The sequence below is a fragment of the Nicotiana tomentosiformis genome, chromosome 1 (genome assembly GCF_000390325.3).
Source record: "Nicotiana tomentosiformis chromosome 1, ASM39032v3, whole genome shotgun sequence".
In the NCBI taxonomy this organism is placed as follows: Eukaryota; Viridiplantae; Streptophyta; class Magnoliopsida; order Solanales; family Solanaceae; genus Nicotiana; species Nicotiana tomentosiformis.
In genome coordinates this window covers 72,526,981-72,591,873 of record NC_090812.1, presented here as the reverse complement: position 1 = coordinate 72,591,873, position 64,893 = coordinate 72,526,981, and the positions used below count along the sequence as shown (strand labels likewise).

Sequence of the window (64,893 nt, the reverse complement as noted above, 5' to 3'; positions counted from 1 at the left end):
CAAACCGTTGGCACCAATATGCATACATTGTGATAGTCAAGCGGCAATTGGAAGGGCTGGGAGCGTCATGTATAACGGTAAATCTCGTCATATACGACGAAGACATAAAACCGTTAGGCAATTACTCTCTAGAGGAATTATCACAATTGACTATGTAAAGTCAAGTGATAATGTGTCGGATCCACTTACAAAAGGCCTAACTAGAGAGGTAGTTGAGAAATCATCAAGGGGAATGGGGCTATGGCCGAGAACAAGTCATTGTGGCGGTAACTCTACCTAGAAGACTGGAGATCCCAAGATCTAGGTTCAAAGAGATCAAACAAAGTCATTAATGACGGTTCAACATTGTCAAATAAAATTTTAGTCCATTCTCGTGATGAGACAATGTTCAGTACCAAGGATAAAGCATTAAGGCTTTTTAATGATTTCTAAATTTGATACGGGGTATATCAAATAGTGTATCTACAGGATGACACGTTTAGGAATCACCTATTTAAGTGTGAAGTGTGAGCCGCTTCAAGGAGAACTTTGTAAGGCCAGTTCTCTACGCACTTATGAAACCAGGCGGTGTTCATGGCTGAAACGAACACAACAATGAGAACCAAAGACGGTTAAGGGTTGATTGTGTGACTTATGGTTGTCTAGGTATACACCAAAGATCGACGGTTCAAAGATATCAAATCTACCGATTGACCGAGTATATCCGACATAAGTTTACTACGGAAAGTTCAAAGGGAAACCTACTTATCCAGATGCAATTAATCCTTGCTTGTAAATCACACAGTTTTTCATGCATACTTCCGTGATATAGCCATTCCCCATTCATGTGGGGGATTGTTGAGGTTTTATTTTAAGATGTAATATTCTTAAAATGAGGGTGAATGGAAAATGGAGGGAAAATGAAATTTTGAGTAAAATTTTAAGTTTCCCCCTCTTAACAATGAGACATTGTCCCATATTGGAAGTGGAAGACATTTTTGGTGGGTATATATATAATTGCTCTTCTTGTAGCTCTTAAAGAGTTAAGAAGAAAGCAAGCCTCGCGCCGTCGTCGTCGTCGTCGCTCGCTCGGCTCCGGCTTCGGCTTCGGCTTCGGATTTGGTCAATTGATTGATTGATTAATTTTTTGGACCAAATTTATTTGTTAATAGTAAATATTAACGTAAGATTATCCGTATTTGTAAACGGATATTTTCCAATCCGTGTATTGATAATTTGGCAGCCGGATAATGGTCTTCCCACCATGAAGTGCTTGCTCCACAAACATGAAGTGCTTGCTCCACAAACATGTAATGCTTGCTCCACCATGAAGGGTGGACGTTTGGTCTTGCACTCCTTCTTGGCTGCTATATATATGAGCAGCAAATGTTGAAGAAAGATACCAAAAACTCAACATACAATTCGCTCAACAAATTGGCTATACATTGCATTCCTTCCTCTCAGAACTTCCATACGTTTTTCTGAGTATATACTCCTTCGTTCTGCATTGTTTTTAACTTCAAACAAAGCAACTGTAAGTGTGATTTGCTACCGAACTTTGTGTTCGCCGAAACACTGGGGTTTGAAGTACCGCTACACCAGTGTGTTATTCGTTCTATCCTGGGAGGAAATAATCCATTACCTTGGGTACTAGGAGGGGATTAAATTCCTTAAGGAAACACTGTGAATTCAGTGGGCTCGAATTTATTATTATTGTTTCATTACGTTAACTTATATTTTGCAGAATTAATATTTACAAATACAGGAATATTGACGGGAATAACAAATACTTGAATTAATTATACGTGTAAACGATAATATTACACAATTGGGGTATGAAAAATGGTATCATTTGAAAGATCATCTAATCACTAGCTAGATTTTAATAACTCAAGCCTTTTTATGCAGTATCTGTGAGCACCTAATTTTTGCCTTAATGCAAATCACTCCTAAAAATATTTCAAAATAGTTTAGAGTGGTTCATGCATATTTAGAGTTGTTTTTAAAACCATTGAAAATCATAAAAATAATAAAAATAAATATTAAAATTTTCTATTTCATAGCATTTTAGGTTTTTATTTGCATTTTTAGAAATTGATTTAGGTTTTAATTAGTTTAATTAGGATTTAAAATCAAAGAAAAGAAAAAGAATGGAAAAAGGAAGATTTTGTTTAAGTGTGATCTCAAATTGGGCCACAACAGCCCCAATTGGCCCAATTCCCCTCTTTCTTGCCCAACCCAAAACCCCACCTGCCCGACCCGCCTGCCCAGTCCGGCCCAAGCCCCCTCTTCAATTAAGCACTCCCCTATTGTAACGACCCGACCGGTCGTTTTGAGTATTACAACCTCGTTCCCTAATTTACTGCTCAATTTATGCCTTACATTAGTATGTGACTTGCCGGGGTAATTGGTTCGGGTCCGGTGAGATTTTAAAATGATTTGGAACACTTAGTTCCAAGGTTTAGAAATTAAGTTGAACGGTTGACCGGATGTTGACTTATGTGTAACGACCCCGAAGAACTTTTGCTAAGAAAATTAGGATTTTGTGGTGCCGAGGTAGATTAATTAAAACAAAGATTAGCTCGGACTTTTTGGGTTGAACAATGTACCGATGTGTAAAGGAAAACTTTTGCCAAAAAAGGGTCATTTCTGCGACCACTATGCGGTCGCAGAATCACTTTGCGGACCGCATAATGGTCGCAGAGTGGATCAGGAGAGGGGCAAGATTTGAGAAAAATTTGTGGTGCATTATGCGACCGCAGAACAGGTATGCGGGCTGCATAATGACCGCAGACCGGGTCAGTCACACCCAGGTTTGGAGGCCAAATTATGCGGACGATATGAGGACCGTATACGTGTTATGCGATCGCATAACTGCGTCGGGGCTTCCATCCTTTCTAATTTTTGACCCGACCCAACTTCGATTTATAGCCCTTGAAGCTCATTTTTTAGCAAAAAATCTGACATTTTAGAGAGAGATGAGAGCATTTTAGAGAGAGAGAGTGAAGACTTAGTCATTTATCCATTAATTCTTGTTCAAGGTTTGAAGATTTCACAAGAATCTTGCTAGGGCTTCAAAGAGGTAAGAATTTCTTTCCCTAATTCTTCAATTTCGGGTTTGGAGTAAAGATGGGTAATTAAAAGTATGATTCTTGGATGTTAGAGTATTATTTATACATACACATACCAATAAGGTTTATGGAAAGAATATTGTGTTCAAATGGGTAAAGATTGAGTTGAAAATGGTAGAAATCTTTAAGGACTTTCATTGAAGATTTGAGGGTCGAGTTGATGTCGGAATTTGGTAAAATTTATATGGTTGGACTCGTGGTTGGATGGGCGTTCATATTTTGTAAATTTTGTCGGGTTCCGATACGTGGGACCCACAGACGATTTTTGAGTGAATTTTGAATTTTTATTGAAAAATTAGTATTTCCTTATGGAATTAATTATAATAATGGGTATTGACTGAATTGAATTAATTGTGGCTAGATACAAGGCTTTCGGAGACCAATTCTCAGGGAAGGGCATAGCGGAATAAAGAATTACACGGTTTTAGGTAAGTAATAGTTCTAAATTTGGTCCTGAGGATATGAAACCCCAGATTATGTGTTATGTGATTTGCTTTGAGGTGACACACATGTTAGGTGGCAGGCGTGTGGGCGTGCACCATAGAAATAGTGACTTGGTCAAATTCCACGGAACTCTCTAGTTGAATAATTTGTTGATATTCGTACCTTCTCTACGTGTTAGAGAAATTTGAGCTTAGACTCGTATTAAAAATCATGCTTAGGCATATGCTGTTATTGTTGGTACCCATTGGGGTCATTTCTATTGTTGAATTATATGTTCAAATTGAAATTTCACACTCAGTCATGTTCATTCATTTCATATCATATCTCAGTCTCTGTTGTTATTTATTGATGCATCATATTATCATTTTGGGCTTGTTTTCATGACATCTTGAGCCTGAGAGACTGGAGAGGTTGATGACCGAGTGAGACCGATGGCCTAATTGTGAGGATATATATGGGATCGGGCTGCACATCGCACCATGTTTCATTGTTATATGTCATGATTGGCTTGATATAGAGCTTGGGCTGAAGGAGCCCCTCCGGAGTCTGTACACACCCCTAGTGAGCGCAGGTACCTACCGAGTGCGAGTGTCGAATACCGAGTGATGAGTGACTGTGAGGAATGCATGACTGTGAGGAAAGAGTGACTGTGAGGTTGGAGTGAATGGGAAGACTGAGTGACTGTTACTCTGAGAGGATGTATTGATTTCATTATTTGCTACATTTCAGCTGTCATATATCACTATTTTAAAAATTTCGGAAAAATATTATTTTCTGTTTCGGTCAAACTTGATATGAAATTTCAGTGAAATCTTAAATGTTGAACTTGAGAGCATGCCTACTCTTTTATATTGGAAAGTATTGTATTTGGACTTAGCTGAGAAGCGCGTCACTACTTTCAGTTCTTTATTTATTATTGTTACTTACTGAATTGGTTGTACTCATACTATACCCTGCACTTCGTGTGCAGATCCAGGTGATCCCGGATACAGTGGGGGTTGATTCTTTCGCACAGTCAATTTTCTGGAGATTCCGAGGTAGCTGTCATGTTTTGCAGACCTTGTCTCTCCTTCCCTATCCTTTTGTTATTGTATTTGGTCTCAGATTATTATTAAAGACCAGATTTTCCCCAGATTTGTAATGTATAGATGCTCATGTACTCAGTGACACTAGGTTTTGGGAGTGTTTGTATCGATATTTGCGAGACTTGTGGATTGTGTTTAAATATTATATTTTCAAACTTAAAAGAAATTGTGAGTTTTTGATGTTGTCGGCTTACCTAGAATCGGGAAAGGCGCCATCACGACAGGTGTGATTTTTGGGTCGTGACACCTATCCCATATCCCCTCGGGTAAAAGGAGGTGTTGCAGCTCTGGCGACTCTGCTAGGGATCGAACGCAGAATCTCTAGTTCAGTGTTCAGAATTCGAGCTTAGAATAACTGTTATACTTGGCTTTCTTGTGATTGTCTGATATTACATGTTTGAGCCTAATGTGCTAAATGCTGCTTTTTACCACTTTGATATTGTTTGAACTGTATATAAAACTGTTACGAAACCCTTTTTCCCTTCGAGTCTTCTAAATCTTCTGGGAAGTGCACGCTGGCGTGGCTTCTTTTCTGTTAGTGTTATACCCTAATCTAGAACGAGGATCGGATCAGTTACAAAGCCGAATGATCTTTTGGTTACCAGTACGTTGCCCCCCTCCCCCTCCCCCCTCCCCCCCCCCGGACTCGAGTTGTCCGCTCGGGTAAGCCAGGTCTAAACAATACACCCAGGATTCAAACTTAGAATGACATAGCTTCATGTCGGATCCCTAGTAGGTACGTTGTTTGCATCATGTGCATTTGACTTTGGGGACTCAACACAGGGGTTGGGTCCGTCTAGGACAGGTGTACCCAAAAATTAAAAGACCATCCTGATGCATTTTATGTGCTACTTGTGCATTCATTTGCTTCGGCTTGTATGTTGAACGATTTCTAGAATAAGGAAAGAAAATCAAGAAAAAACAAGAGTGAGGTAGGTATTTGAAACATTTCGAAACTGTGCCGAAATTTTGAGGAAAAAAAGAGAGAAAGAAAATAAGCCAATGTTTTCAAAAGTCATTGTTTCCTCTATTTCGTCAAAACTGACCGAACTACGCGGGTCCGATTCTCACCGGATGTGAGATACGTAGGCAAACCTCATCGGTTCCGGCCCCAATTTTTAAAAATCCAAAAAAATATTTTTCTTTAATTCCTTCTTTAGCAGTCTTTTCTTAGAAAAATCCAAACAGATAAAAGATAAGAAAACTTTTTAACTCAAAAATATTTTTTCTTTGTAGAGGTCTTTCATTCGAAAAAAAGAAAACAAATCAAATCAAAATCCAAAAAATATTTTCCACCATTTTTAGAAGTCTTTTGCCCAGAAATTCAAAAAAATAAAATCAAAAATCAAAAATATTTTTCTTCTTCTTTAGAAGTCTTTATTTCGAAAATTTCAAAAAAATAAATCAAAACCAAAAATCCAAAAATGCTTTCTTTCCTCTTTAAAAGCCTTTCCTTCGAAAATTCCAAAAGAGAAAAAAAAATGAAATGAAAAAAAAAATTATATTCTTTTTCTAATTTCTTTCATAGCGTGAGTGTTATAAAAAGTAAGTAAAAAAAAGTTATTTTATTTACTTCATTCCTGAGTTTTCTGAACTACGCAAGATCTGATTCATGCGGCGTCATGATACGTAGGAAATCCCCATCAGATTCGATCATAGCCATAAACAAATTGAGTGAAAAAAATAAACCGAAAAAAAAATAAAGAGAGAAAAATTGAGTGAAAAAAGAAAGAAAAGAGTGGCAAAAATAATAGAAAAAACAAAGAGCAAAAAAAAAAAAAACCAAAAAAAAAAGCAACAATGAAAAAATCCAAAAAAAAAGAAAAAGAAAAGAAAAGAAAAGAGAGAGCGAGTAATTGAAATGATAGAGGTATAAAATGGAATGAGACATTTAAAGGCCTGGATGAAACACGCAACCGTTCAAACACATGGTAGAACCGTTTAACTGTTAGGTGCATTGCATCCTAACGTGCGATTTCCTATCTGTTAAATATCTCAAAACTAACAAGGTTGTTGGGTGTGCAAATTAGCCAGGTTTTGTTCAGGTGGTTAGTTTTGTTGGTAGTATGGCTTCCCATCCTCCATAAGATCCAAAGGCAGAGATGGCCTCAGCAAGCAATCTACCAATCATCGGTCCTGAGGATAGCCCGGCATCGGCTATTCCGCAGCCAGAATCAGTAGGTGCTGAAGAAAATAAAATGTTGCGTCTCCGCATGTTGGAAATGTGGGACGCCTGGTCTAATGGTAGGGAACCGCCAAAGTGCAATTCCTGGGTTTCCTAAGTTGATCCCGAGATCAGGTGGGCTTACCAACATCCTTGTACCCAACTCACTCATCCCATGCGGGCACCCTCTAATGCCGTCTAATGGCCCCGGAATGCCTTCTGTGGTTCACCCCCAGGCTCCGGATTCAAGGGCACTGCCAGCAATGTTCGCTGCAGCACCAGTCTGCACCACAACACAACCAACTATACCACGGCCGTATGTTGAGCCTCCGATGTTCACCTTTCAGGGTCCACAGTTTCAACTAGAAATAACATATATGACCCCATGCTCATTTACTCAACAACCACAGTGTGACTTCTCGTTTTGCAAGAAAGGGTTGTCAAGAATCCTGAGCAAGAGAAAATGGCTCAGAAAATAAAGAGCCTAGAACAAATCCTGAGGAACATGCAGGGTCTGAGCGGCCAAAAGAGCATCTCATTCTCCGACATGTGCGTGTTTCCCCATGTCCACTTGCCAACTAGATTCAAGATGCCAAAATTTAAAAAGTACTACGGGCATGGAGACCCGATCGCTCACCTGAAACGATACTGTAACCAGCTTAAGGGTGTTGGCGGAAAAGAGGAGCTGCTAATGGCCTATTTTGGAGAAAGCCTCATCGGAATCGCTTCTGAATAGTATATGGATCAAGAAATTACCCATTGGCATGTGTGGGGTGATCTAGCCCGAGATTTTGTCCGCTAGTTCTAATATAATGTGGACATCGCTCCCGACAGAAACTCTTTATCTAATTTGAAAAAGAAAACAATAGAAAGCTTCCGTGAATATGTCGTCAAATGGCGCGAGCAAGCCGCCAGGGTAAAGCCTCAAATGGACGAAGCATAAATGATTACGGTCTTCCAATAGGCCCAAGAGGCGGACTACTTCTGGAACATGATGTCCGATATGGGTAATTCGTTCGTCCAAGCTATCAAAATTGGGGAGATGATCGAAAATGGTTTAAAAACGGGCCGAATCTTGAGTCATGCTGCCTTTAAGGCCACATCATAGGCCGTTATGAATGGTTCGGGGGGTTTTGATGAACAAAAATGGGAGAGAAGAGGGAGCCATGATGGCTTCAAGCTCGAGGGGTCCCACATGTCATTCAACCAATCATATATGCTTTCTAAGGTCCCACAACACTATTATCCCCATCAAGATGCTGCTTATGCCGTGGCACCGCCTCCCTATGCGGTGATGAACGTGCAACCTTACACGCGGCCACAACATTATACACAAAACCGAGCTCTATCTCCTAGAAATGTCAGTCTCTACCAAGCTCTATATAATCTCCAACCAAATGTTCCCCAATACAATCCTCGCCCAAGAGAACCCCCAGAAGGAATCAGTTCACTCCTATTGGTGAATCATACTCTAGCTTGTTCCAAAAGCTAATCAGGCTAGGTCTGCTGCAGCTAGGGGTGTTCATGGTTCGGTTTGGGTCAATTTTTTCCTAAAAAGAAACCAAACCAAGTAAGTCAGTTTTTTAAATATTAGAACCAAACCAAACCAATTAAGTTGGTTTTTTATCGATTCGGTTTTTGTCGGTTTTTCGATTTTTTTGGTCTTCTGTCGGTTTTTTCTTAAATATGAGACATACACTACCAAACGCATATTCCGGCGAGTACATTTTCAACGTAACGCTATCAAACTAATTGCTCTTTGAGAAATCTATCAGTTACCAAGATATATTGATGATAATTGACTCAAATAGTGATGAATAACTTAAATACTCAATTAAAAATTGATTATTTTTAACATGAAATAAATTCTTGTACTTAATAAAAGAAAACTACCAATCAAACTAGAAAGCAAAGAATTAGATTATTATAATAGCAAAGAACTAGACTAAAAATACAAATGACTAATATGTACCATAAAATTTTAGAAACTTTATATAAAAATATACATATATATAGGTGTAATAATAAATTTAAATAGCTACTTTTATAGTCGGTTTGGTTCGGTTCTTTTTAATTAAAACCAAAACCAAACCAAATTTGATCGGTTTTTAAAATTTAAAACCAAAACCAAATCAAACCTAAAAATATCGATTTTTTTGGTCGGTTTGGTTTGGTTTTCGGTTTGGTTCAGTTTTTCGGGTTTTTATGAACACCCCTAGCTGCAGCCAGTGGCCCCGAACAGGCCAAAACTCGAGTACCCCTTGCACCGAGCTGATGCTAGATGTAAATACCACTCCGGAGCAGTGGGATATGATACTGAAGATTGTTGGACTCTCAAAAGAGCAGTGGAAGACCTCATCGAGGTCCATGCAATAGTGCTTAGGGATGAAGAGGACCTTAATATGATTAACAATCCTCTGCCTACTCACACCAATGGGCCATTAGTCAGAATGATTTGTGAAGATGAAGAATTTGATCTGACACTGAAGGCCATTGCATCCATTGCCGAGACAGAAGAAAAGCCAAAAAATTATCGTCAAGCCTGAAAGTTCCCCATCAGACGGGAGCCTCGGTAGCCAGTCTTGCTATCCTTTCTGTGTCCGGATTATCTGAGGGTGTGATGCGGATGTTTTACTTTATTGTCTTACCTTCCGATGTAAACCCTTCTATCTTCAAAATTCAAAAAAAAAAGAAACAAAAAAATAAAAATAAATAAATAAATAATAATAATAATAATAATAATAATCAAATGAAATTAATATTTCATTGTGCAGGAATGTCTTTTTTCTTAATCTTGTCACTTTTATTATTCTATTTTTAATTCTATTAAATGCAGATTTCAATAACATGACATGCTTGAGGACTTCATGCCCAGATCCTAAAACGTTGTCAGACCTCGAAATAATGAATTAAGAAACAGAATGTGTTGAAGATAAGGCTTGTGAGAAAATAAACAAAGAATTGGAACAGTAGGCCTAAGCCAAGTCCGAATGAAATCGGAAGAAGTTGAAATTCCCTCTTCGGATCATTGTTGAAGCCGAGATTGAGGATAAAGATTGGGTCAAGAATCGATCGGAACAATTGACATTGATTGATGAAAATGATTGATCGTAGTTTGCCACGGGCAGTTGTACCAACAAAGAATGGCCCGTGTCTACAACAAGAAAGTGCGGCCAAGGAAATTTGAAATAGGACAACCCATTCTGAGACGTATCCTCCCACCTCATGAAGAAGCTAAAGGAAAATTGGTTCCAAATTGGAACGGTCCATATATTGTAACGAGAGTACTGCAAAAGAGTGTGTTGTACCTGCGAAGCATCGAATGAAATGTCCATGAAACAACTGTCAACGAGGATGCAGTCAAAAGGTACTATGTTTGACCCTCTATATAGCATTAATATTCTCTTATTGGGATGACAAAGGCTTTCATTCTCGCTATCCAAACACTATCAACCCTTTGCTAACCCTTTTGATCCGGTTATCTTTCTTTGATTACCATCTTTGGAACCTGAAGATGTTATTAAAAAAAAAAAGAAACAAGAAAGAAAAAGAGAAGAAAAACAAAACAAAGAAGAAAAAAAGGAAAACAAAAAAGAGAAAAAAAAAGATAAAGAAGAAGAAAAAAAACAAAACAAAAATCCAAACAAGTTCATGTTGCTTGAACTACGTTCGACTTGATTCCGAAAGGACGCGTAGGCAGCCTCTCTCCGGGGTTCAGTCACACCAAAATAAAAATCCAATTTCCCCCAAAAGTGAAACTGGGGCGGATGTTATAATGGTTTGGCGATGGTTTCGTTTGAAAGGTTTCAAAGTTGTAATTCAATTCAAATCCTTTTTCACCCAAGTCCTTTTCAAAGTCCTTACGATCAAGCAACGAGAATGTTCAAGAATTGGAGGATACAACCACTTGGATCTGATACAACAAAATGAGAGAAATAAAATAAGAGAGTCTTATTGGTGAAAACCCTCACGGGCACCGTAAGGCGATGGTAAGTAGAGAAATTAAAATGAGATAATCTTGTTAGTAAAAACTCGCAAAGAGTACTATAAGGCGATTGTAAGAAGAGAAATGAGAGAGGTTAGCTGGTGAAAACACGCAAAGGGCGCCACTGATCGAAAAAGAGGATCCTCAGTCACTGATATTGACACAGTCCTAAGCAAGGTTTCTCGGTTTCGAGGCAAAAGTTGTGATGCATTTTTGAGAGTCAGACGGTTTACACAGATCAGGCATCCAGTCCAAAAGGCATGTCATGTTCATTGAAGTCCGTATGTACTCCAGATAAGTCCTTCTGTCCTTTCCCCGAAAGGTATACCTTTCGTCTAAATTTATTGTCCATTCTATTATTTGTTTTTCTTTGAATCCTTATCGGTCTAACTCTGTCCCGAAACTAAGACAAAGAAAGGATGGTAAGACTGATTTATAGGGTTCTCATTTGATACAAGCTAATATGCAAAAGGACACCTAGCCTCGGCAGGGGGATCAAGTCGACTTCGGCTGGCCATGATCGCTGATGTTTTGAAATTGAAAACTCTCGAAAGAAGGAAATCAAATTGAAATGCCTACAAGGGCAAAAATGAAGTTGAAAAGGTTGAGTCCCACACGACTAACTGCTTTGGTAAGGTTTGAAAAGCCAAAGATTCCCCAATGCTTTGAAGTTAAAAAAATTGAAAGAAGGAATTCAAACTGAAATGCCCACGAAGGCAAAACAAAGTTGAAAAAGGTTAGGTCCCACGTGACCAACCGTCATGGCAAGGTTTGGAAAAGCCAAAGGTTCTCCGGGTCCAGAAGTGCAATCGATATTCAGGAAACAACCAGTTGCAAGTAAAAGTATCATCAAAGAGGCCGACCAAGATCAAGTGACTGAAACACTCAAGGTCGCAAACCAACCACCGTTTCAAACCGACAAATTGTTCTTTGTTTGAACCACAAGAAACAGGTGCAATCCAAAGTAACCTTGCAAGAAGCAGGTGCAACCTAAAAGAAACCGCGCGGGAGCTAGAAACAGCTCTGCAGTAGCAACAACTCCAAAAGGGAATTCTACTTCGAATTCTGCTCCAATAGGGTCTTCACTCCCTAGTTGATTTTATTTTAGACATAGGGTCTCCACTCCCTAGTCTGCTTTTCCAACATAGGGTCTCCACTCCCTAGTTGATAGTTATTTTAGACATAGGGTCTCCACTCCCTGGTTTCTTTTCCAACATAGGGTCTCCACTTCCTAATTCATTTTATTTTAGACATAGGGTCTCCACTCCCTAGTCGTTTTTCCAACACAGGGTCTCCACTCCCTAGTTGAAGTTATTTTAGACATAGAGTCTCCACTCCCTAGTCTACTTTTCCAACATAGGGTCTCCATTCCCTAGTTGAAGTTATTGTAGACATAGAGTCTCCACTCCCTAGTCTGCTTTTCCAACATAGGGTCTCCACTCCCTAGTTGATTATATTTTAGACGTAGGGTCTCCACTCCCTAGTTGATTATATTTTAGACGTAGGGTCTCCACTCCCTAGTCTGCTTTTCCAACATAAGGTCTCCGCTCCCTAGTTGATTTTATTTTAGACATAGGGTCTCCACTGTCTCTACTCCCTAGTTGATTTTATTTTAGACACAGGGTCTCCACTCTTTAGTCGCTTTTCCAACATAGGATCTCCGCTCCCTAGTTGATGTTTTTGGACATAGGGTCTCCACTCCCTAGTCTCTTTTCCAACATAGGGTCTCCACTCTCTAGTTGATGATTTTTGAACATAGGGTCTCCACTCCCTAGTCTCCACACCCTAGTTGATTCTATTTTAGACATAGGATCTCTACTCCCTAGTCGCCCTTTCCAACATAGGGTCTTTACTCCCTAGTTGATTTTATTTTAGGCATAGGGTCTCCACTCCCTAGTCGCCCTTTCCAACATAGGATCTTCACTCTCTAGTTGATTTTATTTTAGACATATACTACAAACTACGGAATAATAGTTTCATTGCAAAAAAAGCCAAAAAATAATTAGTATCTAATATAGCGACGGAATAGCAACGAAATCGAAAATTTGTCGCTAATTGTTGGCGCTAAATATTGGCGCCCTCAATTTACCTACGGATTTAACGACAAAAGCTGAGTGACAAACTTTATTTAACTACAACGACGGATTTAGCAACGAAAAATCCGTCGATAGCCTTAATTTCTTTTTCAAAATGTTTTAAAACTCCTTGCTATGGAAATTTCCGTCGATAATGTATTCTTTAATGAAAATTAATGTTATTTTTAGCGACGGAACTTTGTCCGTAGCTAAATCCGTCGCTGAAGACCACTTAATTATTTTCCCTAGGGCACAAATTTGGTAAAACATCAGTCTCTTCTTCTAAAGCAGTAGAAACACACGCTGGGAGCAAAATCAGGCGGCTGGAGCAAAATCAGTAGAAGACACACGATGAGGGTTTTCAAGAACAAGAGCAAAAATCAGTAGCCAACGTGAATCTAAGGTTTGTAGATGGCTTTGTTTCTTCTTCTGTTTCTTATGCTTTGTACTAATTTTGGGTACCAAAAATGCTAAGCCACTGATTTGTTAGAGCCAACTTGTTTGAATCTTGTTATGTTGCGAAGCTGATTGTTGTCCGAGGCCGCCATCTTCATAGCCATCAGAAATGGCCTCGATTGACACAGGATTTTGTCAATCTTCTGTTTGCTTTGGCCACAGGATTTTGTCAATTTTTACACAGAAATTTTTAATCGCCACATTTTGTTTCCTTGTAGAATACGAATTTTTAATTTATTTATTTTTCAAAGAAAAATGAAAAGCAAAGCGAAAAAGATGAAAAAAATACTCACACGATGTAAACCTTGGTAGCCATTTTTCGGATTTGGTTAGATTTAGGCCTTCGGTTCTCGAAAGAAAAATGGGGTAACTGTCTTTCTCTTTATAGTTGGGAAGAACAGCAAGAAGATTTGGACTACAGCTAATTGCAGTGTAATTACTTCATTGCACAGTGAGTAACTCATATACTCACTGTGCAAATAGAAAATTATACCATCATTGAGTTTTAATCTGTTATTGCAGGTTATCTTTCTCATTGTTCGGATGAATTTAAGTTATACATACTAATTGGGTAAATATTTTTAAACCATTAGTGAATCTTAACTTGTGATAGTAGATCAGTTACTCATTTTATCAGAAATTTGATTAATACTATATATAAAGAGATTTACGGGTAATTACCTAATAAGTAACATGATTTGGTATAAATCTTTTATCTAATTGTTTTCCTATCATGTTGACATGTCTTGACCTTCATTGAGCTAAACTTCTAAGAATACGATGAAAAGGGTTACCAATAGTTTGGCAGCCGTCATAATTTGGTCTCATTACTTGACTCTCTTACAAATATCACCAATAGCATGGTTTTCAAGAAGGATTTTGTAGTTGCTATAGTGATTTTGACACCTTTGGATGGTAAACGCTTGGAGAATTTTTTGGTAGATTCCTTTGGTAGTTTAATTAATCTTCTCCTGCTTATCTTCTTAATTTTTTGTCCAGTACTTCCCTTTAGAACATTCTTATTATCTTACTCATAGAAAAAAGAAGTCTGATTATCCTATTTTGTTTCTATATTAAATAGGAATATGGATAATTTAGAGCGTGCTTGGATGTACGAGAGGTTGGATGGCCGAGGGGGTATTAATTCTAATTTTGTAACTGGTATGGATAGCTTTCTCCTGTTTGCACGTTCTCAGCGAAATCACATGAGTGGTGAGAATGTTAGATGTCCATGTAAAAAATGTCGCTACATTATATACATGGATGTTGAAACGGTTAGATTTCACCTTTTTAAGTTTGGATTTGTTGAAAACTATTCTGTTTGGAAGTATCAAGGGGAAAAAGATGTGACTGGTGTGACGTCTTCTAGCAGTGATCTACATGGTGGTGTTCAACCTGCATTAGGATATGACAATCCATACCGACAAATGGTTTTAGATGCAGCTGGACCCAACTTTGGCCAGGATTCTAGTTGGCAATCTTATAGTAACACTGAATTTGAGCCGTCTCATCATTTTGAGCCTTCAATGGAGGACGAGGCTAATCCTTCAATGGAGGAGGAGCTTAATCCTGAGTCTCAAAGGTTTTATGATTTGCTAAAGGCCGCTGATACAGAATTGTATCCTGGTTCTCCCCTCTCTCAACTCGCAGTAGTTTCTAGGATGTTAAACATTAAAATGGAGAACACTTTATCACAGAGGGGATATGACCAAATGATACAATTGCTGAAAGAGGCTTTACCTGAAGATAACATAATGCTTGAAAGTTATTATCAAACCAAGAAGCTAGTGCGTAGCTTGGGTTTGCCGGTTGAAAAGATTGATTGTTGTAATTCAGGATGTATGTTGTTTTGGGGTGACGATGAAGACCTCACATCTTGCAAGTTTTGTGGCTACGAGTTTAAACGTCGCGTTGGTTCTCGTAAGAGGAAATTAGTCCCTTATAAAAAGATGTATTATTTTCCTTTGATTCCTAGATTGCGAAGATTATACGCATCTCATACTACAGTCGGTGACATGAGATGGCATCATGAGCATATACAAGAGGAGGGGGTAATGCGTCATCCATCAGACTCTGAGGCTTGGAAGCACTTCAATGAAACTCATTCATTTTTTGCTGCTGAACCAAGGAATGTGAGGTTGGGGTTATGTACTGATGGTTTCCAACCATTTGGTCAATCAGGAAGAAAATACTCTTCGTGGCCAGTGATTGCCACTCATACAACTTACCTCCTTGGATGTGTATGAAAGAGGCGTACATGTTCTTAACTGTCATTGTTCCAGGGCCAACCAATCCTAAACAAAAAATTGATGTTTTTCTACAACCTCTAATAAAAGAATTGACCTTGTTATGGGAGGAAGGTGTGGAAGCATTTGACATCTCAAAAAAGCAAAACTTTCAATTAAGGGCGGCTTTGATGTGGACAATCAATGACTTTCCAACATATTCTATGTTATCAGGATGGAGTACTGCTGGCAAGTTAGCATGTCCTTATTGTATGGAGGAAGCACAATCTTTAAGATTACGTCATGGTGGGAAAACAACTTGGTTTGATAGTCATGGAATGTTCCTTGACCAATATCATCCATTTAGGAAAGATCGTAAAAACTTTCTTAAAGTCAGACTGTCAAAAGACTACCACCAGCACTTAGAACGAGAGAGGAAATTTTGAACCAAATTAGTGTGTTAGGGCTAAGGAAAGTAACAGAGGAAGATGTACAAGTAGTTAATTCGAAAATATGTAAATCTTGTGGATGGAAAAAGCGAAGCATCTTTTGGGATTTGCCTTATTGGAGTTCTAACATGATTCGGCATAATCTTGACGTCATGCATATTGAAAAGAATGTCTTTGATAATGTATTTAACACAGTTCTTAATGTTAAAGACAAAACCAAAGACAATCCAAAAGCACGTCTGGATATGCTAACCTATTGCGATAGACCTCAGTTGGCAAAGGATGCTAGTGGAAAATATCCCAAAGCTGCATATACAATAGGCAATGAAGCAAAAGATATCTTATTCGATTGGGTGAAAAGTTTGAAGTTTCCAGATGGGTATGTTTCAAATTTGGGTCGATGTCTAGAGATGAACAAGTCTAGGTTATTTGGCATGAAAAGTCATGATTGCCACGTGTTTATGCAACGATTAATGCCTATTGCCTTTCGTGAACTACTTCCTAGTAATGTGTGGCAGACACTTACAGAATTGAGCTTATTTTTTAAAGATCTTACTTCGACCACTCTACGAGTGGCTGACATGGAGAGATTAGCAATAGACATCTCACAGATCTTGTGTAAGTTGGAACGTATATTTCCACAGGGGTTCTTTAACTCAATGGAACATTTGCCCGTGCACCTACCATATGAAGCAAGAATTGCTGGACCTGTACAATATCGATGGATGTATCCTTTTGAGAGGTAAATTTAAAACTTCTATGTCATAATAGTGACAAGTATGCTACACATGACTTTTTAATTTTATGGTCCATTCATTTATCTATTTAGGTACCTTGGAGCTTTGAAAAAAATGATTGGGAATAAAGCTAGTGTTGAGGGATCTATTTGTAAAGCATACTTGATGACAGAGTCAACACAATTATTTTCTCATTATTTTGAACCTCATGTCATTACACGTAATCATAATGTGGACCGGAATGATGATGGTGATGTTGTGGAAGATCATAAAGGAAATTTATCAATATTTACACATCCAGGTCGACTATCGGGAGAAGGAAAAAAGAGGAGTTTATCCTTGGAAGAAATCAAGGCTGCCCAAACTTACATTCTACTAAATTGTAAAGAGGTTGAGCCATTTGTAAGGTAACATTTGAAAGTTATACTTGCTTAATATAACAAATATTCATATATCTGAAGCACTAATTTTAACTTATTTTGTTGCAATGAAGTATGTACGTGGAACGTTTACAAGAAGAATATCCGAGTCTATCTCAGGATCAAATAGATGAGAATCTCGAAACATATTTCTCTATATGGTTCAAGCAATATGTAAGCCTCCAACAATAATTTACTTTTATACAATAATGTACATAAATTGACTTGTTAAATTTAACTAAGTCTCACAATTTCTTAAATAGGTCCGAAGCAACCATATTGAGAATGCATTCTTGCGTAGCCTTGCTCATGGACCATTGATAAGCGCGATATGTCAGTCAGTGTATTTTGTTAATGGATATAAATTTCACACAGAAAGTCATGGTAGCACAAGATCAACAATGAACAGTGGAGTTTGTATATCGGATCCAAATGTTGGTGACTACTATCATTAGATACAAGAGATTATACAAGTAGAATACTGTGAAGAACCTTTAAAGAAAACTGTATTATTCAAGTGTGAATGGTTTGACCCAACGATGAATGTTGGTGTTAAAAAGCATAATCAATACAAATTGGTGGATGTTAACCTTTAAAGAAAACTGTATTATTCAAGTGTGAATGGTTTGACCCAACGATGAATGTTGGTGTTAAAAAGCATAATCAATACAAATTGGTGGATGTTAACCATCGTCGTCGATATAAAAAATATGAACCTTTTATTCTTGCGATGCAAGCAACTCAAGTGTGTTATGTTCCTTATCCTAGCAAGAGAAAGGACAAGGAGGATTGGTCAGCTGTATTGAAAGTTAAACCTTGGCATGTTGTTGAATTACCCGATGAGTAAGTGATGGCAATTTCAGATGCGAATCTCCCCTTCAAAGTTGAAGAAGTTGAAGATCATGTGATAGATATGAACATTGTCGTTGATGAAAATATACTCTTACATGATCCAAATGGGGATTTAATTGAAATGGATGAGCACGTTGATGATGAATTATTGCTAGATCATCATGAAGAAGAAGAAAAAATGGATAGTGACTAGTGTGTTAATTAAAAATATGTTGATGCATCTTACTGTGTTTTGTTTGTTATAATCTAAGCTGAATGCTATGTGTTTTGTTTGTTGTAATCTAAGTTGAATGCTATCTGCAAGAATATATCTATATTTATTGCTTTTCTTTGATGTCTAACTTCTCACTCATTTCCCTAAATTTATCACTTACTATAAAATTGAAAAATCTAGCAGTAATTTTGGCCCAATTCTTGACTTATACCAATGTTTTCTATTTGCAGGGACTTAATTCTTGACTTATACCAATTTATGACTCTAATTTGCTTACATGTAATTATTTTTGTAGATATGACTCGAGGGAGAGGCAGAGATAGCATAGCTCGTGGAGGCAAGTCCTGAGTTAGGGGTAGGGGTAATTCTGCTATTCGTGCAAATATGCCTTCTGTTCCCATTCCTATAATTAGTACTCAACAAGGTGGTACAAGTTCTTTAGGTGGGCAGAATCACATAAATAAAGTACAAACTTTAGCTCCTAGCAGTACGACACCCGTTCAAACATCAGGTCATGGTAGTACCCCAACTATCCATTCTGAATCATCTCCTAATACACCTGATCAGAGTAACCCAATAGGTGAGGGCATATCTACTCAAAGCAACACAATTGGCGAAGGTGAGTGCACCAGTAGTCGCGGGCAGCGGACACTTGTTACTCTTGCTCCTACAGGGTTAGTCCATGTTTTTACTATTATTTTTTATATAGAAATTTTGATTTCTGATACCCCTTCAACTATTGTCTTCAAATTTTTTCAGGTTAGAACCTAGTGGATTATGCTCGAAGAATATATTTAAATCTTTCAAGCATGAACTTGATCCCAATGGAATCAATTGGAAAAGTGTCTCTGACGAGATAAAAAACTTTTATTGGGGAGAATTCAAGGTATAACTTCTCATTATATAATGAATTTAGGAAGTGTATTAACTGTTATAAATAAGATATTAATGTTATTACTTTATAAAATTATTTCAGAAGAAATTCTATTGGGACTCTTCCATAGCTAGTGCAGTGAGGAGCCAATGGGAGAATAAGGCATCAATAAGGTACAAAGATTTCATTTCCAAAATAAAAACTAAAAAGGTTAGGCCAAGAGGTGTTCCAGAAGAAGTGTGGGAAAGTTGGGAACAACTTTGGAAAGATCCCAAGTGTATTGAAAAGTCAGAAATAAATGCAAAATCGTCGTGGCGGTAGGAGTGGAGTCTCCACCGAGACTCACACATGCGGCTCTGTCTCCAATGGGGAGTATCGCAAGAGACTTGTAAGTATATCGCAACCTTAGCTTTATTGCAACTCTGAACTTAAAATTTCTTCTTGTTGGTGTTAAGAATTGCTTATAGTAACCTTAGCTTTCATTCCTTGGCGTTACGATTGATTGATTTGTTACTTAACGTATGTAATTTCATTGGTTGCTGAGAAAATCTATTCTACAAAACAATAGTTAGCTCCCCGGCCAGGCTATAATAAATGCGGCTAAAGAGTTTAAGGAAAACTTCTGATTAAGTATTCACAGAGACAAGCTGTTTGAAAGACAAAACCAACTGAAGAAGGTACTTAATGCTTTCTGCATGTTCAGTATGTACCTGTAGTCATTGTAGATGCACTGTAGACTAGATAGGTATTAACTAAATGAAATGGAAGTAGGAGTGCAACAGAATCAGAATGTAGGTGCTTCATGTTATCTGTAATTCTATTTGAGCAACCTCGTGTATGTTGTAACATTTGTATGAAGTATAGTGCCTGATTAGATACATTACTGAAGTGTCTGCTTCTCTGATGTTCTCTCATCTTGTACATATACCAAATATTGTAAAGACTAGCATTTTGAGCTGTTGATGATGGTTTCAGTCCTGAACTCACGAGGTATTGTGGATCTCATATATTTTGGTGAACTTCGTTTATTAGTTAGAGCGCCCTTTTTCTTGTTAATACACACAGGATTTCATGGGAACTTTCACAAGACATCTAAGGTTAGAGCATTTTATAGTTATGTATGAATTGAATTTAGCAAAATAAAAGTTAGAACCATGTCCTATAGTCTTGCAATCTTTGTAAGAACATCTCATGTAATGTGTTTGGATGCCCTTTCTTAGAGATTCTGCACTCGTTCTTGCTCAAACAGATCCCCTGCTTGCTTGTGCTCTCACATCTGTTAGAACTGTGTCACTTCATAAAGAAGAAAGCTACATCTTTGTAATGGAAATGCAGAAGATTAGAAGTTACATCTGTACCAAATTTTGAGCCAATTTATCACTGTCTTGATCACCTTTTTCACTGGTAGAGCATTCAACAATTTGCTTGTTCATCATGTCGTCTTTTGGGGTTGTTGAATCGAGTATACCTTCGTCCACAACTTCTAGTGCTTCAAAAGTATTTGAGATCGAAGCAGTGGTGGAGATATTTAGTCGAACACCTGAATTTTGTTGCCTTGGCGATACCACCTGCTTAATAGGTGATTTTCTAGATGACACTACGTTCCAGTTTCCCTCCTTTGTATTTGAATTATTGACCTTACCATCATCAATTGTACCACCAGTTTTTGCCTCCACAGATATGCATTTTTGTCCAGTCTTTTTACTTGCAAAAGTCTGGTCCTCAGCATCGCATACAAGAGTGTTTTGTGTAGTTGTCAACTGCTTACTTTCAGCCACCCCTTGCACTTGTTTTGCCCCTGTATTGGAAGCCTTAACACTTGAAGGAAATACATCAAATACTGTCACAGCATTTTGAGCTGTTGATGATGGTTTCAGTCCTAAGCTGTTGATGATGGTTTCAGTCCTAAGCTGTTGATGATGGTTTCAGCCCTGTATTGGCAGCCTTAACCCTTGTATTGTATATTTATAAGTGTAATTGTTTTCGACTGAAATTGGTGACACTAAACTAGAATTAATAGCTTATTGAATCAAACAAAATTGAATCTCTGTCAGCACAGTATCAATATGTTATCCCTCACAACGTGTAGATACTTATGTCTTATAGGCAAGCTGATCTCGTTTAACCTTTGAAAATTAGGTGCTTTTAGATTTCTTCTTCTAATTTGATCTTTTTTAACCAAATTGAAGGAAAATGTTTCAGCTATTTGTGTGCGCTAATAATTGTAGCTGGATGGATAATGTAAGTAGATTAGAAGTTCAGAAAGATAAAAAGTTCAGAAAGATTAAAAGTTACAAGTTCAGAAAGATTAGAAGCTAGAACCTTTGCTTTCTCAATGTCATTCTGGTGCAACAATCTTTGAAGGATCGCTAGATTTTCCATATTGAGTTTAATTCTAGTTTCTTGTGTGCTTTGTTTATTTCGTGCAAATTTTTCGTACTTTTCTCTCTTATTATCGTTGTGAATTGTTTGGTTCAAGTCCGTTTGCTTTAAATTTCTTCTGGGATCATGTCATCTTCTACTATAATAATATTTTCATCCTTTTAAAAATAAATTATTTTTTGTATAGGCTGTTGAAAAGGGTCGAGACCCAACACCAAGTGAGATACATTTGTACGTCCATACACATGGGCATGCTAGAAAATCTTTTCTTGATGAGAAAGCTCGAATCGTGCATGTAAGTCCAATATTTTATAATCTTATTTACTACAATGTAAAAAGAGTATGAAAAGTATCCTCTCTGTTGGTTAATTAAATGCTCAACATTCTTGACTATTTTAATTTCACTATTTATTACACCTCTTTTACAGGAAAGGTATTAAGAAATATTACAAGAACAAACACAAACTCAATCTGATATTGATCAATGTAAAGCATATTACGAAGCCGCGGGAGGGAAAAAGAAGAGAAGAGTATATGGTCTTGGATCTCAAGCAAAATGCTACTATGGACCGAATCTTCGTGGCTCTTCCGGATCAGATGCTTCATCATCAATACCACCTTCGAGTGCTCAATCAGCATCGAACCTGGAAGAGTTAGTGATGCGTTTGAATCCTGCACTAACAGAGCACATAGTTCTTGTGCTAACTGATCATATGCTTCCAGTATTGATTGAGCGGGTGCGTGAAATGATTTCGTCACCCTCGCTGACTTCTACTGACCACCCATCAGATGTGGTACCAACAGTTCATGCTCCTACTACTGCTACTGTTCATGGGGTTCACCCATCGGTTTCAGATGATGACCTTAACCCCTAAGCCTCGTATTTGGAAGCTTTTTGGTTTGAACTTTATTGTTGGTGTTAGGGATAATTCGCACCTTTTTGGTTTGAACTTTATTATTGGTGTTAGGGATAATTCGAACTTAATTGTATTAGCTATATGCATTTTGATATCATTTTGGACCTTGAAGTATGTTAATTTATATGAATTTTATAATTTACATACAAAGTGCATGAGCAGAGAAAATTTAAAATGTTAAATAAAAAATATCTAAAAGTTGTGACAGATTGCGCCGTATATTTTTGTAACAAAAATAAATATATAAAATAACATTGTGACAGATTGCAACAGACGATTTTGGTCGCCAAATGCAAAAGCTGAAATGATTCTCAAATTATTGGCGACGAATTGGCGACCGACTTTCTGTCGCAAAAGTATACCAACGACGAAATGCATTGTGAATTTAGTGATACAATTTTCCAATATAGCAACGGAAATTCTATCGCTAACTGTAGCAACTGACAGTGTTCGTCGCTAGAACGTCGCTAATATTGCGATGTGATGGATTCCATTTTTCCGTCGCGAAGAGCTTAGCAACGAGCAAATCAGCAACAAATGGTAATCCGTTGCTAATCCTGCTTAGCGACGGAAAAAGGCTCTTTAGCGACGGATTTCGGTCGTCGTTAAATGCTTTTTTTTTTTTTTTTTTGTAGTGATAGGGTTCCACTCCCTAGTTGATTTTATTTTAGACATAGGGTCTGCACTCCCTAGACTACTTTTCCAACATAAGGTCTCCACTCCCTAGTTGATGATTTTATTTTAGACATAGGGTCTTCACTCCCTAGTCGTTTTTCAAGATAGGGTCTCCACTCCCTAGTCTATTTTCCAACATAGGGTCTCCACTCCATAGTTGATATTTTTGGACATAGGGTCTTCACTCCATAGTTGATGTTTTTGGACATAGGGTCTCCACTCCCTAGTCGATGATTTTTGGATATAGGGTCTCCACTCCCTAGTTGATTTTATTTTAGACATAGGGTCTCCACTCCCTAGTCTACTTTTCCAACATAGGATCTCCACTCCCTAGTTGATAATTTTATTTTAGACATAGGATCTCCACTCCCTAGTCGCTTTTCCAACATAGGGTCTCCACTCCCTAATTGATGTATTTAGACATAGGGTCTCCACTCCCTAGTCGTTTTTCCAACATATGGTCTCCACTCCCTAGTTGATGTTTTTAGACATAAGGTCTCCACTCCCTAGTTGATGTTTTTGGACATAGGGTCTCCACTCCCTAGTCTCTTTTTTCCAACATAGGGTCTCCACTCTCTAGTTGATGATTTTTGGACATAGGGTCTTGTCACGAACCAATTTCCCCTATGTGTGATGTCGTTACGGCACCTAGTCTCTACAACTAGGTAAGCCTAACATTTTGCGGAATAATGAAATAAAAATATAAATTTAACCAATTATTCAAAAAATACACAACAAATCCCAAAACCCGGAATATCGTGAATCACAAACTACAGAAGGAAAATCTAGTTTCTCTATACATCATATTCTAACAAGGAAAAATACAAAAGATAATGGGCATGAGAACGAGTAGAAGGGGACTCCGAGGACTGCGGACGCGGCAGATATACCTTGAAGTCTCCAAAGCTGTCCCGGCTCACTGACAATGCAACTGATAAGGTACACCTGGATCTGCACACGAAAAATATGTGCAGAGAGTAGCCTGAGTACGCCACAATCGGTGCCCAGTAAGTGCCAAACCTAACCTCGGTCGAGTAGTGACGAGGTCAGGTCAAGGCCCTACTGGTAAGTATGTAATAAAACAATATAGAGTGTAATACCGCAATAAAATAAAGGCTGAAATTTAACAACAATGAAATCATAGAAGGTAACAACTTAGTACACAGAAACACAACAAGGGATCTCCCGAGATACCGTCCCGTAGTCCCAAACGTAAATGTGCAGGGGGATCTCCCGGAATACCGTTTCGTAGCCCCAAAATAAATGTGCAGGGGGCTCTCCTCACATTCCTCTGTCCACCTGAACGGAGCACCCTTCTGGGTCAGCCTGGTCATAGGTGCTGCAATAGATGAGAATCCCTCTAAAAGTGGCGGTAATATCCCGCCAAACCAAGAAAACTTCGGATCTTTGTAGATGAGGACGGTCTGGGCCAACTCTGCACTGCTTCAATCTTCTTTAGATCCACCTGGATCCCCTCATTCGATACTATATGACCCAAGAATGCTAATGAGTCTACCCAAAACTCACACTTTAAAATTTTTGCATATAACTTCTTTTCTCTCAAGGTCTGAAGTGCAGTCCTCAGGTGCTGCTCATGATCCTCCCGACTCCGGGAGTATACCATAATGTCGTCAATAAACACAATGATGAATGAGTCAAGATAGGGCCGGAACACACTGTGCATCAAGTGCATAAAAGTTGTTGGGGCATTGGTCAGCCCAAAAGACATCACAAGAAACTCATAGTGACCATATCTGGTCCTGAAAGCAGTCTTCGGGATATCCGGCTCCCGAATCTTCAACTGATGATAACCTGAACGTAGGTCAATCTTGGAAAACACTCTGGCACCCTGTAACTGATCAAATAAGTCATCAATACGAGGCAATGGATACATGTTCTTCACTGTGACTTTGTTCAATTGGCGGTAATCAATACACTTCCGCATAGAACCATCCTTCTTCTTCACAAATAAGACAGGAGCACCCCAAGGTGACACACTAGGCCGAATGAAGCCTTTATCAAGCAATTCTTGAATCTGCTATTTCAACTCCTTCAAGTCAGGAGGAGCCATACGATATGGAGGAATAGAGATGGGCTGAGTGCCCGGCAACAAATCAATGCCAAAATTAATATCTCTGTCGGGCGGCATGCCCGGAAGATCAGCTGGAAACATATCTGGAAAGTCCCTCACTAGTGGAACTGACTCAACTGTAGGGGTATCAATACTGACATCTCTCACATAATCTAGATACGCGTCACACCCCTTCGCAACCATTCGTTAAGCTTTAAGAAAAGAAATAACTCTGCTGGGAGTATACTCTAAGGTAACTCTCCACTCTAATCGCGGTAAACCTGGCATAGCCAGCGTCACGATTTTAGCGTGACAATCAAGAATATCATAATGGGGCGACAACCAGTCCATGCCCAAAATAATATTAAAGTCCACCATGCTGAGCAATAATAAATCGACTCTGGTCTCAAAATCACTAAGAGCAATCAAACATGACTGATACACGCGGTCCACAACAAGAGAATCTTCCACAGTAGTGGATACATAAATAGGGGAACTCAAAGAATCCCGAGGTACGCCCAAATACAGAGCAAAATAAGAGGACACATAAGAATATATAGAGCGTGGGTCAAATAATACCGACGCATCTCTATGACAGACCGGAACAATACCTGTAATGACAGAATTAGAAGCAACTGCCTCTGTACGAGCAGGAAGTGCATAATATCTGGCTTGGCCTCCCCTCTAGGGCGACCTCTACCTCCCCGACCTCCACCTCGAACAGGTTGAGTAGGTGGGGTGGCAGCTGGTGCTGTAATCATAGCCTTAGGACCCGGTGCAGCACGTTGTGGCTGAAAAGTCTGTGGAGGTTCACCCCTCCTAATCCTGGGGCAATCCCTCACTATGTGGCGAGTGTCGCCACACTCAAAACAAGCTCTGGGAGGGCGTGGCTGCTATGACTGGCTCGGGCCAAGTCTGTTGGACTGGCCGCTAGGAACACCCCGTGCAGGAGACACACTAGATACTGGCGGTACATAATAAGGCTCCTGGGGTCTAGAAGGAGCCGGAACACCGCTGGAGGCTGGAAGAGCTGAATGAACGGGGCGGCTCACATAACCCCTACCATGGCGAGCTGTTGGGGCACGAGCTCCCAAATAATAACCAGCCTCTCGAGACCTCTTGGCCTCCCTGTCCTCTCTGTCCCGGAAAAACATGCCCTCGAATCTCCTGGCAATACCCGCAACCTACTGATAAGAAATATCCATCTCCAATTGCCTGGCCATACTACTCCGGATGCTAGGATGGAGACCCTCAATAAACCGTCGAACCCTCTCTCGAACTGTGGCAACTAAGGCCGGTGCATGTCGAGCCAAATCACTGAAGCGAACTGCATACTCTGACACAGTCATAGCACCCTGGCGTAACTGCTCAAACTTCGCGCGCCATGAGTCCATGAGGCTCTGAGGGACATACTCTCTCAAAAACAGGTCCGAAAACTGAGTCCATGTAAGTGAAGCTGCCTCAGCCGGACTACTCAACTCATAAGCACGCCACCACTGATAGGCTGCTCCTCTAAGCTGGAATGTGGTAAAAGTAACCTCGCTCGTCTATGCTACGCCCATAGTACGGAGAATACGATGACACTCCTCCAGAAAAGCCTGAGCATCATCTGTAGCCAATCCGCTGAAAGTAGGTGGGTGGTACTTCTTGTACCTCTCAAGTCTGAGCTGCTCCGCCTCAGAAGCTGCTGCCCTAACCTCGGGCCGAGCTGGAGCTACCGGCTGCATTGGAACAATCTCTGGAACCTAGTCGACCTGAACCCGTTGCTCTAGAGTACCGGCGACGGGAGTCTGTGCTCCTCCCCCGGCCTGAGATATGGTAAGAGCAAGTGGAATCAATCCAGCCTGAGCTAAGGTGCTGAACATGCTCAGAAACTGAGCTAGAGTCTCCTGGAGGGCTGGTGCAGCAACATGTATCTCAGGTGTCTGCCCTCCAGCTTGAGCTACTGGGGGCTCCTCTGTAGCAGCTCGTGTGGGTGCTCTGGCTGCACCACATGGACATCCTCGGCCTCTACCCCGACCCCGGCCTCTTGCGGCTCTAGCGGGGGCGCGGGTGCCTGTTCATCGGATCCGCTTGTACGTGTCCTCACCTTCTGTGAGAGAATATAATACAGAAATTTAGAGTCTCTGAAGTCAACAATTTTCACACGACAAGGAATCAAAGTAGTGAAATTTTCCTAACAGTTCCATAGCCTCCCGAAGATAAGTACAGACGTCTCTGTACCGATCCGCGAGACTAATAAACCGGTTTGTGACTCACGACACCTACGAACCTAGAGCTCTGATACCAACTTGTCACGACCCAATTTTTCCTCCGTGTGACGTCGTGACAGCACCTAGTCTCTACAACTAGGTAACCCTAACATTTTGCGGAATAATGAAATAAAAATATAAATTTAACCAATTATTCAAAAATACACAACAAGTTCCAAAACCCGAAACATCGTGAATCACAAACTACAGAAGGAAAATCTAGTGTCTCTATACATCAGAGTCTAACAAGAAAAAATACAGAAGATAATGGGCATGAGAAAGAGTAGAAGGGGACTCCGAGGTCTGCGGACGCGACAGATATATCTTTAAGTCTCCAAAGCTGTCCCGGCTCACTGACAGTGCGGCTGATAAGGTACACCTGGATCTGCACACGAAAAACATGTGCAGAGAGTAGCCTGAGTACACCACAATCGGTGCCCAGTAAGTGCCAAGCCTAACCTCGGTCGAGTAGTGGCGAGGTCAGGCCAAGGCCCTACTGGTAAGTATGTAATAAAACAATAAAGGCCCTACTGGTAAGTATGTAATAATACCGCAATAAAATAAAGGCTAAAATTTAACAACAATGAAATCATAGAAGGCAACAACTTAGTACACAGAAACACAACAGGGGATCTCCCAAGATACCGTCTCGTAATCCCAAACGTAAATGTGCAGGGGGATCTCCCAGAATACCGTTCCGTAGTCCCAAAATAAATATGCAGGGGGATCTCCCGGAATACCGTTTCGTAGCCCCAAAATAAATGTGCAGGGGGATCTCCCGGAATACCGTTCCGTAGTCCCAAAGTAAATATGCAGCGCGAATGATAGAAATACAACTACATCACGAAATTCTTACAATTTAGACTAAGTACCAGTCAGGGAAGAAGCAGGAAATTCATTAAGTATACTACACATAATTCACATAAACAATTAAGACACGTAGACATGTTGTATTAGACTAAACATGATAGCTACACATATTGGAATAATTCAATTAAAATTGAAAATAAATTAGTACTCATTAAAATGGTATAATTCAAAATAACAGGAAAAACATGTTGCCGCTCAGTAAGAAAATTTGGGTTTTCCACAACTAGCCCGTGTATGTACTCGTCACCTCACATACACGGTGCTCACATATCACAATAGTTCCAAATCTTAAAGGGATTTCCACCACACAAAGTTAGGCAAGCCACTTACCTCGAACCAAGCGCAATCAATCAGTCACAATGCCTTTCCCACGAATATCCAACTCCGAATGGCCCAAATCTAGCCAAAAACCCAAATCTAGCCAAAAGCAATTACATATCAAAAATACAACAATAATAGACTCATCTAATTTTAAGGAAAATTCCGAAATTAACTCAAAATCGCATGTGGGGCCCACATCTCGCAATCGGATAAAAGTCATAAAATTCGAAAGCCCGTTCACTCACGAGTCTAACCATATCAAATTTACTAAAATCCGACACCAAATGGTCCTCCAAATCCACAAAACTAACTTCCAAATCCCTTGCCTCCAATTCCCAATTTCCACCTTAAATACACACTAACTAGGCGAGAAAATATATGGGGAAGCAAGATTATTGATAAAAAATAAGCACAAGGGAATTAACTCAAGAAATGCCTCGAAAATGCTCTCAACAATCACCCTAAACCGAGTTTGCAATGTCAAAAATAACAAAAATCACGAAGCCCTTCGATTTTAACCACTACCTAAGTATTTCCGCACCTGCGGAACCTGGGCGGGTGCGCTTGTGCGGAAATTGTGCGCATCTGCGCAATTCACTTGCCCCCTCTACCTTCACACATGCGATGAAAGGGCCGCATCTGCGCGTGCGCGCCTGCGAAGACCCCTAACGCATCTGCGGGCATCGCATATGCGGAAAACTCCTCGCACCTGCGACCCCTGACACTCCTCCATTTTCCCGCTTCTGCGCCAATTTACTCGCACCTGCGGGCAGCCTTGCGCAGATGCGATTACAACAGAATTAGCAAAAGCACCAGATTTGCCTAAGTCCAATTTCATTCCGTTAAGCATCCGAAATACACCCGAGGCCCCGGGGACCTCAACCAAACCTACCAACCAATCCTATAACACCATACGAACTTAGTCAATCCTTCAAACCACATCGAACAACACCAAAAATCATGAATTAAGCACGGATTCAATACTAAGAACTTAGAATTTTCCAAATTCTACAAATGACGCCGAAACACGTCAAATCTAGTCTGAATTACCTCAAATTTTACACACAGGTCACAAATGACACTACGAACCTACAACCACTTTCGGAAATCCATTCCGAGCTCGATATCAAAGTTTTCACTATCGACCGAAATCGCCGAAAATCTAACTTTCGCCAATTCAAGCCTAAATCTACTACAGACCTCCAAAACACATTCCAGACGCGTTACTAAGCTCAAAATCACTCAACGGAGCTAACGGGGTCGACGGAATTCCATTCCGAATCCGTCTTCACACAGTTCCGACTACGGTCCAAATTCTAAAACTTAAGCTATCATTTAGGGACTAAGTGTCCCAAAACACTGCGAAACTCAAAACCAATCATCCCGGCAAGTCACAATAGCAGAAATAGATATGGGCAAAGCAATTAATAAGGGTTTGGGGCTCTTAACTCTCAAAACGACCGGCCGGGTCGTTACAAGTCTCCACTCCCTAGTCTCTTTTCCAACATAAGGTCTCCACTCCCTAATTAATTTTATTTTAGACATAGGGTCTCCACTCCCTAGTTGATTTTATTTTAGACATAGGGTCTCCACTCCCTAGTCGCCCTTTCCAACATAGGATCTCCACTCCCTAGTTGATTTATTTTAGACATAGGGCTCCACTCCCTAGTCGTTTTTCCAACATAGGGTCTCCAATCCCTAATTGATTTTATTTTAGACATAGGGTCTCCACTCCCTAGTTGATGATTTTATTTTAGACATAGGGTCTCCACTCCCTAGTTGATGATTTTATTTTAGACATCGGGTCTCCGCTCTCTAGTCTCTTTTCCAGCATAGGGTCTCCACTCCCTAGTTGATATTTTTAGACATAGGATCCTTATTTCCTAATTGCTTTTCCAACATAGGGTCTCCACTCCCTAGTTGATGTTTTCCAACATAGGGTCTCCACTCCCTAGTTGATATTTTCCAACATAGGGTCTTCACTCCCTAGTTGATGATTTTTGGACATAGGGTCTCCACTCCCTAGTTGAATTTATTTTAGACATAAGGAGAATTTATTTTAGACATAAGGTCTCCTCCCTAGTCATTTTTCCAACATAGGGTCTCCACTCCCTAATTAATTTTATTTTAGACGTAGGGTCTCCACTCCCTAGTTGCTTTTTCCAACAAAGGGTGTCCACTCCCTAGTTGATGTTTTTAGACATAGGGTCTCCACTCCCTAGTCGCTTTTCCAACATAGGGTCTCCACTCCCTAGTTGATGATTTTATTTTAGACATAGGGTCTCCACTCCTTAGTCGCTTTTCCAATATATGGTCTCCACTCCCTAGTTTATGTTTTTAGACATAAGGTCTCCACTCCCTAGTCGCTTTTCCAACATAGGATCTCCATTCTCTAGTTGATATTATTTTAGACATAGGGTCTCCACTCCCTAGTCTACTTTTCCAACATAGGGTCTCCACTCCCTAGTTTATATTTTTGGACATAGGGTCTCCACTCCCTAGTCTAATTTTTTCAACATATGGTCTCCACTCCCTAGTTGGTGATTTTTGGACATAGGGTCTCCACTCCCTAGTTTCTTTTCCAACATAGGGTCTCCACTCCCTAGTTGATTTTATTTTAGACATAGGGTCTCCACTCCCTAGTTGATTTTGTTTTAGACATAGAGTTTCCATTCCCTAGTCGCCCTTTCCAACATAGGGTCTCTACTCCCTAGTTAATTTATTTTAGACATAGGGCTCCACTCCCTAGTCGTTTTTTCAATATAGGGTCTCCAATCCCTAGTTGATTTTATTTTAGACATAGGGTCTCCACTCCCTAGTCTACTTTTCCAACATAGGGTCTTCACTCCCTCGTTGATGATTTTATTTTAGACATAGGGTCTAGACTCCCTAGTTGATTTTATTTTAGACATGGAGTCTCCACTCCCTAGTCGCTTTCCCAACATAGCGTCTCAACTCCCTAGTTGATGTTGCTTGACATAGGGTCTACACTCCCTAGTCTACTTTTCCAACATAGGGTCTTCACTCCCTAGTTGATGATTTTATTTTAGACATAGGGAGTGAATCTTCACTCCCTAGTATCTTTTCCAACATAGGGTCTCCACTCCTTAGTTGATTTTATTTTAGACATAGGGTCTCCACTCCCTAGTCGTTTTTCCAACATAGGGTCTTCACTCCCTAGTTGATTTTATTTTAGACATAGGGTCTCCACTCACTAGTCGCGTTTTCCAACATAGGGTCTCCACTCCCTATTTGATGTTTTTCGATATAGGGTCTCCACTCTCTAGTCGCTTTTCCAACATATGGTCTTCATTCCCTAGTTGATGATATTTTAGACATGGGATCTCCACTCCCTAGTCGCTTTTCCAACATTAGGGTCTCCACTCCCTAGTCTCTTTTCCAACATAGGGTCTCTACTCCCTAGTTGCTTTCATTTTAGACATAGGGTCTCCACTCCCTAGTCTCTGTTTTCTCAAGGTACACCAACTCCGACCTTTTATTGCTTTCAATAATAAAATAACATAGAGTTTTGTTACAAATAGCTCACGAAATTTTTCTAGTGAAAACTGTGGCAAAAAAATTTCGTTCATTTGGTTTTTCTAAGCAGGTTTTCCCTCGAGGCACACGTTTCGGGGTGGCCAGAAAAAAAAGTCTCAATCCAAAATAAGAAAAGAAAAAGAAAAAGAAAAAGAAGTGAATCCAAAATACAGAAGCAGATTAAGGGACGTGGAATGCTGAAGACATGACTGAGGTCACGAGCATTGCATTTCCCGTTTTGATCAGAAAAAGCCGTAGAAGAGTGAACTAGCAACTGCGGCTAGCAAGCATCAAGGTTTAGATCGGAGTCTGCATGAAGAACCAGCCAAGACTCAAGATCAAGTTTCAGAAGACTTAAAGATAGGAACCTTGTAACTCATAGCTGATAGGCTTGTTTAGTTTCTTTTCATTTTGATTTCGGTGTAATAAGGAGTTCAGCAAGCAGTAACAGCAACAACAACAGTGGAATCATAACTTTTCGGTAGTCCCAGCTACTAAAATTCCCAGAACTACACTGACCTGATTCCTTTATAGCCAAGAATATGTAGGCAACCTCCGAAGCAAGGTTCGGTCAAACTTTTTCAAAACACTTCCCATGGAGTATCAAACAGGCAAAATTTATTCGTAGTTGCTCACTTTATCTTTGCCCGAAAACTCTTCATATTTTCGAGCAAAGAGGGGTAGCCGTGAGCACCTAATTTTTTCTTTAATACAAATCATTCCTAAAAATATTCCAAAATAGTTTAGAGTGGTTCATACATATTTAGAGTTGTTTTTAAACCATTGAAAATCATAAAAAAAAAAATATATATTAAATTTTCCATTTCATAGCATTTTAGGTTTTATTTGCATTTTAAGGATTTGATTTAGATTTTAATTAATTTAATTAGGATTTAAAATCAAAGAAAAGAAAAAGAATGGAAAAAGGAAGATTTTGTTTAAGTTTGATCTCAAATTGGGCCACAGCAGCCCCAATTGGCCCAACTCCCCTCTTTCTCGCCCAACCCAAAACCCCACCTGCTTGCCCAGTCCGGCCCAATCCCCCTCTTCATTAAAACAATCCCCTATCCTCTCGGGAAAAAGAAGGTGCGACAATATCCAACATGTACGTAAATCAAACATCTGCTCTTGCACTAATCCTTCAATATGGCCATAAACTTAATAATCTATTAGATCCGTAGTCTTTAGAATTTATTACGCGCATATGGTCTAGCTAGACTATAGGAGTCTGCCTTACAAGCTCAAGCCAGAGCTCTTAGAATGTATTCAACAATTTTACATACACCAACTTCAGAAACCAAAAGATTGATAGACATAAACCAGGAAAATCAAGACAAAAACTGCTAAATAAAGCTCATATCTAAAAATATTATAACGATCTCATCCTCTGCTAATATGAATGAAAGAAGGATAACTAATTGTTATATTTTTGTTAAAAGGAAATTGAACCATGTCCTTCTCAAGAAGGAATAGGTGAAATGTAAGCCTCTATTGTGACTCATTTTTACCATATTGACTTCTAATATTTTAGTCCAGCAAAATATAAAACTCTATTGTGACTCATTTTTACCATATTCGACTTATAAGTTAACCATCTAATCACTCCAAAAATAGCAACAATCCCTAAGACCTATACAAAGTTGCTACCTAATCTCCCGAATGTGACAATAAATGCCAATTGCATAGATAGGCTGAAAATAAAAGCTTATGCAGCATGTGACTCATGTCTTCATTAACTCTACAGTTGCAAACACATACAATATTTGGCAAGGCTGGTGTAATCTCTTAGCACCCCTTCAAATGTATGTTGATTTTTCATTCTGTAATTAGGAAACTCTGTTATTCAAATTACGGGAATCAATATTTTTTGTCTGACGATTTCTTGATCATAACTTCAGCAGAACAAACCTATACTTTCCTGAGCCGAGGGTATATTGGAAATAACATCTCTACCTCTACAATGTAGGGATAAGGTTTGCGTACACACTACCCTCCCCAGACCCCACTATGTGGGATTATACTGGGTTGTTGTTGTTGTTGTAACGTCAGCAGAATGAACAAATATAAACAAGAACAGTGAATCCATAGTATAGTAATTCGATGATAAAGTTTCTTACAGGAAATGATAGATAAAGTAGAGTAATCTTGTGTTTCCAGTTGGTGATAGCCAATCTTTCATTTTTCCTCTTTAAGGCATATTTTCAAACACATAAAAACTATTGGAGAGACCTTGCTAGTGATAGTCAATTTTTCATTCCTTCTTTAAAGCAATTTGTCAAGACCACAAAGATAAATGCGAGCTACTTTTTCTTTTTCCCTCTTCGAAGCATATTGTCAAATATATAGAGAACATGAAAAACTAAGCAAACTAACAAAAGCTCAACTAAATCCAATTATGCGTCAATTCAGAGTAGACTCTAAAGACAAATAGAAAATGTCCTACGGAACTGTTTCAATCTGCAAGATGGGTATCGCAAAAAGAAAAAACCCAATGAGATGGAACCCAAAAAAAAGAGAGAAACAAAATTTGAAAATAGAAATCGCTAATTTCAATTCTAAATCAAACAACAAAGAGGACAAAGTCAATCACACCTCTTATATAAAATAAACGCCTATCAATTTTAATATAATACAACTGAGTAAAGAAGAAGCAAAGCAAATAAGTAGAAAAAGAAGCACAATAACAAAAAAAATCTCACCAGAAGTATTGTTATTGACCAAAAAAAGAATCCGGAGAGAAATCGAGAACTAGGAGAAGATGCAGAGATCAGTAAAAGTACTTATACTCACAAAACAACAACCCACAGAGAGAACTCGATAGGTAGTGGAGAAAATACTACAAAAATAGACAGGGGAAGAGATGATGGAGCAGAGTAAAGAGGGATGAAATTTCATAGAAAAGGAGGAATATATGTAGGTGTATTATCTCATAGAAGGCTTACTCACCAAAGTGAAGTGTACGTGTAAGCGCAGGGAACACATGTCAAGGTATGCGAAAATACTTAAATACCCCCATGTCAAAGCAGAGACGTCAACGGAGAGCAGCTTCTGGGCTCTTCTATATAAGTATATATAATAATATAATATAACAATCCTTTTATTTTTATTTTCGGCTGTTAATGGTGGGACCCACAGGAATAAAAGAAAGGATGATGCTTTTTTAAATTTAAAAATAATTTTATTTAAACTTATAATTTTATTCTTAATAAAATTTTTTTATAATCAAATAAATACTCTGTATTCCTTTATTACTCGTTTAGGAGCATAAATTTTAAAACTTATTATTTTTTTCTTAAATTTGCTATTTAGTCAAACATATATTATACGAGCGAATCGAGTGTATGATTTTGTAATAATCTATATCATGCTATTTCTTCTACTTGTAACTGGTAGAGTATATGTTACAACAGTCGCCGTTGCTCCATTTTTCCGATATGCCACTTGTTAAACCCTACCGGAGGGCCCTTAATAACTCAACTCGGCAAGTCCAACCAAAAACCCCAGACTCGCCATTCCCTTCTTCCTCCGATATCATTTTTGTGAACAGGGCAGTTTCTATCCTCAAAGGCCACGACCCAATTCCCTTGAACTCCTTATCTTCCCAATTCACCCCTCAATATGCTTCTTCCCTACTTTTCCAATCCCAATTTGATAAACCCCTTGTTCTAAGATTCATCAACTGGGCACGTCATCGCCAATTCTTCAACCTTCAGTGCAAGTGCATTTCCATTCATATCCTCACTCGTTTCAAGCTCTACAAGACCGCCCAATCCCTCGCCGAGGACGTCGCTGTGAAAGCTACCGATGACAAGGGTGAATTTGTCTTTTTATGTCTCAAGGACACTTACCATTCTTGCAACTCCAGCTCTGCTGTGTTCGACTTGATGGTAAAATCTTACTCTCATTTGAAAATGATTGATAAAGCCATGAATATCTTCGAATTAGCCAAGTCTAATGGGTTTATGCTTACTGTTTTGTCCTATAATTCTATTCTTGATGCGTTGATCAGGGTTTCATCTAATGAATTAGCTCAAGAGTTCTATGATGATATGGTTAAGTCTGGGGTTTCACCCAATGTGTATACTTATAATATTATGATCCGGGGGCTTTGTGGAAAAGGGGATTTGGAAAAGGGTTTGGCTTTTTTCAAAGAAATGGAAAAATGTGGCTGCTTGCCTAGTGTTGTAACATATAACACAATAATCGGTGCTTACTGTAAAATAGGTAAGGTTGATGAGGCAGTTAAATTGTTGAAACTAATGCAAGTTAGGAACTTGGAGCCGAGTGTGGTCACGTATAATGCTATTATTAATGGGTTGTGTCGAGAAGGAAGGATGAAAGAGACAAGTGAGGTTTTGGAAGATATGAGGGGAACGGGATTAGTTCCTGATGAAGTAACGTATAACACACTGGTAAATGGCTATTGCAGAGAGGGTAATTTTCACCAAGCACTTGTTTTGCACTCGGATATGTTAAGGAATGGATTATCTCCAGATGTTGTGACTTATACTTCTTTGATCAACAGCATGTGCAAGGCTGGGAATTTGCATCGCGCGATGGAATTCTTTGATCAATTACGTGCTAGGGGATTATATCCTAACAAGAGAACTTACACGACATTAATTGTTGGCTTCTCTCAGCAGGGTTTTATGAATGAGGCTTATAAACTTTTGAATGAAATGATTTCAAGTGGCTTTTCCCCTTCAATTGTTACTTACAATGCTTTAGTTAACGGGCATTGTGCATTGGGCAGGATGGAAGATGCTTTAAGTGTAATTCAAGAGATGGAATGGAGAGGGGTGGTCCCAGATGTTGTAACTTATAGTACAATGATATCTGGGTTTTGTAGAAACCACAATTTGGAAAGGGCATTCTGTGTTAAGCAGCAGATGGTTGAGAAAGGGGTTTCACCTGATGTTATTACTTATTCATCCCTAATTCAAGGTCTTTGCGAGCAGCAAAGCTTGACTGAAGCTCGTGAGCTTTTCCAGGAGATGTTGAGAGTGGGTATTCAACCTGATAAGTTTACATATACTACACTTATTGGTGCATACTGTGTAGAAGGGGATATTAAAGGCGCTCTTAACCTGCATGATGAAATGATAAATAAGGGTTTCTTTCCAGATGCCGTCACTTACAGTGTCCTAATCAACGGGCTCAACAAACAAGCTCGCACTAGAGAAGCAAAACGGCTTCTGTTCAAGTTGTTGTATGAGCAATCAGTTCCTAATAGTGTCACATATGATATGCTGATTGAAAGTTGCAATGATCTTGATTTTAAGAGTGCAACAGATCTTATTAAAGGATTCTGCATGAAAGGTTTGTTAGATGAAGCGGACAGAGTTTTTGAGTTGATGCTGCAAAAAGACAAGAAGCCGAGTGAAGTGGCTTACAACCTGCTTATACATGGTCATTCTAGGGGTGGGAATTTACATAGAGCCTTGCATCTTTACAGAGAAATGGTGAGTGTTGGATTTGTTCCTCATGCAATTAGTCTTATTGTGCTGATGAAAGAACTATTTAAAGAAGGGATGAGTGAAGAATTAAATCAAGTAATTCAAAGCACATTGGGGTCCTGTAAACTTGCTGATGGTGAGCTAGCAAAAGGTATTGTTGATGTAAACTACAAGGAAGGGAACATGGATGCAGTATTCAATGTACTTACTGATATGGCCAAGGATGGCCTTTTTCCTAATAGTGGGAAAACTGCTTTTTCTCGCATGCCACGATAAAGTATTTATCATCTGGAATGATCACACTACTTTTGTCATGTGCATGTTAGAGTGCATCAAACAGCAGAAAACTGGGCTGCAACAAGTTGCTTTCCACTCCTCTACGTTCTCATACCATTGTGAACATAGGAAAACAGTTGGAAAACTTCTTTCAGAAAACAGTTGCTAGAAAGCTTCTTAAATGGAGTTGTTAGAAAGCTGTCACCTTATTAAGTCAAGCAACTTTCTCGTTCAATATGGTTAAGTTCCTGATTTGCTTGTAATTCTACAGTTCCCCACAAGCTGGAAGGTCAGATATTCAACTCCTATATTTGGATTTAAAATGTACCTCAATTTTATCTAAGTTTTCTGCACATGAAATTCTGCATAAGACTTTTGAACTTCTTGAGAGAGTTCAATTATATTTATTCTTAGATTCTCGCATTTGGGGATGTCACTTTATGGTTATCAACTGCAAATTTTTTGGTTTTTCCTCTTCAGAAATGGCACCATCTATCAAGGCATGCGCAGAATATGGAACACCATCCTTGCTTGTGTATGGTGGGCAGATTGGAAAGAGAAATTGAGATGTTATGAATACAAAGCCATCTTAATTTAGAAGGTAAACTTTAACTGTATAGTTTTGCCTTTCTTTAGGGGTGTAAACAGCAACTTGTAAATGGGGCAGAATATGTTGGGATTCATGGACCTCACGTGTGGGATTACACTGGGTATGTTGTCGTTGTTTCATGGAATTTCCTCCATTGATAGAAAGTGAGGTTTTTGGCTTTGGGGGTCATCTTGTACTATGTAAAGATTAGAGCTCCTCCTTAGTGCTGAACTGCTGATTGTTTCATTAAGAATACCTTTCCTTTAAAAAAAACATGACACTATCATATTAATCATTCCCTCCCAGCATCTATGTCATGTATCTCATGTAAACATTGCCTTTTGTATTGGTTGATTAACTGAGCCCATGCCAACTAGATGTACCATACTCTCATGTCTTTCTGTAATACATCTGCTCTACTTTAATTGTTGGTCCATATATCAAAAACGCGTTGACAAAAAGCTGAACACCTTTTTCTTTTGTAAGTAATGGCTGAACGACGTTTCAAATCCCTTTAAGCAAATAAGTAGGGGTTTATCTGAACGGGTGAATCAAAAATGGGGAAGAGACGAGTTCTGTTTGAGGAAGTGTGCAAATTTCAGGTATGGCATCGTCTTTTGCTAATATGTTTGGTTCTCTTGCTAAAATTATACTTAGACAAAGACGTGACCGCAGGATCAATTTCTTATGCTTAACCAATTAAATTTAGACAATGATATGACTGAAGAGGAAAGAGCAATTTTTTAGGCCAAATATATAAACATCCCCTTAAAGTTGGCACCAAATTTCATTTAGACAGCTAAACCGAACCCTTCACCTATTGAACACTTAATGTAGGTCTAAAATGTACCCACTGAACACTATATGCTGACATGTAATAATGCGTGTATTTCACCTCTTATCCACACGTGAATGATTTAAAATTTGACTTCTTACAACTTTTACAATGTAAAATTGACCAAAGAGGACACATGTCATTCGAAGAAAAGAGAAAGGAGAATGCACAACTGTTCACATCTAATTTCTTCATTCCCCTTCTTCTGTTCGCTATCGTCTGTAGCCATCAATGGAGCTTTTCTTTGTCCCTTTATTTTTACCATTTTCCTTTCATTTAATTTTTTTCCCTTACACCATTAGAAAAAAAATTCTCCTTCTCTGTTTTCCAATCTCGCCATTTGTGGTAGCACTCTTCCTCTCTATATTCCAGCTATTTCCTTTCATTTTTCTTCTCCGCTAACAAATACACCCTCTGAAATAAAGAGCCATTACATTTACACCATTACAACTCCATTCTTCTTTCACTACCAAAGATTTTTCAATGAAAATGATGTTGAACTTCAAGAACTATGGCTAAGTGAAAAAAATGGTGGAAGCTCAAGAATCATAATGAAAACTCATGGAATTCTCTGCAAAAAGTGACGGTGGAAGAATCGAAATTTTAGATCAACAAACAGGTGGAAATCATTTCTGTGTGTGCGGGTGTTTTGTGAAATCTGTTTATTTTAATGGATGGAGGAGGAAGACATGTAAGGTGTTTGTGTATTGTGATCTTCTAATAGTAGTTTTTGGTGGCTGTAATAGCGGTGACGTTTGTTGTTGGACTTTGACGGTGGATATGGAGTAAAAATTGAGTGGAGATTTATGGTGTTCTGATGGAGTTCAGGTGATAAAAATAATACTATGTAAGATGAGATGAATTTGTGTGAGATGAAGAGGTGCTAATCTATTTAATTTTCCATTATTTTTGAAGGTTTGTTAATGGTGGAAACGGGAAGAGTCTAAGTGGAGAAGAAAGAGAAAAAATGGGAAAAAGGAAATAGACACGTGTTATATTTTAATTGGGCGTTTTGCCACATCAGATATGTTTAAACATCACGCGCCTTATTTTCCGAGAGATCCATCTTGAGGTGTTCAATAGGTACGTCACAAACATACATCGAGTGTTGAATAGGTAAAGGGTTCAGTTTAGGTGTCTAAATGAAATTTGATGCCAACTTTAAGGGGTTGTCTATGTATTTGGCCAATTTTTTATGATTAACCAATCCAAAGCTGTTATTGTTTAACTCTTCTTTGCTAGTAGCTTTTTTGATTGTTTTGGGATGGTTAGCACAGATACTTTAATCAGATGAGTACTTTGTGGATTCTTGTAATACTCTCTCTTTAGCTACCTGCATGCCTGACGGTCTTTTTCATTTGCATCATTCTGATAAGATGGTGATAGTTGCAGTCTTTGTGATAATGCCTAATGCTATCAGCTTCCTTTGAATTTCCAAAGGGGCATATATCCTGAAGTTGTTTGCTAAGCCAGTGCATGTTGCTTCTAGATGATGTTCCTGTGCTCAATGCAAGTTGGCGAAAGCTGAGCATTTTAGTACAAGCTATAATAGTCCTGACTTGCCTTATGACTATGGGGTTGCGGGAAGCATGTCACAGCTAGTTGCTTCATGGTGTGCAAAATTGGCACTGATATAATCTCTACTCATGCATTTGGAAGTGAAAGCATGTTGTCTTTAACAAGAATCCACGTGCGAATGTATTGATGATGTTTCCATGGTTAGAATCTGTACTTCTGATTATTCGCTCAAAATTGCTCCTGGCTTTTATGTTCTAGTTTGTTCCCAGAGCAACTCTGGTGCCACACGTTCTTCATGTTTCTTACGTCAATTTTAAGCAGCTGAACGCCACCCCGTGTTTTGGAAAGTCTGGTTATGCTTACTTATTATTTTATTTGATTTACGAATATCGTGTCCACTGGAACCTTTTTGTTGATTCACATTAGTTTTAATCGGTTGTCTTCTACTTACCAGGACGACATAATGGCCAAAAACTGGCACTTCCAACACATTGGTACATAAAACTGATAATTTTTCCAATTTGTGACGAGTCTTGAGTTAAACTGGAGGTTTGAGATTTAGAAAATTTCGCCAGGATGTGCAGTAACGAGCAAACGATTATGGCTTCATATTTAAATTTTAATTGCTCTGAAATGGTTTTTCTTTGGTTTTAATAGTTGATTGTAATGTTGGTAGATCTTGGGACTTGAATCCTAATTGGCTGATGCTAAGCAAGTTTAAGGCCAGAGTGAGACAGCTTGAAGCTTAAGCACACTTTGTTTCTGCAAACGTGCTTTCACTAAAAAATTTCTATTGATCTTCGAAAACTAAAATTTGTTTTTGTTTCTTTGGGGAAAGAAAATCTAAACGTTATTGTTTCTTGTATATGAAAAACATTTCTAAACCAAACGGCTATCTCTTGACTATAATACTTTCTGTTCTCATAAAATGTCCATCGATGAGATATTACACTTGAAACTTCTCCTAGTTAGCACACAGTTCCAGCAAGCTTTATACAAATAAGCATGGACGTTGACACATGCTTCCTTTACTTTTTTTCTAAATATGGCCAATAAGCTCTATCTATGACTTTACCTTAACAAGTTAAAGTGGATTTTAATGTCTAGTGACAGAAAACGGGAACACTGATGCTTGCATTAGAGTATGCTGCCTATATCACACTCTTGGTGCGGCCCTTCCCCGGCGGACCGTGCGTTAACGCGAAATGCTTCGTGCACCGGACTGCCTGTCCTTTAGTGACGGGAAAAAGGAAACTACATCAGGACTATCTTCTGCTACAAATGATCATCGCAAATGAGTATTTAACTGTAGCTTCGCAAACAATATCCTGAACTACATTGCCTGTATCTGAAGCACGTCAACAGAAAGTAGAAACAGATATTTCCCACTTCCGCCAACTGCATTAACTCCCTTCCCTCAACTCTCTAATCCCCAAGAAACAGAAGGAAAACAAACAAAAACAAGAATTGATTCAACATATTGCAGAATTGAAAAGCAAATTCAAATCTCTTTTTTGACTTCTGATCAGGAAATCCAACTTAAAGATGCCTTAACACCAAACTGTCAGGTCATATATGATGAATACGTTAATCAACAATATATCAAAGAAAATGAGACATTTGTAATTTTACAACCCAAACATTATCTGGGGCAATAACTTCCTTCAAATGCGCGTATCTCATTCTCTAACACCCTTGGAGGGGAACCATTCCATTTTGAAGATTTTTGTTTCCTTTTCGTACGTAACCCTTGCAGTGTGTTCAACACGAGCTTTTTAACTTCTAAGAATCATAAAGAAAGGACAATAATAGTAAGTTACAAATGGCACTTCCTGATAGAAAGGTCACAAATGGCAGTTGGGAAAAGACAGTTCCTATTGAACATATTGGAACATACATACATACAAGAACAGCACATTGCCCGTAAGTTTTTACTTTACATTACATTTACAATAACATTGAACAAACTCAGCTAGCATAACCAATGTGAACCAGAAGGAATGCAAAACCTAAGTTGTACTTGTATGATAAAGACAGCATGCTCTCATCAGCTCACTACAGGAATAGAATTTCTTTTTGAGAATACATAAATCGAATTTCTTTTTGTATATAGTTGGGATTCCTTCTTTTTTTGTTTTCGTATAGGAGGATCTCAGATCTTGTAACTCACAAGCACCGTCTTAGTGCTTGGCTGTTGACATTAGTAATATCACTACTAACTAGTTTCAAAAGTTGCACCAAGTTTCACATCTCTTTGCTGAGGTAGAAAAATTTCCATTCTAGCTCACACTTAATTTCAGTCTTCTAGCTGATACAATGCTAAGGACTTGTCTATGAGCAGATTTCACGCATTCAAAAGTTAGAGACGACGGAAGCCAGGGCCACGTTGGAAGCAATTGGATCAATGTCACTAGAGAACAAAAAAGAATATAGCGAGCAAGCTGGTCCGGACACCACCATCATCAGAAAAAGAAAGAAAAAATAATACAAATCTCATTGGAGGTAATTGGATAATTGTCACTAAGAAGAAAAGATTCACCAAAAAAGAAATACAGGAAAAGAACAACTCCCTGAAACTTCATAAACAAAGATGTTCACGTGGAATTTTTTGACTCCTGCATTAGGTTGATGACCGGGGATCCGGTTCTTTAGGGCTGGTAAATCCATAAATTTGCACAATCAGAATGTCATAACTCCTACTAACAAATAGACAAGGTGAAAACTGTAGCTGAATGAAGCCATATCAGTAGGCCAAGTTGAAGACATATCTATTCCTGAATTACAGACAAGACATAGATCTTTCTTTTTTTTCTTCTTCAACATAAGATTAAAAAAGCAGCAATTACGCCTCACAGGAAGCAAACTAACATAATCCTTGAGGTACTTCAAGGTTATCAACTAGACTACAGGTACAACTCAGTAAAAAGAGGATCTTTGCTACCCCTCAAGGCTTGTCAAAGAGCAATATCAGCTAACATGAACCAAAACAAGAATTAACAAGTAGTAAAATTATCCTTACATCAAAGCAAGCATTAGAAGATTTTCCCCTCCTAGTAAATTCTTTCATCTCGAAGAGAGGCGTTGATATAGATCATCAGCCAAGGCCTGCCTCAAGCTTTCGCCATAATAAAAAAAAGACTTCTCATTCTCTAACACCCTTGGAGGGGAACCATTCTCTTCTGGCTCCCTCCAAAGCTCCGGCTCCGGCTCCCTCGCAATCTGACACAAGTTATGCAACACACAACAAGCAACAATCGTTTGTGGCGCATGACTTAGTCCCACATTCAAATTCTGAAGAATTTTCCACCTCCCCTTCAACAAACCTATAGCTTCCTCAACCATTTTCCTCCCCTTCATCAACCCCTCATCGTACGCGTTCTGAGCAGGCGATCCAGTCCTATTCCATGAAAACGGAGTGAGCAAAAAAGACAACAAAGGAAAACACCAGTCCCCAACAATATAAGGCCTCACATGTTGTCCCCTAACATTAACCCCTTTGTCCCAAACAATATCACCAGAAATCAACCTGTTATACAACAAACTATCCCTAAAATGCGTAGCATCATCAAATCCCCCCGGGGCTTTCACACAAACATCCCAAAATATCTTCTTGTGATCAGCAACAACCTGAAGCAATACGGAGGGGAATCCATATTTACTAAAGTACATAGAAGAGTTAACTGTGTCTGACGGTAGATGTTGCAGCCTAACGGCCGTTCCATCAATAGCTCCGCATATATTAGGGAGTGAAGTCAGCTCTTGAAACCCTTGAGTGGTCTCCACTAGACGGCGGCGACTCACCGGAATCTTGATAAATTCAGGGTAAAGCTTAGTAGCCAAGAGCCGGGTAACCATGTTAGTAATTTTCGAGATCAGGTAAGGTTCAAGGCCATAACGGGTAGCTAGGGTTTTAGCAGAAAAGCCGTGGAAGAGTCTAGAAAGTACCATAGCAACGGCGTAATCGGAAGGGAGACAAAGTTGAGACTGAGTAATGTAGGGTTTCAGCTTATCGACAACGGTGGTGAAAACTGGATATGATAAGCCGTACAGGGAACGCCACTGAGCGTCACGGAGAGGAGCTTCCATGGCCCAAATATGTTCAGTGGAGAGAGCACGGAAGGCCGAGACGGAGAATTCGGCGGCAGCGGCGGCGTGAGATGGAGAAGAGGGGTTGTTGTTGTCGTTATTAGGTGAAGTTTTGGGTTTTTTGTTGGGTGAGTGGTGGGTGGCGAGGTAAGAGAGAACAGAGGCGATGGTGAAGAAGAGGAGAGGGGCGGCAGAGGTGGAGGTGAGGAGGGAAGTAGGGGAGGTGGGTGAAGCGATGGAGGAAGAATAAGAGGAACTGGAATCGGAAAGGAGAGAGGTGGTAGGGTCAAGGTGGTTCTGAAGATGAAGAAGATTTGTTAGCATCAGCAAAAACGATTGATCCATTGTTTACAGAGAGGGAGAGGAAGGAGGTTGACTGTCAATTTCGCCGGAGAACACCGACAGGTTGGAGTCACCGGCGGCAAATGTCAATCAAACCACTTCATATCAGAATCAGACCACGAGAAGGGGGGTGGAATAATTGCGATAAGTCCTCGTAGTTTCACAAACGTAGCAAACAAGCCCCGTTTCATTGTTTTAGTCGGTAATCAAAATTAAATTGAACTTCTTTGTTGCCACTTTAAGGTAGTGCTATTGGAGTATTGGTTCGGTTTTTAAATATTTTGATCGGGTATTTTCGATACTATTTAGTGTTCTAAAATATCAATACCATATTAAATTAAATTTGGTATAGTTCAATTTTTTTGTTCCGATTTTGATTTATATAACTTTGATTTGATCAGGTTGGATAGAAATTATAACCTTTTTTTTTTGTCTTTAATCTCAACTATAAAGAATATAATTTTAAATATTTTAGAAAAATTAACCTAAATAGCCTCCTATCTAATCGGTTAAACTAAAAATAGCCAGTGAATGTAAAATATATGCATAATTTATGTATTACATGTGTATAATTATGTATATTTAATATATATGGCTAAAGAAAATAATAAATATGATCGACTATTTGTGTAAAATACTCACCTTAGCCCGGTGAACTTTCTTTTTACTGAAAGATGTCTTTTTTTGGTGGAGGGAGGGGAAGCTTCTAACTCTTCATGAAAGGCTATTATTTAAATGACCACATTGACATTAGCACAAGCTCTAACTCTTCGAGGAATGCTAACCTTTCCTTTAGACCGACTTTAGCTACTAATTTATGTTCCCGATTAAGAAGTGGAACGATAGATATATTCCACGGGCTTGGAGTACGAATATTGTTATTCTCGTCTCATTTTACTTATTTGTGTAGAGATATGTAACTGGTCAGTCCTTTAGCTGATAGTTTCATGCCACACCACTTATAGTAAAGCGAAAGCCGCCATTTGTTTCGTTAAACATAAAATGCTTTCTCTGTGCTCATTGCCAATAGGAAAAGACAGAGAGATGGGTAAATGCCTATGTTATTGCGCATAGAGAAACATACTTGGAACTTGGAAGTCAAGGGAGAATTAGAGGAGCAAAAACCAATCAATCATGAGAGTGAAAACACAGAGTTGTACTTGAGAGAGGTCTGTCATTATAAACTCTGAGCTTTGCCATTGGTTCATCGAAAGCAGGAAATGGATCCAATTTATAGCAAAACACTCTACTACACTGTACATATACGAGAAGAAATCAGAGAGTAGAACAGACCCAGCGTGAGTTTGCTTGCCTACGCCTTCAAGGGCTGGATCTTTTGCTCCTAACATCAACCAATTCGCACACAGTGAAGACTCCATTAAGCGGAAGCGCAAGAGGTAATAATTCAGAGAGAAACAACATGCTGCTTCAAATGTGAGATCTCAGGTCCTCTTTGTGCAAAATAGAATTCCAAGATGGGTTTCGTGGAAGGAATGTATCCTGCATGATGAACAATACATTAGTTCAGCCTTACAGCAATGATGCAGCTTTTAAATGAGACACTGAACGAAACGCCTTGATTTTGTTTATACTAATCTAATCTATGATAAAATACTGAAGGTAGCCATGGAAAATACAACTATGCCCGGAGGAACTGAAAAATTATTGTTAAGAGCAACTTAGATCACTCTTTTTGGTTAAGACGTCTGAATCTAAATACACATCTAGATATCAAGATGTGTATTAAGATTAAGACATCTGAATCTGAATACACATATGAATATTAAGATGTGTATTAAGATCTCAATACCAAATGATTAAGACAGTTTGATTTTTAACATATGAATGCATAATATTTATTTTTATTTGAAAATTAATAAACATAAAATTCAAATGAAATACTAATTAATCTAATATTCTATCAATAAAATATATAATTTTTTAAAATATGATAGTTGTTGGTGGTAGAGAAGAAGCATTGATGCCCCTGTTGGGAGGTGTGAGAGATTGGCCATGGCGAGTTTGAAAAGAGGTTGAGATAGGCCTAAGAAGTACTGGGGAGAGGTGATTAGACAGGACATGGCGCTGCTTCAGCTTACTGAGGACATGACCCTTGATAGGAGGGTGTGGAGGTCGAGGATTAAGGTAGAAGGTTAGTGGGTAGTTTTTAGTTGCTCACCGATAGTCTTAGTAACACGCTTGTCCTTTCATATTCTTAGATTTTTATTACGTTATGTAGTTTTGTTCGTCTCAGGTATTGTATCTCTTGTTGCTAGTATTTGGTACTATTTATCCTTTATATCTTCCTTTTTCTTTTCTCTCTCCCTTTCTTCCTTTCTTGCTATCCACTTCTTCTTATTACCCTTCCTGATCCGAGGGTCTATTGGAAATAGCCTCTCTACCTTTTAGGTAGGGATAAGGTCTGCGTACAGACTACCCTCCCCAGACCCCACCTGGTGGGAACATACTGGGTTTGTTGTTGTTGTTGTATAGTTGTTAGTGGTGATGGCTAACAGGTGAATGCCGACTAGAGGCGGTGGTTGGTTGTAGTTTTGGTTGATGGTGGTGGTTCATGGTAGTAGCTAGTGGTGATTGGTAGTGGTGGCGATTATGATTGAGGATGGTGGTGGTGGGTGGTGATAGTTAATAATGGCGGGTAATGGTGGTTGTTGTGATTGAGGAAGGTGGTGGTGGGTGGTGGTAGGTTATAATGATGGGCAATGCCGACAGTGGTTGTTGATGGTGATAGGGCGGTTAGTTGCGGTAGTTAAGGTGGATGAGTTTGATTGTGGTTGAGAATGATGGTGGGTGATGATAGTCGATAATGATGGCGGCTATGATTGAGAATGATGGTGGTGTGGTGGTGGTGGTAGTTGAGTATGGTGGTGGTGGCGATATAGTGGTAGTTGATAATGGTAGGCGGTGGCGGCAGTTGATAATGAATATGGATGATACCATCTTAATGAAATTAAGTTTCTGTTATAGATCTTAATCATACAAAACTTTTTCAGACCCATTAAATGGTTGTGAAGTAAAACAAACAAACATGCTTAATGATTAAGATCTGAATAATTGAGATTCAGACTTGAAAAACAAACGCACTTAATGTTTGAGATCTGAATGATTAAGATTCAGACCTCCATTAAGTGCAAACAAATGAGGCCTAAGATCACTATTTGGTTTGCACTTGGAAGGAGGCCATATTTTATAGTTAATCAAAATTCATACATGAATAAGTAAATCCTAGTTATTTTTGAGTAGGATAATGAAACTGTAATAATAAAAATAAAAATAAGAGCAAGTCCATATCATGCAGCTGGTTCTTAACTTGGAACTGAACTTATGCCAAGAAAAGTAACAACTAGGATTCTATACAAAGAGATCACAGCAGAATTCATGTTTGATTTTTGATATCTGAGAAGTTCCCCCGAGGTGTCAGCTGGCGCATGCCACATGGTTTGAACCTCGGTGAGTAACGGGCTTGCCCCTCTACTACCCGTCTCCCCTTAAATACCAGGCTTTATATCCGATAGGATTCAAACTCGTGATGTGCGGATAGGATTCAAACTCGTGATGTGCGATTAGCCCACACTTCACGGGTTGCACTCTTACAACTAGACCAAAGATCTGTGGGAGAGTTCACCTTTGATATTTGGGAGAGTTCACCTTTGATATTTAACAGCTACAAGTGATCAATCTGTCTCTGTTGCAATCTATAGAATGGGGAAACACATGCAACTAATTCTTCAAGTAAGGACTATGTTCTGGTGACCCATCCTTTACTTATCCATGGAAAGGGGGAGGGAAGTGGTGAGGTTCGCACTTCTAAGATTACTGTACCCACTGCTATTCGTTGGTGTTTGTTTGTGAATCAGTACAAGGAAGCAGTTTAATGAAATCAAGCAGGTTGGAGATCAGATGACTGCTATTGTTGCAGATCTTATCACAAGGAGGGACAGATGGAATGAGCTTGTAAATAAGTTCCCGATGCCAAATTCAGATGTTTATGAAAAGAGTTGCAAGCATGTATGTTAGTTCTTTCCTTTGATAACATGTTGGTGAAAGACCTTCATGATTCGAGATAGATCTTATCCCACCTAAAGCTCTTAACTGTTTGCGTTGGTTGTATGCTAAAATAGTCGGTAACTATGCAGGATATGATGCCAAATAATATCAGTTTTGGCTTGAATATTGATCAGCGCAAGAGGATGAGAGGACACTCACTTGTGACCTTTTACAGGATAATAGGACTATCTTTTTAGTAAAGGTTTCCCTCCAATTTAAACACAATCTTCTATTTCTTTAATTTATAAGGACATAAGGTCCCAGAGTATTGGGTACAAGAGGATGGATCTATCTCCAAAATCCGACATGGAGAGGCATTCGAAGACCATTTGAGATTCTTTGAGGGTCTGTAAACTTGTGGTCATTTTCAGTAGTTTAGACATCTACAAATGATCAATCGTGACACCTAAGGACATAAGGTCCCAGAGTAAACACTATCTTCTATTTCTTTGATTTATAAGGACATAAGGTCATCAAAACAACCATTCATTTTTTTTTGTCGTCTCTCCTTTTAATGTGCAACTGCAGTAAAGTTTCAGTCACCTTTGGTTGTACCTCAAACTAATATCAGCTGGTGCATCGGAAGAAGAAATCAACTTGAATTTATTGCAGGCCGTCTTGGTTAGAAAGCGGAATCAGAGAGAGAAACATAATTATTTGGTAGCTAGTTTTAACAAAGCGCAATAGCTTCTAACTAAAACTAACAGTCAACAGCAATATTATGGATAAAAAGAATCATCGGGTAAAAAGTTACATCTTGTATTTTCAGGAAACAAAAGTGCAAGACATAATATTGGAAACTAAATCAAAGAACATGTTGAAGATTGAAGAAAGAAAAATATAAGCTCTACAGCTTAAAGAGAATTTGGTATGAATACTAGGAAAAATGAATAAGTTGTACTACAGTACCCCCGGCCATCAATTAGGTGTGCATTATTTGCCTAAAGGCTCAAGTTTAACAAGTAAATCAAGAAACACATAAAAGAACCTCTATTACTTGAATTTTACCAGTTGAAGTAGGTATCAACAGTCGTATGGAAATTAATGAACTCACGACGCAAAACGCACAATTTGCAAAATCCAGGAAACAAAATAAATAAAAAACCAAAGGAGACTCACAGAGACGTAAGAGCAGGAGGGAATGACGTGTAGGGAATGGGATTGGGCGTGAGAAAAAGCGGCAACACAAAGATGAGAAGCGAGCCCTAATCCGCGCTTGCTAGGAGGAACATAGGTATGGAGAATGTCCATGATCACTTTGTTTCTCAGCTCATACTCCAAATAGGCTTTCTTGTCCTCTGTCTCGAATCTTCCTACTCTCTCGTTCCATACTATCTTCGGTATCTCCTTTTCTCCACTGCCTGCGCTAGCCATCTTACTTCTCTCTTTGGCGTGTCTGGATTTGCATTATTGTATCTACAAAAGACATCATTGAATTGGTGTCGGAAGGAAGAAAATTCTAAAACTAGTCCCTTATCTTCGGGCCTTGATTTAAAATAGTCCTTTTAAATAAACACTTGAACGATTTTAGTCCTTTTATGTGGATAATGAATAAAATGAAAGTGAAAGAAATTTCGCACCTTTTTTCTTTTCTGATGGCTGGAAAAATCCTTTATGGTTATGAAATCGCTTTGATTAAAAGCAAGTCCATGATGTCATAAATCAAACGGGTGGGTGAGGCGTTATTAAAGTTGAGCAACTTTGTTCTTTATTACTAAAACACACGATAACGTTATCAATTGAACTGTGAAAAGCTTGTAAGTAGTTTAAATCGAAGAAGTCATCATGACGAACTTGATCGAAATCATTTCCCTTATTTATACTTTAAAGAAAAATCTTATTCAAGGTAATTAAACACTCCATTCACTTCCTTTGATTCTCAGTTATATGAAAAAACAAAGGAATTTATATTTATATCTGTCAAACGTTCAATAACACGCATTTTTCTTGAAATCTTATAATTAAAGGCTTTTCATGAGGTACAAATTAGGAAAAGTGAATAGGGAGAAGTATGTAATTAGTGGCGTCAATAGATATTTAAAAACCTACTAAATCGATCAAACCGTACTGTACCGAACCGATTTTTAGGTTTCTTTTAATAAAACCGTAGGTTTTTATATAAGTTTATAACCGTACCGATAATTAGGGTAGATTTTTTATTTTATGAAAATCAACCAAAAAATAACGAACCGTACCGGATAATTTGCATGTGAAAAATATATTTATGTATTAAGTTTAACAATAATATAGTATTAAATTTTTTCTTGGACCTTGGAATTATGAAAACTGTTAAAAGCCAACAAGTAATTAAACTCAAAATCCTAATTCCCGAACCTATTATGCTACTCCCATTGAAACTAAATTATTTCCAGCATATTCACTAGCAAGACGCAAAGTATTCTAGCGATTATGAGTAGCAAACTATAATGTATTGAATATGTTTCCTTTTGTATGATTTTGATTTATCCTTTTGAATATTTAATTTTGTATAGACTTTATTCTTGAATTCCAGCTTAGTTAATATCTTTCTACTCATATGATTTATATTTTCTTTGTCTTTGCTTAGTTTCTTTTACGATGTTGTAGAATAATTGATGGATCTATATTCTGGCCATCTTTCATGTTTTCTTAATTCATCATCCTTTAAACAGTAAAAATATATTGAGAGTCTTGCTAAGTCATATAAAAGTACGTATGTTATTGCATTCTACATCTACTAGTGATTTTTACATATTATTTTAAAAAATACCGAATATTAACCGAACCGTACTGATACCGAAGAGAAACCGACATGATTGAGACGATTTGAAAAGTTTAATTTTGATTATAAATAATAAAATAATTAAAAAAATAATATAATATAAATTTTATAAAATAACCATCCGAACCGAACCATTGACACTCTAGTACATAGGATAAGTTTCAATTAAGCGGCATATATGCTTTTCGACAGCTAATTCCATCTAAGATAACTATGAATTTGTGATATAAATATAACATGTACAAAATTTGTTCAGTATTGGAAAAATTTAGATGACTAAACTGCTCATGCGCATTTTTGCAAGGATTATTTTTAACCAACCCAAAAATAAGAGACTGGTTGTGTCCGTTTCTCTCTCACACGCACTAAACAATTTCTCAAAACGGACCGGGCCGGCGCGATCCGAGTTTTGTAAAGAAAATAATTTTGGGGACGAGATCCTCAATAATTTTACCGTCTTTTGTTCAAGAGTAGGGTTTAGAAGAAAAGGCCGTTGATTTTGAATAGGGAAACAAATTTGAGCCTGGGAATCACCGTTCCTTCGCGTTCTCTTTGCATTCAATCATTCGTATATCCCTTGCAGCCATGACTGAGGTATGACTCTACTACTCTTGCAATTTTACATGCAGCTTCTAGATATCTTTTTTCTGTTTCATTCCAAATTCATATAAATTGTAACTAGATGATCGGAATTACTGATTATGGATACCTTTTATGTACTCCTGATTGAAGAACTGACTCAATTTTGCTCACTATTGAGATGGACTCGATTTTGCAAACAGATATTCTCGAGTTTCTGGTTTGGTACTTGGTTTAGAGTTATGACTTATGCTTTTGTAATTATGTTAAAGAAACATTAGAAAAATGGCTAAGGTGTCATGATTGAAGTTACTATTTGAGTTTGATATGCACCTTTAGTTGCAAGACAGGTCAAATAATGTAAAACCCTCTTCAAAGAACACAGAACAAAGCACTGTCGAATTTGTGCAAGTTTTCTATTTATGGTCTCGATTTGGAATGTTACAACAGATGATTATGATAGATTATCTTTCTCAGGGGTTGCTTATAGTGATTCCTCCTTCATGCTTCTTTCATGGTACATTTGTTAAGTGTAATGTGTCAATGTATCCGCCCACATGTCTCATATCATCTGTATTGCTTATGGTGTTTAATATTCCCTATTGGCTTACTTGGCCCTAGATTTAAACTCATCAATTTTTAATTTTCGTTTCTACTTTGTTTCACATTTCACTGGTTTTTTGGAGTTGTGCCGGACACATTTATTTAGTGATAGAGCAATGCAGCTTTAGTATCTGGATTAATTTGTGGGGTCACGGGCTTGCTTTTTTTTTTTTTTTTCCCTGTACAAATCAAAAGCCATACTCCTTTTTTTTTGTCTTTTCAAAATTTGGCAAATTAGCTATTAGTGAAATTTCTGGCATTCCTATAGTCATATTTTGTTACGAACATATGGAATTTGAATACCTACACCACTTTTATTCCATCCATTACAAAGTATTTTGTTTCCTCAGTCATCTTTTATTTGGGTTGCTTTTGTTTCTGATTTAGTTAAGAATTGCCTTTTTATTAATGTGTTTTGTGCTATTTCAGAATATCCGGCCTTCTTCCAAAGTATCGTGCATACTTCCTGTTCCCCTAACCTGCTTACTTACTGAACTTTGATTCCTACTTCCTTTTCCTGCCACTTCAGATTAAAGAATCCCAAGATAATTATACTGATGTTCAGTTTCTTGTGATTAATTTGCAAATATAATTTTAGCTAATTCTTATTTTTCTCATTGTACAGTTTTGGGTTAGCCAAGGAAATAAATGGTGCGATTTCTGCAAAATCTTCATATCAAATAATCCTACGAGCATTAGGAATCATGACCTTGGTACACGTCACAAGGAAAATGTGGCCAATAGGCTCAACACAATGCGACAAGAGAAAGCTGCAAAAGATAAAGATTTAAAAGAAGCAGCCCGTGCACTGGAGCAAATTGAAGCAGTAAGTGCTATTATATTGGAATATATGTTAACATACGAGGTTAAACATTTTTGACCAGGGATTTCAGTTTTCTGGTACCAAAGGATGGCATATCTGGGGCTTCGAATGGAATAAATTGATGTTAGTATTTACCTTCCAAAATAAGATAAAATGGTTATGTGCAGCATATGTAAATGTTTTTACTTTGTTTTATTTTTTTGTGTGTGTTGTATATATCTAAACCTGAAGGCTTATCATCTATACCTGGAAAGCAGATTTACTCTTTTGTTTGCACAGACCAGTTAACATTGCAGTTTGTATTCACTTATCAGTTTTAAAAAATGTTAAAAGAAAATCTCTCTCTCTCTCTCTCCCCCCTTTGTGTGTGTGTGTGTGTGTGTGAGGGGGGGGGGGGGGTATGGAGGGCATAGATGCATTTCCTCTCTTCCTTGGAAATGCATTTTAAGATACGGTTTTGTTTCTGGATTCATTGACATACTCTTATTACATAGGGTTCTCTTAAACTTCCACGGGAACTATTAATTATTTTATTTTGTGTTAAAAGTATTTACATAAATCCAACCAGTTTTGTGTTTTGACTTGTTTTATAATTTGAAAGAGAAATGGATGAACCGAACAAAATGTGATGGATTAATTACGTCCTTCTTTATTTACCAGAAAGCCCAACGCAGCTACCAGAAGGATATGGCTCGAGTTAAAGAGGCCAGAAGTACCAACATACAAGCATTGGTTACTCATGATAATGGTCAAGCGACTGCCAAGGGATCTGCTGTATCTGAAGGTATAAAATATCTGTTGTGCTATGACATTACACCTTTTACTATATATTATCATTGTGCTGGCTCTGAATTAGAAACATTATGTTTAATTGGTTATAAGTGGAGATACCTTTCCCCCCCCAAAAAAGTTAGCTATAAAAATAAAGATATGTCATGATTAGTTCATAGTTTTTAATCATTTTCTAATCTTCAGAAGAAAAAAAACATTGAATAAATTAAATTGCATATGAGTTAAATTGGTAATTGATAACATTTCAGTGATTCTCCCACTTAACTTTCTGGATTACGGATAGTTAATGGTAAAGAAGTGTCTTATCATATATAAATAAATAATCTCTGCTATTAGTTTTCCATTTTTCTTGCTTGGTTTTTGGTCTGCTAAGGTTTTTGTACCTACTGCTGGTTCTTTGCAATTCCTTCGCTACCACCTTGGTTAAATACAGTGCTGCATATCACACTTTCTACAGAATACTGAATACCTTGATTACGTTATACAAAAACAATAAGAAAAGTTAACTAATCCGCTTCTTTTCAAAGAACTGCTTTATCCGGTCATTAAGAGATTGATTATATGAAAAATCATCACGTCTTTCTCCATTTTCGGGTCTACTAGTGTTCTGATTTCCAGATGATTTACCTTTTGCTTTGGATACACCTTTTTGAGCGGGTGAAAATTTTCATGTCTGAAAGAGCTTGCTCGTTTTGCTTTAGTGGCTAAGTTCTCTTCAAGTATTTTAGGTGACACAAGGTTGGTGAAGTAGGAAATTAACAGTACTAGGTTGGATTCTAAATCTATTAATAATACAAAGGTTTATGTACCTAAGAGTCCTCTCTTTCCAAATTTAGGCTATCTACACCACTTATTTCAAGTTTGAGTTAAAACGTTGGTCTTCATAATGTTATCTTGAGTATTACGCTTGAGCTAACACTGTTTTGGTAATAACAGAGTGGGAGTATGACAGCTCATCAGGCTATTATTACAATCAAAGTAATGGATGTCACTATGATCCTAACTCCGGCTTCTATTATACAGATGCTTTAGGTAAATCTTCTTTCCAAAGCCCCATTTAGCTACCCCATTCCTTTTTTTCTGGCAGCATGTTTAATTGAATGAAACGTGACAGGTAGGTGGGTAACACAGGAAGAGGCACTTGCTGCAACTCAAGTTTCTTCAACGTCCACCCCAAAGAAACCTCTATGGAAAGCACCTGTATCAACGATGGATGCTGGATCTTCAGAAAATAAAAGCACAGAAGCTCCTCAAAGTGGTCCCCCACCAGGGCTTGTTGTTTCAACCCCTCCAAATCCCATGAGATCTGTTAAAGGTAAACCTTCTTCACTGACGGTTAACAAAAGAAAAAGGGAAAATGAGAAGCCAAAAGTTGTCACTGAGGAGGAAGCAGCGGCACGCAAGGCCAGGGAGGCTGCAAGGAAGAGAGTTGACGAAAGAGAGAAATCACTGCTTGGCCTTTATAAGCATTGATTCTTATGCTTTATCAAGCACATTCTTGTTCAAAGGAGGTCAGTTTTCAATTTAGTGCTGGCAAAATTGATAAATTTTCAAGTGTCCGTCCAACCCGCCCATTTAAAAACAGGTTGTATAATTGACTCATTTAAAGCGGATCAAATATGGATCATATCCATATAACCCATTATAAAAGATGAATTGAATAACCAGCAGGTCAAAAATGGATTCCATGAGTTTAAACTTTGCCAGCAATTGTTCTCCAATCTCTTCCCTAGCATCGAAGAAGTAACCAGAAGAATTTGCATACGAAAAATTTATTTGTGATTACAGAAAATGTGCTCATCTTTCTCCTGTGGGCTGTGGCTTTGGCTTGGATAAAGAAACAAATGGAAAATGGTACTAATATTTTGGGACCGGATTTGCTCCAGTAGAAAATTGCCCAATAATGCTGAATGGCACATTTGATATATGCCATGTGTTCAAGGAGCATTTGATGGCTTTGATCTTTCAATTATTTACGAATTTTAGAACAATTAAAAAGGGTATAATAACGTAGATGGATAAAAAGAAAACTAACCATGTTTCAAGTAACACCGGAAGAAGAAAAGTGTTCTTTTTCTGAAAAAAGTTATGACGTCTGGACTAGAAGTTGAATAAAAGATTAAAAAAAATTAAAATTTGCAATTTTATTGTGAGTTCATGGTGATTTTTTTAAATATCTTATTTGTGATTTTGAGTTGTTGTACTTGCAAGTAGTACCTATATTTTTATAACAAATTAGAAGTACCTAGTAATGTTTCCTGGTTGTTTTCTATTCATTATGTAAATAAATGCTAATGCATTGATAATTCAATAATAATTTACCTAAATACAAAAGATGTTAAGACGTGCTAAATAATGTTTTTCAAATGCTATAGTATTTTTAAAATGGCCATACAATATATCAAACACAAAATGAAAAGCAAGTATTCTATGATCGAAATAAAACAAATATTCATCATAGTGCATTGTAATGGTCTCGAAACATTCGGGCTTCTTAATACTCGAAAATATTTGCCTACGAAATGTAAGTAATTTCAATGTAATAATTGTTAAATGGTATTCAACCATTCATTTAATAATAGAATATTTCACACTTTGAAAGAAGTTAAATCAGAATTATAGAAAATATTTTAACTTATAAATGCATAAAAAGTATAATTCTAACATCTGAGTCCTATTTTTCGAAAAAGTTTTATAAATTGAAAAGCAAAGGTGGGCAGACGTTTATCGACGGTGTCACCATAAGTTTGCTAGTTTTGTTTTTCTTATTTAAGGTATTTAGCTTTTTTAATTGTTAAAATAGCCATAAACTATTGAATGATCATGAATTAAATGCATCATTGAACGTCACTTGACAAATTTGCACCGGAACAAATTTGCTTCCAGTAAAGTTTTTGCTTTAGGCCACAAAAATTTTAATAGTGAATTTTATTTATTTTTAATAAGACAATATTAAAGTTTGTAAAAAAAAAATGCAAAATTTTATTAAAAGAAAAAAGAAAGAAAGATTGTCTACTTTTAACACTAGAAATGTTTTAAAATTTTGAATTAAACTAGTCAAATCTTCATATTAGTAAATAATTTTTACAACAAAATCCAAAATAATGTATTACAAACGCTTACCACATATGTTTGTTGTGACTTGTGAGCTTAAAGGCCTTATGTCTTGTAAACATACTACACTATAAACAAAAAATAGGGAAACAAACAGGCTTTGTTACTGATCATAGAAACTAATCAGAAGTGTCGTTTGAGTATTTTTCATCTTATATTTAATGCATGAATATTTGAGATTGTTCCCTATATGTGTTCTCCACACCTTACACATTTGAGTATGATAACTCTATTTAATGACATTTGAGTATTGACTTAGGTGGGTCAGTTTATTTGACTTTGACATGTCAAATAAATCAACAGTGATTGTGAAATTAGTGCGTAGTAGTAATTGGTGTTCCAGTGAGTCTGTGAGTGTGGTCACGTGGTTGACTGGTGATGCATTTGGACTTGAAAAATGCCTCAACAGTGCGAATTCTGTGTGTTTCTTTCTTTCTGGATATCTGATTCTAATAGCAATTTAGTCTATGGGTTCACACTACTCTCTTGCTTCATTGATTGGTTGTAGTACTCGAGTTGACTTGTACTACGAAAAATAATCTATATGCATGTTTTACATATAAGCTTTAATGGCTATAAGTGACATATATTATTCGTTTAATTTGTCACTTCTATGGTTAAATTACTTAATTTTCATGTAAATATTCAATGCTAACCGAAGATTTAACACTTGAAACAGGAAGATAACTAAGGGCTCGTTTGGTTGGAAAACAAGTTATTCCATGATTAGTTATCTCATCCTCTCATAGGGATAAAAAAAATACTACAATTCTAGGATACTATCCACGGGATTAATTATACTACGATTTTATCTCAACCAAATATGGAATAATCTCATTTCAAATTTAATCCCGGGATTAATTATCTTTTATCCCTCGTACCAAACGAGCCTCGAGAGATAAAAGACATGAGCCTACGTTGTACTTCTTTTTCCTTTTGCTTTGTTCCATTAATCCTTCCTGCAAAGTGATTTTCTCAAAGGCAACAATAACGACTAAACGTATTTTTCAAGTTCAATTAATTTTGAACGAAGATGAAGCAAAAGGGATAAACGTTCGAATTATTCTTACACTTCTTTTCTTAAAGCGGAACATAAATGCCAGAAGTTTACATATTTATCACCTCAAAGAATTCAAATGCGAAGGGGAGATGTATATATATTTTTCTTTTAGTAGACTGGAGGTCTTTTAACGGAATTAGAATCTTAATTATACCTAGATAGATTATGATGTGTAATTTCTATAATCATAAATATCTTTAGCCATAAAACATGAACATAGACTAGAATAATTGTTGATGTTGATACATTCAAAATCAAGGGACAACTAAAAAGTCAACATTTTAACCTCATTTTCCTCCAAAATACTGTACATATGTGAAGAGCATAAACTATACTAACAACCACCGACACTAGCACTGTAAGGTCATGATTATTATCATGTTAAAATGAAGGGAAAGGAGTCTTTTTGAATGAACAAAGTACATTAGGCAATGGGGACACTCGGAATTTATAAACACCAAATTAAACGATTCAAATCATTGCATCCACCTCCATTGATGCATAATTTAAGCTCATTCTAATCCGCCATTTACTCCCTAATCTAATCATAAGAATATATGCTCGATCTTAAGCCAAAATAAACGAAGACAACAAAAAATAAAGAAAAGCAAAGAGAAAAGCTAAATTAAAGTTTGTACAAATATAATGATGCTACTTCCCCCCTGGGAAAAAAAGCACAAAGTTCTCTTCAATATCTTAGTCATTGCCTTCTTTTTATTTCTGAAAAATATTGACGTATTGTCTAGCAAGCTATTTGGATGGATAATTAAAAACTAAGTATTAAAAAATGAAAATGATATCAAAAGTTGGATTAAAGTATTGTCTAGCTAGCTATTTGGATGGATAATTAAAAAAAATATACCATCTAGCTGTAATGGCATGAAAATTAATCTTATAATAATACCAAAAAAGGTCTCATTTGGTGGCTAATTAACTTGTTCCATGAAAGGAATATTTGCAATCTATAAACAACCAACTTGGCACTTCTTTACCTACGAAATAAATATAGTAGTATTATAATATTTTTGGATTGGGGATTGGTTGTTGGGGGGGGGGGGGGGTGGGGTTTCTCCTTGCTTAGTTTGAAAGTGCCAAGTAATAGCAATAGCTGGACCATAATGAAAGATTTGTACCTCTAGGCTTCGACTTCATTACTCACAGTTTGTGTACTGGTCCAGCCATATTTGGGTTGCGAATCTGATAGTATATTAATTACATCGGCTTCATATTATTTGTCTTTTATAATTTTACGCATTTTTTAAGAAAAAAATATTTAATAGATTTAGAGCCCGTTTGGCCATAATTTGTTTTTTACTTTTTTTTCAAAAAAATTTCATTTTTTTTCAAAATCAGTGTTTGGTAATAAATTTTTCAATTTTCACTGAATATGAATTTTTGAAATTTTTCGAAAATTTGAAAAACTCCAGAATTTTTTTTTAAAATTTTCACTCAGATCACTCGCAAAAATTCAAAAACAACCCAAAATTATATTCATGTCCAAACATAACTCTAATTTTTAAATACCATTTTTATTTGAAATTCTTTTTACTTTTTTCGGAATTTTACAATTCTTATGTCCAAACGGCCACTTAATCATAAGATTATTTGTTAATTATCTCAATCTTGAAAGTTTCATTTAATTAAAATTATACAAATTGGAACAGTAAAGATGAGTTTGACAAAAAATGCTTGTTGTTTATTAAAAACGCTGATTATTTTGGCACAATTTCACTTCACTAAAACGACTAATCTATAGGACCACATGGAATATTATAAAAGTTTTTAGATTCTTGAATGACCTATATTTTATTTCTAGTAATAAATGTTTAGAAACGTGCAGACCAGGTCCAATATGTACTTCTTCATATTAATTTTAAGCATACTTTCTGAGACTTTAGTAGTTAGTACATGAATCCACACAAATATGGTTGTCGACCGGCCGAAAACTAATTCTCATGATGATCTACTTGGTCATGACTTTCTAATATATAAATAATAATATTGCCATATACTTTATGCGATCTCAAATTATATTATTCTCTCTATTTTAATTTAGATGACACATTTTACTTATCGAGAGTTAATTTGACTAAACTTTGAAGCTAAATTAGATTAGCTCAACTCAATATTTTAAAATTTAAATTTAAATATTTAAAAACTATGCAAAAAGTACTATAAAGTTGCAATTTTTTTTATATCCATATGATAACAAAATATATTTTAAAATATTAATTAAATTTTACACTTTCGATAAACGAAATATGTCATCTAAATTGAACGAGACACTAATAAGAAATGCGTCGGAGTCTCTTCCCAACATTTGCAACCAACTTTTACCTTATCGAATTCCAACGGAAAATGTTTGGTTGGGAAATTGGAAAGATAGATTGAAACATTCTTTAAAAAATCATGCTTTAAAAAGGTCTCATCTTTTTTTGGTTAATGCAGGATGAAATAACGAATAAATTCACATAATTATGTCATAACTTAGATTTGTTTCCTACAACAATTAAAGTTAGAGACAATTGGCCGAAAACGCCCAAACATAAGAAAGAAATAATAATAGCCAGCGTATATAAAACATTTCATCAAAACATTTACTTATAGTTATAAAAAAAAAATACAGTTACTGTAGGTTCTTACTTCTTACATACGACCATTGTACTCAAGTTCAATAACAAATTTACGAGGAGTAATCAAAACTCAAGAATTATCAATAAACCGTCCAACCTAAAAGGTTATAGTTGTTAAACTTGAATTTTTATTATTACCTATCTTGCTTCTGCTCCTATTTGTTACTATCTAGCTGTTGTGATTGTTTCTTTTACATGACTTTTTCACTACTATATTTTACTTTATTGCTGTGATTATATATATGTGCGTACAGTATTTCTACCTGTACAAGATAAGAGATAAGGTATACGTACGTATTATCATTCGCAGACTTCATTGGTCCCATTGAGAATACACGGGTATGTTATTGTTGTTACACAAAAAAGGTCATGCAAGGATATATTTTTTTCATTGAATACTTTATGCACAACATGAATGATGTAAATACACAAAAAATTGAAAATGTAAGCACCCTCTCTGCTTTCTCTCTTCACTTTTTAAAACTTCTCCCAGGGAGAAATATATAACAAATTAATTTTCCAGAGGAAAATGATCAAATGAGTAACAAATTAAGCAAAAAAAATTACACAATCTGAAGTATTAACGGCGACTCATAGACATAGAATTAGCGACACTTTTCGAAACAGAATCTCGCATTGATGCATTGAAACCTAAGCAACCCAATAAACCCTGTTTGTATGGCAAATATGTTTTCTTCTTCATTTCTTCTGAAACTGCCCTGTTCATTGTATAATGCAATTCATGAGCCGAAACCGGTCCTTTTTTTCTCGATCTAACACTGTCCGTTGACCTAAAGCTGGAATTTTTCACATCTTCTTGATGACTCTTCTTCAATAATTCGTACTTATTTAATTGCTCTGTACTACTCGCTCGACCTTCAGAAGCACTTCTGAATAGAAATAAGTCTTTGAGTTTCCATTTTTTGGACCAGAGTGAGATCATTGAAGAAACTGAAGAAGTTGAAGAGGAGGAAGAAGAAGATGACGATGATGAAACAGAGGCTGACTTTTTTGGGTTTTGATGATTGCTTTCTTGATCATATAATAAATCAGAAACTCTAAATGGTGATAATGATCTTGTTCCTTTTTCCCTTGAACTTGAAGAGTTTTCCAAATTCTGATTTCTTCCTCTTTCTGAGACCATTTGCGGGTCCTCGGTTTGACTCTGTTTTTCAAAATCTTTCTTTTTGTGTCGAGGCGAAAATGCTTCTTTGAACATTTTCTTTGGAGATTTTGGAGAATCAACGTGTTTTCCATCGTACTGAAACCGAGATGGTGGTTTTAAAGGTTTGATTTTTCCACCATCAAAGAGTTCATCAGCTGCTGAAAAAGAAATCCTCTCTAATTGTCCACTGAAATCAAAAGCAAAATCGTCATCTTCAATTGGGTCAGTGATAATTTCCTCGTAAAGTGAGGAAATGCGGGTGGGACTAGCGGGTGCACTGTAGAATAAGGTGGCGACACGTGGAGGGCTTGAAGGTGCACTCATGTATGGAGTAGTGCAACCACTGTCGACGTTGAAATCCACCGCCGGAGATGGCATCATTACCTCTATCTCCATTTTTGCAACACTATATTTTTCTAATGGAAAAAAGGAGAGGAAATAGTGAAAGACTGTTGAGTTTCAAAAAACAGGAGAGGAGAAGAATGATATATAGATATACTTGGGAAAAAAAGGAAGGAGGGAGGTAAAAGAGAGGAATTGACTCGAAGCTAATTGACAATGGCTATGGGCCAATAACAGAGGCATATAGTCGCCTTTTCTTCTGTTTGTTTTTATGGATTTTTTTTCATTTTCTGTCCTCTTATTCTATGTATTTTGATCAAGACTCTTCAACAACTGTTAAAACAATGACAATTTTGCCCTCATTAGAAATGTAGTGTGTTAATGATTGGACTTCTTAAGGGGGTTTGATTGCCTATTTAGTTGCAAAGGAAAGGTGAAATTAGAGGTAAGAATCCGAATATTTTGTGATTTTACCGTTTGATTTCCATTTAGGTTATGGTGTTTTTCCTTTTGTTTGAATTTTAAATTAAAGGATAGCAAATTATGATGGAAAAAATTACGGCTAAGTTAAAGTCAGCCTTATACAGCTAATGCTCCTAATTATTAATCTTAAAGTTGATATCTAGGCTGACATACACAGTCTTTCTTTCTTTTTCCAAAGGGGGAAGAAAAATAAACAAAGGAACGATGATTAAAAAACAAAACAAGAAAAAGAAATGTGAACAATGATTTAAATTTAATTATCTTTTTTGTCACTGTAAGTCTAGTTGGTTTTCTCTGTTCTTCAGCATTATTATTGATAGTATTACTTTTTGGCCGAACTTTTCTTCTCCTATTAACCCTGACAAAAAGTACACTAATTTTCTTTCCCTTGTTTGGTTAGATATGAAATTTCTAATATTCTTTTCTTGCAAATCATAAAATGTCTATCTATTCAAAATTTATTTATTTATTTTTTCCCCAATTCTTCAATGATTTCCGATCATGACAGTTACAGGAAATATCACCACGTTTATTAAGTATGCTCATAATATCATGCAGATTTTAACCCCATCCCCCAAAACCAATAGTCAGATTTGCCAATTAAAGCACCAAATTTGCAGCTTTTTATTGGCAGATTGATTAGGACATTATTTGTAAGGAGTCATTATAAATTTTTACATAAAATTGTGACACTCAATCTATTTAACTATGAAAACTTTAGGCTTTTATTTCTATAATTAAATAAGACTTCTTTAAAAAAAATTGTTTGGTACTCCCTCCGTTCACTGTTATTTAGCATGTATATTAAAAATAGATTTTTATTTTTACTTGTCACTTTACGCATATCAAGAGAAGATAATTTTTTTCTCTGTTATACCCACAGTATTTATTACTAATTTCAAATCATTTTCTCAAATCCAATAAAATATGCATAAATTAATATGGGTATCATGGTAAATTATGCACTTCATTTATTATTTCTTAAGGGGCGTAAAAAGTCAAAACGTGTCTAAGTAAAAGTGAACGAAAGAAAGTATTATATTTCATAATTCATATCTCCAAGTAGTTGCATGAGTGTGTGAGCCACGTTGTGTGCGCCATAACGTATTATACTCTCCAAAAACTACGTTATTTGAATAATACAGAGCATGCAAATTGACTTAAGAATGGATGGAATACTTCTGGTAGCATTAGTTGATAATATTTTCTTAAGCCACAGATAAATAAATAAATAAATAAATAAATAAATAAACAATG

The 64,893-nt window shown here is 37.4% G+C and overlaps 5 protein-coding genes, 1 long non-coding RNA gene and 1 pseudogene across 12 annotated transcripts; 3 read left to right on the top strand and 4 right to left on the bottom strand.

Moving 5' to 3' along the window:
* The first annotated feature begins 13,055 nt into the window (after positions 1-13,055).
* Positions 13,056-22,480, top strand: LOC104111818 (uncharacterized; annotated as a pseudogene).
* Positions 22,481-25,543: 3,063 nt separating this feature from the next.
* On the bottom strand, positions 25,544-35,057 carry LOC138898970 (uncharacterized). Of its 2 annotated transcripts, none has more exons than XR_011410846.1 (3): positions 34,814-35,057; positions 27,703-28,673; positions 25,544-27,218 (listed from the first exon to the last, which is right to left on the bottom strand). It is a non-coding gene; the product is annotated as an uncharacterized lncRNA (long non-coding RNA). The 2 variants fall into 2 exon arrangements; XR_011410847.1 differs by having other exon boundaries at positions 27,703-27,771; positions 34,814-35,049.
* A 407-nt stretch (positions 35,058-35,464) lies between these two features.
* LOC104092615 (pentatricopeptide repeat-containing protein At5g39710) lies at positions 35,465-41,119 on the top strand. 4 transcript variants are annotated; one of them, XM_018769613.2, is made up of 4 exons: positions 35,465-38,135; positions 38,327-38,447; positions 38,922-39,037; positions 40,760-41,119. In XM_018769613.2, exon 1 carries the CDS (start codon positions 35,513-35,515, stop codon positions 37,844-37,846), a length of 2,334 nt encoding a protein of 777 aa, XP_018625129.1. In that variant the 5' UTR covers positions 35,465-35,512; the 3' UTR covers positions 37,847-38,135; positions 38,327-38,447; positions 38,922-39,037; positions 40,760-41,119. The 4 variants fall into 4 exon arrangements, with proteins under 4 accessions (XP_018625129.1, XP_009596553.1, XP_009596552.1 ...); XM_009598258.3 differs by lacking the exon at positions 38,922-39,037; XM_009598257.3 differs by having other exon boundaries at positions 38,922-41,119.
* Positions 41,120-42,276: 1,157 nt separating this feature from the next.
* Positions 42,277-45,443, bottom strand: LOC104092614 (protein ANTAGONIST OF LIKE HETEROCHROMATIN PROTEIN 1). Of its 3 annotated transcripts, none has more exons than XM_009598252.4 (2): positions 43,808-45,443; positions 42,277-42,570 (listed from the first exon to the last, which is right to left on the bottom strand). In XM_009598252.4, exon 1 carries the CDS (start codon positions 45,217-45,219, stop codon positions 43,852-43,854), a length of 1,368 nt encoding a protein of 455 aa, XP_009596547.1. In that variant the 5' UTR covers positions 45,220-45,443; the 3' UTR covers positions 42,277-42,570; positions 43,808-43,851. The 3 variants fall into 3 exon arrangements, with proteins under 3 accessions (XP_009596547.1, XP_009596546.1, XP_070041149.1); XM_009598251.4 differs by lacking the exon at positions 42,277-42,570 and adding an exon at positions 42,646-43,198 and having other exon boundaries at positions 43,808-45,442; XM_070185048.1 differs by lacking the exon at positions 42,277-42,570 and adding an exon at positions 43,265-43,442.
* An 882-nt stretch (positions 45,444-46,325) lies between these two features.
* On the bottom strand, positions 46,326-50,706 carry LOC104092612 (acetyltransferase At1g77540). The gene is made up of 2 exons (XM_009598250.4): positions 50,401-50,706; positions 46,326-46,716 (listed from the first exon to the last, which is right to left on the bottom strand). Exons 1-2 carry the CDS (start codon positions 50,653-50,655, stop codon positions 46,645-46,647), a joined length of 327 nt encoding a protein of 108 aa, XP_009596545.1. The 5' UTR covers positions 50,656-50,706; the 3' UTR covers positions 46,326-46,644.
* A 1,735-nt stretch (positions 50,707-52,441) lies between these two features.
* On the top strand, positions 52,442-56,537 carry LOC104092611 (zinc finger protein ZOP1). The gene is made up of 5 exons (XM_009598249.4): positions 52,442-52,636; positions 53,850-54,050; positions 54,708-54,831; positions 55,776-55,871; positions 55,954-56,537. The coding sequence occupies exons 1-5, from the start codon at positions 52,628-52,630 to the stop codon at positions 56,310-56,312; spliced, it is 789 nt and encodes a 262-aa protein (XP_009596544.1). The 5' UTR covers positions 52,442-52,627; the 3' UTR covers positions 56,313-56,537.
* Positions 56,538-62,013: 5,476 nt separating this feature from the next.
* On the bottom strand, positions 62,014-63,398 carry LOC104092610 (protein gar2-like). The gene has a single exon (XM_009598248.4). It carries the CDS (start codon positions 63,205-63,207, stop codon positions 62,227-62,229), a length of 981 nt encoding a protein of 326 aa, XP_009596543.1. The 5' UTR covers positions 63,208-63,398; the 3' UTR covers positions 62,014-62,226.
* Between the last annotated feature and the right edge of the window lie 1,495 nt (positions 63,399-64,893).

Coding starts and splice junctions, on each gene's coding strand:
- LOC104092614 (XM_009598252.4), bottom strand. CDS start 45,219: ATGGATCAATCGTTTTTGCTGATGCTAACAAATCTTCTTCATCTTCAG.
- LOC104092610 (XM_009598248.4), bottom strand. CDS start 63,207: ATGGAGATAGAGGTAATGATGCCATCTCCGGCGGTGGATTTCAACGTC.
- LOC104092612 (XM_009598250.4), bottom strand. CDS start 50,655: ATGGCTAGCGCAGGCAGTGGAGAAAAGGAGATACCGAAGATAGTATGG. Junction 46,717..50,400: donor CCTCCTGCTCTTACGTCTCT/GTGAGTCTCCTT, acceptor TTCATCATGCAG/GATACATTCCTTCCACGAAA.
- LOC104092611 (XM_009598249.4), top strand. Junction 54,832..55,775: donor GGGATCTGCTGTATCTGAAG/GTATAAAATATC, acceptor TGGTAATAACAG/AGTGGGAGTATGACAGCTCA. Junction 55,872..55,953: donor CTATTATACAGATGCTTTAG/GTAAATCTTCTT, acceptor GAAACGTGACAG/GTAGGTGGGTAACACAGGAA.
- LOC104092615 (XM_009598258.3), top strand. CDS start 35,513: ATGTTACAACAGTCGCCGTTGCTCCATTTTTCCGATATGCCACTTGTT.